Source organism: Drosophila persimilis, unplaced genomic scaffold (assembly GCF_003286085.1).
Source record: "Drosophila persimilis strain 14011-0111.01,24,50 unplaced genomic scaffold, DperRS2 tig00000124-arrow-pilon, whole genome shotgun sequence".
NCBI classification, from domain to species: domain Eukaryota; kingdom Metazoa; phylum Arthropoda; class Insecta; order Diptera; family Drosophilidae; genus Drosophila; species Drosophila persimilis.
The window spans coordinates 3,277,889-3,349,783 of NW_020825294.1; the positions used below are offsets into that span (position 1 = coordinate 3,277,889).

The following is a 71,895-nucleotide window of genomic DNA, read 5'->3' on the forward strand; positions in this document are numbered from 1 at the left end:
GTGTCATTACAAAAGATGGTACTTTCCTTTACTTTCCTCCTGCTCACCTTTGACTTGATTGTTGAGGGCTAAAACGCTTTGGGAAGGGCAGGAAAGAGAGTGAATGAAAGGAAAGAAAAGTGTAACTTTTACCAATTGGCAGAGTCGCATAAACGTCGTCATCGCGGCACCACCCTCGGATCGGCCCTCTTCTGCCACACATCGAATGTTGTTTTTATTGTCGCCAGCCATTTTCATTACATTAACCGTTTGCCAAAGCATCCGCCACTGCCCCGCTCGCCCTTGGCTTTACCCTTAGCCCCCACCCCTGCATCAAAGCGCCGTGCCCTCTGCCCCCTGCCCCATGGCTCCCTAACTACCAATACTCTTGCTCTGCCCCCCTTGCTCTACTGCAATGCGCATCGTTTTCCTGTTTTTGTTTGTGTTATAATGCCAGTTACTGTGTTTTTTGGACACCCAGTAATCCCCGAGAGAACGGGGTTATATAGGTTATGTATGCAATGTAAGAGTAGATCGAAGTTTATTCAATACGAAAATAGCCATGAAAAAGGGATACAGATTTTAGAGTCTGTTCTCCTTAGAGGAAGGAAGTCTCCACCTATCCACAGAACTAAATACAAGAGACTACTGTGTGGTAGAGCTATATTTATAGAGCTGTGATATATATAAAAATCATACCATTTGTACGGGCCCAAAACGGAGAGAAATAGCAGGGCCTAAAGGGCTTTGATATGTGGGATTTCCAATGCAGTAGATTGTGTATTTCCAGGGTATTCGCCCATCGAATCATGTTCTATATTATTCTTAACGGTTTTCTCTTATTTTTCCGCTGGCTTTGCTGCTGTTTTACTGCGCCGTTTGTTGATTTTGCTGTTGGCTGATGTTGCCACTGCCACTGATAGGGCTCCTCCTGCCCCCTGCCCTCGCCCCCCGCATCAGCCTCTAATCCACCCACTTTTGGCCAGGTGCACGGGGGGGGGCAGCAAAAGTTTAACGCTTTTGTCGTTAAAAAACATCAAGTAGACGGGCGAAGAAAAGCGGAAAAAGGGCGAAGAGTGGGACGAGGCAGTGGTTTAGAGAAGTGGCAGCATCAGCGACAACGGCGCAAAACAAAGGCAGAAGCAATCGAGCTGAGTTGGCTTGAATGGCAAGCAATTGCGAAACTATTTGAACAGCTTCCTCTCCATCCCCAAGACCCATCACGCGCACTTCCTTCCAATCGAAAGGCCCAACGCAGCCTTAGCCCTGAACACCCGTGCAGAGCCCCATTGCCCGCATCAATCAACGGGGCAATGGGCAAATGATAGCCCCCGAAAATCCAGACATCCATGCATCTCTTGGCAGTGACCCCGGGACCCCGATCAACTTCGACAGGTCAAAGCGCTTTTATAAAGCTATAAAATATACACAAACTAAGTCGGACCAAGCCCTTGCCCCCCCGCCCTCACGCATTCGCACACGTAACCTTTTTAGCCCCGCCCCGCCCCGTCCCAGGGAGGCAGGGAGAAGGGTCGGGAAATGGGGTGAAAATGGAGGCACGCTCTAGAGTCTGGGACTGTAGACTGTCAACGGCCTACTCGGGCAACCTTTTTAAACAACTCATATGCAGAGGGTTGCCCAAGGAGTTGCTCCATGAAGCACGGACCCTCATAGATGGCGATTCTATGGCAACCCTCGGCTTTCCTAGCCCACAAGTTGTTGCCTCTTCGGCTCTATGTGTGTGTGTTTTTTTTTTTGGCCCGTGTCCTGCTTATGTTTGGTTTTTTTTTGTCGACGATTCTCAGTTTTGGACTTTGGGCCTGGCCCTCGAAAGATTTATGTGCGTAAATTTCATGCTGACGGCATCAGGTGATTTAACACTTTAGATAACATGGAACTTGGAACAGTTTATAGTCGGGAATCGGGCAGGAGAGGCGTCCAATGCCCGGAGAAGAGCAAACATTTCGGGGGTGGTAAAAGTTGTATTTTTATTATTTTTTTTTTATTGCGCTTACATCTTTAAATAAGTTTCCTTCGGCTACGGCGACTGCACCTCTTCAGGGTGTCCTTTGTTCGGGGAGATCTCTGCCCTTCGGAATTGATGTGTCTTTTGGGGTCATAAAAATTACAAAAAAAAAAATAAATATATATATATATCTTTCGCCTTTTTGGCCTGATTGCTGTGTGCGATTGAGCCCTGTCCCCTGTTCCCTTTGGTCCTTTGCTCTGCACGATTCCTTTCCTGTTTTTTGTTGGCTTGTTTGTTGTCCAGATAGGATATAAATTATATTGAGAGCTTTGAATTAGTTTTTTATGTGCCTCACATGTAGTGAAAATGAAATTAGATACGTGTTTGGGTACGAGTTAATTTGCTGGCACAGATTTTGCCCACCCACCGGGGAAAAAGAAGTAAACTTTGTCCTTGATTTTGTCTTCGATTGATAACTGTGCTTGGGATGGGGGAGGGCACAGGTTAGGAGCTCGTCCAGGGGATATTTAAAGAGTTTACTTTACTCGCACAATGCTATACAATTGTTAACTCCATTGGGGAAAGTTCGCCCTGCAATCGCTGCTTCTGCTGCAGCCAGCAACAACAATGGCCAGCAATTACCAAAATAAAAAAAAAAGAAGAATAGGAGAATGGGGATAAACGATGAGAAAAAAATGTTGGGGAAATTCTACTCCAACACTAAAAGGGCAAAGGGCGAAAAGGAAAACGTAAAAAAGCGAAAATAACATGGAATTGTTAAGGAACTGCAAACTGCAAATCCATTAAACCGCAACAAGAACAAGAACAAGATGAAGCAGAAGGAGAAGGAGAAGGAGGACCTCAACGAGAACGAGTACCAGCATCAGAACCAGGACACAGCAGAACAGTACAGAATCAAAACCGAACAGAACTTCTATAGGTATTTCATTGAAATGGGAAATGACCTTACACAATTGACTGAAAATTGTTGACGGAATTTCTGAGAAAGAGAGAGAGCATTGGACAATGAACGCTGAACGTTTTTCCAGACACTTGCAAATGTGTTGATGGTGGATTAGCTGATGTTTTTTGATCCGCATTTCCATGAAGATTTTTCACAGTGCAACAACTTCACAGACAAGCCGGGTAGCATATTATTCAGTGCCGTCTATCCATATAAATAATAGTTTACCATTACTCATTGCATTAAGAGTTTAGTTCAATTATGTTGTGCCAATCAATGAAGAAATTCAACAATTACACAAATAAAACCAAATTAATAAAATAAAATAATGCAAAACAAATTTAAAAAAAATAAATAAACAATTAAAAAATTATTTAAAAATTAAAAATTTAAATTTGATTTATTTTAAAATTAATAAATTCAAATGACAAAAAAGTAAATGAATTAAAAAAAAATTCAAATGATAAAAAAGTAAATGAATTAAAAAAATAAAGTAAAATTATAAAAAAGTAAATGTAAGTAAAGTAACTTAAAGTAACTTAAAAAATAAACTAAAATTTTAAAAAAAGTGAACTACAAAAAAAACTAAAATAATACAACAAATTAAAATTATCAAAATAATTTAAAAAAAATTAGCTTAATAAAAAATTAAAATTATAAAAAATAAAAAATAAAAAAAATTTTAAAAATTATTAAAAAAAAAAAAAAATTTAAGTAGTAAGTAGTAATAAAAAGCAGGTTTATTAAAAAATAAGGTACAAATAAAATTGCACTCCGTATGATCCATGGAATTGTTATAATAGGTCAAATAATAAGAAATTCGAAGTGTATTCCTACCGTAAAATCATATTGTATCAACCTATCTCTAATCAAATTCAAGAACTATACGGTTAGGCATGACAAATCCGACACAAATCGTGCGGACATGCGAAATCTCGTCTCCACATTAGTTCTACGGTAGTCATCGGTCCTTCTTGTTGAGCTGTGAGCGATGAGGTCGCATCTGCTGACTCTTGTAGGTAATCTCGCCAGATAAAAATATAGTTCATGTATAAATACCTCAATGTTCCATATAATTATCTCAAGTTCTGATTACCATTGATGGACATAATGGACGTAAAAACCGGTGTCTTGAATTGTGTATCAGTCGGAGGGATTTCGTACAGCCCTTTTGTGCATTAGATCCAAAACGAAAATGCTGGTTTACAATACCGTCAAATTGTACATACGATCTTGTAATGTGTTTGAGAAAGCAGGCGAAGTTACCCCGTGAGTAATTTATCCGCCATGTTATATTTTATATTAATTATTTATCTATGTAATAGCTTATAAGGCCCCGAATATTGTGGATGGTGAATGTCACATAATTGGGAAAGAACCATGGTGTGAAACAATTGTCAAGAATCAAGGGACGCCCCATCCTTCAATACCAGAAGACACAACAGAAAAATCAACAACAAAATTAGACATAACAGAAAAACCAACAACAGAAATGCCAACAACAGAAATGCCAACAACAGAAAAACCAACAACAGAAAAGCCAACAACAGAAACGCCAACAACAGAAGAAGACACAACAGAAAAAACAACAACAGAAAAATTAACAACAGAAAAAACAACCACAGAGGAAGTCACAACAGAAGAAGACACAACAGAAAAACCAACAACCGAAGCAGACACAACAAAAGAAGACATAACAGAAAGAGACACAACAGAAAAATCAACAGCACAAGAAAAAACCACAGAAGAACCCACAACAGAAACAGGCACAACAAACGAAGTCACAGCCGCAGAAGACACAACGCAAAAAGAAACATCAGAAGAAGTTACAACAGAAGAAGACACAACAGAAGAATACACAACAGGAAAAACAACAACAGAAAAACCAACCACAGAAGAATACACAACAGAAGAAAGCACAACAGAAGAATACACAATAGAAGAAAGCACAACAGAAGAAAGCACAACAGAAGAATACACAACAAAAGAAAGCACAACAGAAGAATATACAACAGAAAAACCAACCACGGAAGAATATACTACAGAAGAAAGAACAACAGAAGAAAGCACAACAGAAGAAAGCACAACAGAAGAAAGCACAACAGAAGAAAACACAACAGAAGAAAGCACAACAGAAGAATATACAACAGAAAAACCAACCACGGAAGAATACACAACAGAAGAAAGCACAACAGAAGAAAACAGAACAGAAGAAAGCACAACAGAAGAAAGCACAACAGAAGAAAACACAACAGAAGAAAGCACAACAGAAGAATATACAACAGAAAAACCAACCACGGAAGAATACACAACAGAAGAAAGCACAGCAGAAGAATACACAACAGAAAAACCAACCACGGAAGAATATACTACAGAAGAAAGAACAACAGAAGAAAGCACAACAGAAAACCAAACCACGGAAGAATACACAACAGAAGAAAGCACAACAGAAGAAAACACAACAGAAGAATACACAACAAAAGAAAGCACAACAGAAGAAACGATAGAAGAATATACAACAGAAGAGGACACAACAGAAAAACTAACAACACACGAAGACACAACCGAAGAAGACACAACAGAAGAAGAAACAACAGAAGAGGACACAACAGAAGCATACACAACAGAAGAAGATACAACAGAAAAACCAACAACAGACGAAGAAAACACAACCGAAGAAGACACAACAGAAGAAAGCACAAAAGAAGAATATACAACAGAAAAACCAACCACGGAAGAATACACAACAGAAGAATACACAACAAAAGAAAGCACAACAGAAGAAACGACAGAAGAATATACAACAGAAGAGGACACAACTGAAAAACTAACAACACACGAAGACACAACCGAAGAAGACACAACCGAAGAAGACACAACAGAAGAAGACACAACAGAAGAAAACACAACAGAAGAAGTAACAACAGAAAAAAGCACAACTGAAGAAGAAACAATAGAAAATGCAACAACAGAAAAATCAACAACAGAAGAGGACACAACAGCAGAATACATAACAGAAGAGGACGCAACAGTAGAGGACACAACAGAAGAAGTCACAGCAGAAGAGAACATAACAGAAGAATACACAACCGAAGAAGAAACAACAGAAAAACTAACAACAGGCGAAGACACAACCGAAGAAGACACAACCGAAGAGAACACAACAGAAGAATACACAGCTGAAGAAGAAACAACACAAAAAGAAACAACAGAAGAAGTCACAACAGAAAAACCAACAACAGAAAAACCAAGAACAGGCGAAGACACAACCGAAGAAGACACAACCGAAGAAAGCACAGCTGAAGAAGAAACAATAGAAAATGCAACAACAGAAAAATTAACAACAGAAGAGGACACAACAGAAGAATACATAACAGAAGAGGATACAACAGTAGAGGACACAACAGAAGAAGTCACAACAGAAGAGAACACAACAGAAGAATACACAACCGAAGAAGAAACAACAGAAGAAGTCACACCAGAAAAACCAACAAAAGAAAAACTAACAACAGGCGAAGACACAACCGAAGAAGACACAACCGAAGAGAACACAACAGAAGAATACACAGCTGAAGAAGAAACAACACAAAATGAAACAACAGAAGAAGTCACACCAGAAAAACCAACAACAGGCGAAGACACAACCGAAGAAGACACAACAGAAGAAGACACAACAGAAGAGGACACAACAGAAGAAAACACAACAGAAGAAGTAACAACAGAAAAAAGCACAACTGAAGAAGAAACAATAGAAAATGCAACAACAGAAAAATCAACAACAGAAGAGGACACAACAGCAGAATACATAACAGAAGAGGACGCAACAGTAGAGGACACAACAGAAGAAGTCACAGCAGAAGAGAACATAACAGAAGAAGAAACAACAGAAAAAGAAACAACAGAAGAAGTCACACAAGAAAAACCAACAACAGAAAAACCAACAACAGAAAAACCAACAACAGGCGAAGACACAACCGAAGAAGACACAACCGAAGAAAGCACAGCTGAAGAAGAAACAATAGAAAATGCAACAACAGAAAAATCAACAACAGAAGAGGACACAACAGAAGAGGACACAACAGAAGAATACATAACAGAAGAAGACACAACAGAAAACCAAACAATAGAGAAGAACACAATAGAAGAAGAAACGACAGAATACCCAACAGAAGATGACTCAACTAGAGAAAATAGAACAGAAGCAGACATAACAGAAGAAGACGTAACAGAAGAAGACATAACATCAGAAGACACAACTGAAGAAGAAGATACAACAGAAGAGTACACAACAGAAGAAGAAGCAATAGAAGAAGACATAGCAGAAGACGGCAAGATAGAAGAAGGCCCAACAGAAAAAGTCAAAGAAGAAGAATACACAACAGATGAAAACACAACAGCCGAGGACTCATCAGAGAAACCAAAATCAGAGGAAGACACATCGAAAGAAATAGCCACAGAGACACCCAAATCAGAAGAACACATATCGCAGGAAGCACCTGACGGGGCACCTTTCTTCGAAGGACACATATCAAAGGAAGAACCCAACGAGACACCAAAATCAGAAGAAGACACATCGACAGAAGAACAAAAAGAGAAACCAAAATCAGAGGAAGACACATCGAAAGAAAAAGCCACAGAGACACCCAAATCAGAAGAACACACATCGCAGGAAGCACCTGACGGGGCACCTTTCTTCGAAGGACACATATCAAAGGAAGAACCCAACGAGACACCAAAATCAGAAGAAGACACATCGCAGGAAGAACTTGCATGGGGACCTAAATTACCCGAATTCATATCCAAGGAAGAACCTGCAGAGAAACTTAAATCAGCAGAGCACACATCGCAGGAAGCACCTGACGGGGCACCTTTCTTCGAAGGACACATATCAAAGGAAGAACCCAACGAGACACCAAAATCAGAAGAAGACACATCGCAGGAAGCACCTGACGGGGCACCTTTCTTCGAACCACACATATCAAAGGAAAAACCCAACGAGACACCAAAATCAGAAGAAGACACATCGACAGAAGAACAAAAAGAGAAACCAAAATCAGAGGAAGACACATCGAAAGAAAAAGCCACAGAGACACCCAAATCAAAAGAACACACATCGCAGGAAGCACCTGACGGGGCACCTTTCTTCGAAGGACACATATCAAAGGAAGAACCCAACGAGACACCAAAATCAGAAGAAGACACATCGACAGAAGAACAAAAAGAGAAACCAAAATCAGAGGAAGACACATCGAAAGAAAAAGCCACAGAGACACCCAAATCAGAAGAACACACATCGCAGGAAGCACCTGACGGGGCACCTTTCTTCGAAGGACACATATCAAAGGAAGAACCCAACGAGACACCAAAATCAGAAGAAGACACATCGCAGGAAGAACTTGCATGGGGACCTAAATTACCCGAATTCATATCCAAGGAAGAACCTGCAGAGAAACTTAAATCAGCAGAGCACACATCGCAGGAAGCACCTGACGGGGCACCTTTCTTCGAAGGACACATATCAAAGGAAGAACCCAACGAGACACCAAAATCAGAAGAAGACACATCGACAGAAGAACAAAAAGAGAATCCAAAATCAGAGGAAGACACATCGAAAGAAAAAGCCACAGAGACACCCAAATCAGAAGAACACACATCGCAGGAAGCACCTGACGGGGCACCTTTCTTCGAAGGACACTTATCAAAGGAAGAACCAAACGAGACACCAAAATCAGAAGAAGACACATCGACAGAAGAACAAAAAGAGAATCCAAAATCAGAGGAAGACACATCGAAAGAAAAAGCCACAGAGACACCCAAATCAGAAGAACACACATCGCAGGAAGCACCTGACGGGGCACCTTTCTTCGAAGGACACTTATCAAAGGAAGAACCAAACGAGACACCAAAATCAGAAGAAGACACATCGCAGGAAGAACTTGCATGGGGACCTAAATTACCCGAGTTCATATCCAAGGAAGAACCTGCAGAGAAACTTAAATCAGAAGAGCACACATCGAAGGAAGAACCAAACGAGACACCAAAATCAGAAGAAGACACATCGCAGGAAGAACTTGCATGGGGACCTAAATTACCCGAATTCATATCCAAGGAAGAACCTGCAGAGAAACTTAAATCAGCAGAACACACATCGCAGGAAGCACCTGACGGGGCACCTTTCTTCGAAGGACACATATCAAAGGAAGAACCCAACGAGACACCAAAATCAGAAGAAGACACATCGCAGGAAGCACCTGACGGGGCACCTTTCTTCGAACCACACATATCAAAGGAAAAACCCAACGAGACACCAAAATCAGAAGAAGACACATCGACAGAAGAACAAAAAGAGAAACCAAAATCAGAGGAAGACACATCGAAAGAAAAAGCCACAGAGACAGCCAAATCAGAAGAACACACATCGCAGGAAGCACCTGACGGGGCACCTTTCTTCGAAGGACACATATCAAAGGAAGAACCCAACGAGACACCAAAATCAGAAGAAGACACATCGCAGGAAGAACTTGCATGGGGACCTAAATTACCCGAATTCATATCCAAGGAAGAACCTGCAGAGAAACTTAAATCAGAAGAGCACACATCGAAGGAAGAACCAAACGAGACACCAAAATCAGAAGAAGACACATCGCAGGAAGAACTTGCATGGGGACCTAAATTACCCGAATTCATATCCAAGGAAGAACCTGCAGAGAAACTTAAATCATCAGAGCACACATCGCAGGAAGCACCTGACGGGGCACCTTTCTTTGAAGGACACATACCAAAGGAAGAACACAACGAGACACCAAAATCAGAGGACACATCGACCGAAGAACCAACAGAGGAACCTAAATGAATGGAACCCACTTCGATAATGCAGGAAGATGAAGGATCTTCAGAGTAATCAGAATCGACAACAGAAAAGGCAAAAGGATAACCAGAAAAATCCTCAACAAAAACTATAACCAAAATAGAAAGGAAGAAAAATGTGAAGAAGAAAAATCCAAAAGAGAATCAATCACAGACAGAAACATCATTTTTGGAAGAAAATAAAAAGGTCACCAATTGAGAACAAAAAATATTACAATAACCAATAACAAAACGAGCATCAGAAAGAAAAAAATAAACAATTTAGAACGAAATCAATTTTCAAAAACTCATCTTCGCAGAGGAAGCGAAGACTAAGGAAAAGAAACCAGAATCGGAAGCAGAAGCAGAAGCAGTGGAGAAAGAAGAATGGACAGAAGAAGAGGAAAGAAGAAGTATGGTTGCTAGAAAATATCAGAATCAAACGAAAATCCGGGGAAAAATTGGATTAAGCAATAGCAGATAAACCCAAAAAAGAAGAACAGATGAAGCTATAAAAAAAACGGCAAATAAATTCGAAGAAGAATTTTACAAAAAATATATCAAAACACCTAATTTAAATCTAAAATATTTTATTTTAAAATATCTAATAAGAAGAATCTAATCTAATACGCTTACTCATTCTCTCTCTGACACACTCTTCCTCGTGCATTGTGCGCTCATTGTCGGTGGCGGAGGGGAGCGAGATAGCAACACACATCTTGATTGAATATCGGGTATAAATGTAGAGACGCGGCCCTTGCCGCTGCTGAGCACATTACCGCTCGTTTATGGTAGATTTATAATATAAGTGGAAAACAACAAGATAATTTCCGTAACCAACTTTCCGTAACTGGAGAAATCCCATTATACACCAGTCTCATGTGCTAGCTCTTTCAAACAACATGAAGTCCATTATCGTTCTCCTCTTAGGTGATCTATATTATTTTGTACAGCTTTAATTAGATTTACTATATTAAACATCCCGAATCAGCTCCTCTGAGTCTTGCTCTAAAGTTCAAAGGTTGCCCATACCCGTATTGTCCTTTATCATTCGATGGATTCACGTGTGCCTATGATGAAGTTTGCGGATTTCAGGCAGAAAACGAATGCCAGCTAAGAGTGGAGATATGTTTGCGTGAACTAAACAACAGGCCGCGTGAGTTTCTTACTATAAATCTTGAATTCCCCATAATATTTAATTCGACTTTGAAAAGGTTTCATCAAAATGGTTTCCGGATACTGTGTGGATAAAAGCAAGAGACGGTGTACCCCTATGGTGACACACAAAATCACAGATATAGATCTTATGTAACTGGAATCGATTTGGTTCCACATCCATTTGCATTATGAGCAGTCATTCCATCACTCTTCTGGACAATTAGAATGAGTTTTCCCTGTAAATATGTTACTACAAAATTCTTCCAAAGTATAACTTGTATCCGCACATATTTTATGTCTTAATAATGTTGCATTTTGTTCCCTTGAATCGAATATGGAATGAAAATGCAATAATCTGTCTTCTCCGCCATGGCAGCTGCTTAATGTCCGATTGCTCTACAGTTTGACCAATGCAAACCACAAGAATAGAGGAGGCCCAAACCACAGAAGAGCGAGCGGGAGCCCAACGACCGAACACATCCGAACCGAAGCAACCGACTATGAAAAATTTAAACTTTGCATCCAGGCCATTTATTCATCCTCTGCTTGGCATCTGCCATCATATCTTAGCATGCGGTTCCGCCCCACATTTTCCCTTCGGTCTCTTCTCGTGGCCGCCTCTCTATCTTCATCTCTGGCCATATCTCTGGCCGTCTCTGTCTGACACTGACAAGTGCTGCCTCCACTGAAGATGGGTCGGAGCGACGGGGGCAGCACCTTAAAAATTAATTGAAACATCACTACCGGCTAATATTGTATATTAAAAACAGCAGCAAAGACAGGACAGCACTCAGAGGGGGAGCAGGACCTGGGACCTGAAACCAGAACCGTAATGGCACCACCACACCCCCCGCCCGCCCGCCTACAACAAGATGAGGCATATAAAACTTTTGGGGTTAGCTGAAGACAACTTGCAAATTGCCAGAGTGCGTGGCCATTTATCAGTCTTAGTTTTTTGCGGGGAGGGGTGAGAGTGGGCCAGCAAAGGCCCCCAGAATCAGGACTACGACGAGCAGAAGAATGTTGAACAATAAATTCGAACAACATTTTTGGTTGCTCCTTGGGAGTTTATTAGCTAGCAGCCGGTATTTTGTGGTCAAAGGGCGACCTGAACTTGAATCAACCCTCCTATCTTGCAAAACAGGCCCCACCATCCATCCCACTCCATTCATAGAGCGAACCCCCACACCCCCACCCCCACACCCAGACTCCATACAGCCCATACACTCATTCATTCATCTTCATCGTCATCAAATCACTGTCCAGTTTCGAATTTCTCGAGACTCTCAAGCTGACAGCATTGCCAGCCTCGAAATTAATGGGCGCGCATGTGCAGACTCTCTTTGTGGAGTGCTCTCCGGCGCTCATGAGCCGACTGGGCCGTCGGCTTTCGTCTGTTGCGCCTAGGACAACAAATTTCTTATTGAATGCTGACTTTGTGCTTTCGTGTGATCTAAAAAAACGAAGCTCTGGTCGAAGGTCGTCAACGCCGTCGCCGCCGCCGTCGTAGCTGGTCGTCGGGTTCTTTGGGTCGGTCTTGTGTCGTTGTCGTTGTCGTGCCATAAAATCCGCATAATGTTGCACGGATGTGTCAGTGCACGTTTGTTATTTGGCGCGTGAGCACCGCTTTTGGGGTTGCACCGTGACGCCTGAGATACGACGGGAAAGCGGAGATCTCTCTAGTGCTGATGTTATGAGAAATTCGTACTTAAGCGATGGCGATGGCGATGGAACGTGAACGTGTAACGCTAAACAGCAATGTTAAGTTTTTGAAAAAAATATAAGCAAATAATTCACATAATAAAAGGAAAAGCGTAAATCCAACGCCAATCACATTGTGATTATTGTAGTGAAGTGAAGTGCTAATCAAACTTGAGCCGAGGAAGAAATAGCTAAAGCTAAGCCAAGGAAAAGCTAAGGAAAGCCAAGGAAAAGCTGAGTAAAAGGAAAACAAATCTTGGGCACATGCAACAACTGGATACGGATACGCCACTGAAGCTTTAAACAGCGCCTCACCACCACCACCACCCCCCGCTTCAAGTCAAGTACGTAACAGATTGATGACGCTGCCCCCTCTGACCCCAGTGGCATTCCATCTCGAATCCAAACCCAACCATCCACTATCTGCCCATCTGCCCCCATCCTTTGGCCACTTGACTAAAAGTTCAATTTCCTGCAAGATGCTTTAATTGAAGCGCACAGTAAACAGAAAAAGAACCAGAACGAGAACCAAAGCCAGAGCCGGACTCCAAAGAGGATATACACTCGTATGGATGGGTGTCTCTGTAGCTCTTTGGGTGTATCCCCCCTCTCCCTCTCACGCTCTGCTTGGTCAGTCATTAGTCATTTGCTCATTTCCGCAAAACGCAACCAGCCCGGATGTGCAGCACTTGTCAGCCAATAAACAAAAGCCAGGGACGCAGGGACAGCAGGCACTTGGGCACCATATATGCAGAAAGGGGCGCTGGGGTTGGGCACAGAAGAAGGAATTAAATGTTCATCTGGTGGCAAACACATCAGCGTCAATCAGCAATGGTGATGGACTGACTGTCTACGGGTTCGATGATGGCCACCTCCTGCTGTTTTGCGGTAATGTCCATTGAGTTTCGGATCGCTATCGGCCACAGCCAGAGCCAGAGCCAGAGCCCGGTAATGTCTGTGGGCCACCTCAATGGCATGGGCATTGGGCTATTCCCAAATTGAGGGTACTTTTCAATTGCAAACGGGTTGGCTCTACCACCATTAACATTAATTTATATATTTGTATCCTAATCTTTTTATCAAAATTATAGCTTATCAAGTGCCTCTTTTATCATTTTTTTTTCCGTTTGAAGCATCGTTTTACGAAACCACTGTGAATACCAATCAATCCTGTTGCTGAATAGTCGGAATATCATTCCAGCGGTAGCTTTCTGTATTTAGAACATTCCTTCTTTATTTGTCATAGTTTTGGGAATGACACAGATGGAATTCGGTTTGTTAGAATGGAAATCCACGATTTACAAGCATCAAGCTGTGCGAGTTATGAGAAAATATTTGCCCATGAATGTGTTGAGAAAAAAAAAAAATTCAAAGGTTTCGAATGTGAAATATTTGTAGGTGTGGAATTTAAAACGTTGAATAATTTTATTGTGAACTTTTTTACGGGAAAGGTATTTAAAAAAATAGAGCATAGCGTTTTAATGCCTGAATTCCGACAAATTTTGTCTTCTTAACTATCCGATGTGCTCCCTGATGTGTGTCCTAATAAGCGTCAGCGATGTTTTCTTACATTAACAACTTACATTAATTAACTGTCGCTTATTATTATCGATATTAGATGATGGTTTATTGTGTGTGTCTGCTATAAGTGATACGATTAACTATTTGTAATTTATACTCACATATTCTTAACTATCAGTTATTAAATCAAGCGTACACAAGTACGATGTACGTTTCAAGTTTCAAGCAGCAGAGGAGCATCAGAGGACCAGCACCGGGATTAAGATGGCTCTCCCTAAGCTTTCACTGTGTAAGAAGCTTTCCGACTTTACTTTAAAAGGGGTTTAGGAAGTGTCGTAAGATATTTTGCTCCGAGAGGATTACCATTGCATTGTACAAGGGAGGCAGAAATCTTAAAAGCCCTTGAGGGCAACATTTAGGGAATATTCCAGATATAGATAATCTACGACTGCCCCAGTGTTGCTCTGGTTTGACTATGGCGAAAGACTTGCATCGATCTCTGGCTGTACTGGCCATCATCCATGCTGTTATGCCTGGTCTTTAAGATGCTTTCAGGAAAAAAACTAGCACAAATGCTTAGAATCATCCGTGGGATGAGTGTGTGTACAGTGTAGAGTGCGGTGGGGGGCATTGCATATGTGTCATACATTCAGGTTCTTCGGACAACAATAACCAAGACGGACAACAACAGGGCGCATCATTCATAAAGAGCAAAAAAACACACCATAGCGTAGGTGCAAAGACAACAATGAGTGGCACGGAAGAGGGGGCGGCTCGAGGAGGAGTACGAATAAGTATACGAATACGAGTGTGAGTATGAGTATGAGTATGAGTACTCGTACTCGTAGGACCCAAGCTAACCCAGTTTTATTTTTTTGTGACGCTGCTGCTTCACGGCTCAGTTTTGTTTTGGGCTTCTCTGTTTTTTTTCCTTTTGCTGCTGTTTCTGCTTCTGCCTGTTATATTTCTTTTTATGGCTTTTACGGACTGCCCGCAAAACGACGACGACGAAGACGACGACGAACCTCAGTGACAGAGCAGCCAAAGAAGAACAACAAATATTTCAACCAAAAACCAGCCAGAACCTACCTACATAGCTCCCCAGCAGAACCCCAGCGCCCAGCTCCTTTGATGAAACTTGTTTTGTAATTGTTGTTTTTTTGGGGGATTTCTTTGGATTTCTTCCTCGCCCTCGCCCTCGCCACCGCCCCCCATCCATATTTTTTGTTGTGTTCGGCTGGTGGGGTGGGGGCTGCTTTTTGCCTTCTGCGGAGGCCATTGTCACGTAAATCTGTGACAGAAATTAGCCTCGTTGACAAAAATATGCCTGCTTACACATTATTTGTAGCAACAAATAGACGGGCAACAGTTAATGGCGTGGAGAGTGTTGTCGTTGTCCTATAGGCAGGATCTGGCATTGGGGCTGGGGTCGGGCGGCAGTTCTTGAGAAATTTGCATGGGAACTGCGCCAGTTGTTGGTGTTGCTGTTTTGTCTTCTGGTTACATTCCCTTTGGTAGTTTCTGTGGTGCTGTCGACCCTGGCTTTGCTTCTACGTTTTGTTTTATTGATCTGTTTATGCCACCAGTTCTCCAGCTCCACCCATCGCTCAGGCCCCTCGTCATGGATAGACAAACAACCAAAAGTTTTATTTGTGGACTAATAAAAATGTAAAAAAAAAAAAATTAGAGCGAGCGGACCTCGAAAATGTTTTCCTTGGCGGGGCTGTATGTGGCTGCACGGTATTCGGTACTCGGAGGTTAATGACCAGACAGGCGTGAAAGTAATCATAAACAGGGTCCACTTGGGTGTCCTGTCGGAGTTAATTTACCTTGACCTGGGTCCTTTCGAGGCCGCCTCTAGAAGGTCCCGAAGACCCCCAGCTCTACCGTCAGAAGGTCTCGGAGACCTCCGGCTCTATCATCACAAGGTCTCTAAAACCCCCGCCTCTATCATCATAAGGTCCTGTCTGCCCGTTCTATCATCGGGTGGTTTATAATCCACTTTATAGAAGGCAATATTTCATGTTTTTCGATTCCTTTGTAGCCTTCTGGCCTAAACCTTTTGGCCCTTTGCTCATGTCGGCCTGTCGTCCTGCGGCAGTTGCCTGGGCGTTAGTTTTCTTTGAAACATAAATTATTAGGAGCCTAATAAATCAAATTTTGTTAGAAATATTTTGTTTTTTTCTTTGTTTTTGGTTTTTATGAAAACGTAGCCAAAAGGTTTACGGATTTGATTATTTTGAATATAATAATACAAATACAAATATAATACAATATTTGAGATTTCTTTTAATAATCTAAATATTTTATTCAATTTTTTAAACACATTAATTAATTTATATAATGCAGAAAAAAGCATTAATGACTCAAAAAAAAAAAAAAAAAATATAATAATTATGGTGTTAAAATACTAAATAAATAATAATGTCCTTTTCCATAAATATTACACCCATTAATGGGTCACGAAAGTAAATGGAAATGAGAGAAGTAACCCCCGACCTACCATAAGCTTAAAGGTCTTTGGGTGGCCACGAAAATCACAGACAATTTCCCAATCAATTCGTAGCCTTAATTACCGGGACCTTACCTCCGACTTGGGCCTTGGACTTGCCCACAAAGTCAGAGTTAATCTATCATGTTATTGGGGTTTGCTGATTAACACGAAAACTTTGCCTCATGTAACGCAACAAAATGATTGATGTCCACTACAAAATTGTAGCGGTACTTCGAGCTTGGTGCCACACCCACCCACATTCCACATTCCACCAACGACAGAGTCCTTCGCCGTTAAACACGCTAGAAAACCGTTTGGGATCTAAAGCCCTAAAACCCTGTATCTATTCTGCATCGACGGCACCACAGCCTTTGCTTTTCCACTGTTTATCGAAGCATTCAGTTTTATGTCACAGCAACTGATTGATTTTTAATTAAACGTCCAGCCAATCCACTGATTGATGCTAATCATACGTTCCATGCCAGCCACGCCCCGCCCTCCGGGGGCTAAACGGTTGAGCACACATTTTCCACTTTAATTCAAACCCCAAATACGAGTATGTGACGGAAATTAGATCTTTATTATGAGGCGTGGGCGTTGCCCCCGCGCCAAAACCAATTTCAATGGAATTTACAACGCAGCAAGAAAGAAGGCAGGACAAAAAACGAATCGAATATTATCCAGAGATAGTGCCAAAGATCCGTTTACGTGACTCGGAAATGCAAATAAAATACAGGAGTGGAAACCCCACGCTTTTAGGTTTTTTTTTTCTTTTTTTTTATTGAATTCCCTGTAAAAGGAGGAGTCTTGTGTGCGAGGGCAGACCGACATAAATAAACCTCAACTAAGTCGTGTGTTTTGACATAGATTTAAATTGACATGGTTGTGTAAACAGGGGGGGAGACACCAACACCAACACCGACATAGACATAGGCGTAGAGCCTAGAAAGCGAAACAGAAACAGAGACCAGACCGACGCAGACATTCCTCATTGAAAGACCCACAAGAAAATTCTGTGGCATTCAAAGCATTCAAACCAGAGCATTCCCCCTTTCCCCCTTCCCCCCCTCCACCAACCAAACATTGGCCTAATGGCCGATACCAGGCGGCAGAAAAATGCTACGAGTTGGGGGCGAAAAAAAAGAAAAAAAGAAAAAAAAAAATGCAAAATAGTTTGTTATTTAACATATTTTGACGGGTACCACCGGTTGGGGCTGCTTTTGGATCGTAAATGTAAATTGCCCGACAGATATTTGGGGTGGAGATGATGACAGGAGACAGGACAAAGGAGAGCCTAGGACCTAGGCAACAAATACCAACAAACCCTTTTTTTTGACAATTTTGCTTGCTGCGCTTCGATGGCTCGTTGGAGTGTTCGCCACGCAAATAGCTGGAAAAGTATGCCCCGATTATGTTTCTCTAACTGGGCACACACGCAGTCAGCAAATTGAAAGGCAAACACACACACGGGCACGCACTCCGCAAACCAACAAAAAGAAGATGGCCAAAAAAGATGAACAGGCCAAAACGATTTGAGAAGGATACCACTACCCCCCCAAAAAAAAGGGTGAAAAAAAAGCTAAATAGAGGAGCTGGAAACGAAACGCTGTCGTTGCTTTCTATGAATGTCAATTGGTTGGCGGAATGGAAAGCGGGAATAGAGTGGCGGACGGAATCGGTATTGGAGTCGGAGCCGGTGCCGGAGCCGGAGTCGGGGGCTAAGGGATGCAGGAGGGCCAATTTAAAAGGGCTTACTTTTTAATGAAGCGAGCTAAGGAGGAAACACGATCCACAGAGCTGGCGAGGAGACCAGGGGCGACGAACGGAGTGGGGGCCTGGCGGTGTTTCGACACAATGGCAAAATGGATGAGCAGACTTGTACGTACATATGCGGACCCGTATGTACATGTGTATGTGCGATATATGCGGAAGGGACTAAGTGAGTGTCTGCCTGTCTATCTATCTATCTGTGTGCCCAAGGAAACTGACAACTTATTGACAGCACAGTGAATGGGGCAACGTGAATTGAAATGTTAGACGAGATGCAATTAGATAGAGAATAAGTGGAAGATGACACAATACGATATTACGGCATTGTTATGCATCTGCTGAATGATGAAATATGAAATGGTAGCACAGAAAAGCGAGCATTGATTTGAATGGCAAGCATAGATCTCAAATAAAAGAATGAAATAATGTAGATTTGCACTATGACAATGGAGAAGGGATTGAATTGATTTGAAGGGGTTGTAGGAGGTTTCCGAGCAGATTTGGGTTGTAAATCTTTCTTAAGAGAGGTCGAAATCTATCCTAACCAAAACTTAGTTCTGTTTGATGTTTTCCCAAACAAAACGTTACCAATTAATACTACATATAGCAATGCAACAGAATAGGGAAGAAAAAAGGATATATAATAGCAAATAATATTCGTCTTTGAAGGAGATATATCCCATATTATGAAAGGTGTTGATTTATATCTTTAGAATATTTTTAAACTTTGGTAATGCACCACTTGGTCCAAAAGATAATAAATTTAACAATTATTTTTAATTTTTTAAATAAAACTCCTTAAAAATCTTTTTAACGAAGAATTCAAAAATAAATTTTATTCGTAACTATTAAATAGAACTTTATATTTAATTATAATTTTGTATATATATATTTTTTTTAAATATAACAAGATTAAATAAGTTTATAGCGCAACCATTAAATACAAATTTTAAAACAATTTGTTAGATTGCAATTTTTATTTTTGGGCAATTTACTAATAGTTTTCTTCTTATTAATGCCAATTTCTCTTGTCTCTTCGCCACCAAAATCAAAATTATTAGGAAGCTAAAACCATTTTATGGCAGCAATTGCCTGTTCAGAAACAATCTTCACAATTAATTACCAGGCTATCATTTATCGTTTTGATTTAATGTTTTCCGATTGCCTCTCTTGGCTTTGAATACTCTATGGTGCTGGTGCTGCTGTTGTTGCTGTTGCTGGAATTTTTATTGGTACTCGTATTTGCCGCATGTGGCAATAGCCACAATCTGACATATTGGAATGTCGAACTAATGAGGTTTCCAAACCAAAACGTACTTACCCCCATTCGCCCCCGTGCAGCCCGCCAGTGTGTGGAGCATATCTGCATTCGTACGTTCACAAAGAGACGGACAGATAGCAGGAAAGAGTATGCGAAACCAAATCAAATCACATAACATGTCAGCTATGTTGGTCGCTTCTACCACTGGCTCGGTCCCTGCCCCACGTACCTACCTACCTATATCAAAAACCGAACAGAGCCCAGAGCCCAGACCCAAGCCCAAACCGAACCAAACCGAACCGAAGAGAAACCCCCCACTGAGCACAACCAAACCGAGTGAAACCAACTAAAACAATTCCCTTAGCTATGCTAATGACGCGCAGTTTCCTCCTATTGTATGCTACCTTTTGCACTATTTTAGCCTCCCGCCACCCCCCTCCCCTCCCCTTTCGCTGTCCCTCAGCTGTCACCTGTCCCGCATAGGTGCCATAGGTAACCTCCCATCAACCCGGCCCAGCCAGCCCAGCCAGCGGATTTCGCCACCTCCTTGCCATTGCCATTGCATTCTCTTTTCCGCTTTTCTGCTTTTCCGCTATGCATGCGACGAGGTTAAATATATGTTCTGTTGTGGAGCCTATGCTAATGTGTGGAAGGAGTACGAAGTACGAAGTACATACAAGGAAACGAAGGAAATGGAATACTAAAGATCTGTTTAAAGTTTACCCTTTTTGAAAGAAACTCAATTTTGTATAACTAATATTTGGCTTTCGTGCATGTTTTTGCAGTGGAAAGTGTTCTAAATTGTTGGGAATTATTAGATTTGTATGGGATAATTCTCAGAGAACACTCTTACAAATTTTTTAGTTAGAAATTCACTGAATAGATAAAATATCTGCCCAGTATTTTAGGAGCTGCCTTTCGTATACCGAAAAAAGTTTGTAAAAAGAGAGAGTTAACTTTAAAGTAAAATATCTGATGTATCTGCCTTTAAAAATAGTCTGTTTATGGGTGCTTATCTTTTTCTTAAATTCACATCAATATCTCCTCTCAATAGAAGATTATTTTCAGTTACAATGCAAGAGATTACCAGTTGCCATAACTCTTGCTTCTGTACACAATTTATCATGCATTCTTGTGAGATTTGAACGTGTCTAAAGGGCATGTAATCTTCGATATGTCAAATATTATTGCCAAGATATTTTTTGCACTTGTATTTGCAAGGATATATGCATATAGATTCCTATTCGCTGTTTGTGAGTTGTTGTCGACATCGTCGTTTGGTTTGGTTTTCGATGGTTTTGGATTGTCCTCGTCCTCATCCTCATCCTCGTCGTACCTCCATTCTCATTCTCATTCCCGTTTCCATTCCCATTCCCATATTCTTTATCTGGTTCTGGCTCTGGTTGTCGTCGTCCAATATGTGTCAAATGCAAATTTAAATCTTATTGAAAAAGGGGATTATGTGACAGCAGCAGACGCTGCTCCAAAAAAGGGTGGCTGGAATGGCATCAAAAGATGGAAAGGTATTGTTAAGCGAGAGTGGTAGAGAACGGGAGAAATGGTATGGTTCTTCCTACACATCTTTTTCATTCAGATTGTGGGTTCTGCTGCTGCAACTAAAAATGTCACTCTTCCGGCTGTAATCGAAGGTGGAGGAGGAGTGATTGACTGGCTGAAAGAGAAAGAGAGAGAGAGAGAGGCGAGAGGTTGACTGGCTAAAATACAGAGAGAGGCTAGAACACGGTTAACTTTTGAAGGTTGAAGTAGAGCCAGAACCGTTTCTCATTTGCATCTTTTGCTGTCTTCCCTTTTTTAAATGGTTTTTCTTTCTTTCTAGTTGGTTTTTCTACCGTTATTTTTTTTTTGCATTCAAATTCTCTTGGTTTTTGCGGTTTTTCCATCATTGCATTCATATCATCATTTTGGCATCATCTCCGCTTAAGAGTTGGGAATATAATAGAAATTCTACTGCAGTCCATACACACTGCTAGCCCCCATTCCTCAATGCCTCCTTTCGTTGCCAGTAGTCTAATCCCACATCAACATGCACACCACAGACACATCCGTATATATAAATATATAACCAATACAATGACATGACCATACAATATTTCTTCTCCACAAAATGTTTTATGCTTGGATGCTACCTCGCTCTGTCATGTCCTTTGTGTATGTGTGTGTGTGTGTGCTGGGGGGATATTCAATATTTTCCAGGCATTGAAAATGTTCCGTAGATGTGGGGGGGGGGGGGGGGGGGGGATGGCATGGGGGTTCGTCCCGATCAGAGGAACGCTTGTATATATTTCAAAGCTTTTGTTATCAATATGTCGCCTGCTTATTGAAAATAATACAATATTCGTGTGGCGATAAAAGTGGATGGGATGGGTGGTATGGGTATTTGGATGTACGTAATATATCTCTCTGTCTGTGTACCTTATTGTGTGAAGTATCTACAAGATACTCACTCTCTCTCTCTCACTGTTGTGTCACCTGTCGGTTGGTGTGGGCTTGGGCGCACTTTTGGTACATTGATTGTGTCATCATCATCATTTGAACTGTAATTCCCAGTGATTCTTTTTCAAAATACGAAACCAAAATAACGAAACCTTTTGATTAAACCAATACCAAAAAAAAAGGTATATTATATTATCCATATCTGGCGGCAATATTTATACAAATCGAAGCTTCTAAAGTATTTTTGTTTAAACATAAACATATTGAGTGGATGATTGTTTGTTTGTTTGACTGTTGGTTGATTCTTTGTTGGGTTTGTGGGTTTTTGTGTGTGTGCTGATTGCGCCTTTTGTTTTGTATGAACCAATTTCAATAATGGCCCAGCGATGTCATTAAATATGCATACCACAAATGCCACTACCACTACACACACCACACACTTTCTTCCGTTTCGGGGAAGGTAGAGACATCGACATATGTATCTTTTCTGGAGGACTGGCAAATGCCCCGCACGTAGCCACATAAATTCCTAAATTCAAGCTCTCTCTTCTCTTACATTAAACATTCCTTGCCATTCAATTCAATGCGATTCGATTCGATTCGATTCGGTAGGGGAATTTGTGTACAAAGGGAGTCATCGTTTTGGTCCTGGTCCTGGTCCTGGTTCCCTCTCCTAATTGAACAAGCCCTGTAAATGCATTAAATCCCTCCCAAAATACTACCAAAATAATGAAGCTGATTAATTCAATCAGTTGTTATGTGGCACGCCCCCCTTCTGTAGGTATTCCTCACATCCTCCTCCTGGAGTTCTGTTTGGGGGCTTGTCTTTCACCATGTTAAGTAGTTTAACACGCTAATGTGATTGAGGCCCCTATGCCAAGGGCCATGCCCACTGAGGCCTCCCCCATCCGGTGATAGATCAATGAATTAAACGTGGCCAGAACGGAGTTAATTTTTGATGTATATGGATGGACAAAAGGGCTGCATAGAACTCTTCTTAGACTGGTAATCATAATGATGACTTCATCAATTCATTGATGGAGAGAATCGGTATAAATGCAGACTTCTTGGGGCTTAGCGGCATGCCCCATTCTTCCCCCTGATATTCCCTAAAACAAATTCGTTTTTGCTCCTTGAAATATTGTAAATTTTATGTATACACTTTTTTTTCCGCTGTGAACCACCTATGTTAAAACCATCTGTAAAAATCGATGGATAAAGGATTACATACGATACCTTAAAAGACTCCTAATTAATCTACCTATACCAGAAAAATACAAACTCCCAAGGAATAAATTTATTTCGAATTTTTGCGAATTTTCAAAGTCAAAATCTCGCAAAATAATACCGCAAAAATAATCAATTTTGAAAAGACCACATTATTTCTGAGGAAAAAAAAACAGTAAATAAAATACAACATTTTAAAAAATTAAACCATAAAAAAGTAGCAATATTTTTAAAAATTTTGTAAGCCCCAAATCTATCAGAAAAAGTCGTTTTGGTTCACATCGAGAATAGTTTTAAATTTATTTACCTGTAGAACATTGTATAATATTTGTTGAAGAATGTTCGAGTGATTCCAATTAATTGGCATTGAATCATAAATAAAATCTCAGGTCAAAAAGGAGCTTGAACATTTTTTTAATCTTTATTTTTCATTAAACTAAATACAATTATAATTAAAAAATTGTTCAGTGAAAAAATTAAGCACAAAACTGAACAACAATATATCCATATTTCTGTGTGGTTGTTTTTAACTTTTTTAAGTATTATTTTTCATACATATTTTCAGAGTTTCATTACTATATTTCTGTATAATTCCTATCTACAAAAATTTTTTTTGCCAATATCATGCTTCAGGTTTTTAATAGCTTTCGTTTTTGGAGTATGGCGAGTACGAGTACAATATATAATAATAATTTGACGCAGCAATCCCATTAGTATTTATGTGTGTTTGAGCCAGATGGAGAATAATTATTAAAAATGTATGTGGCTGTTGGGCTTTTGGTCATTTGCCGTCATATAAATTTGACAAAATTTCACACAAATTTATATAATTTTCAAAATGATGCGATGCGATGCGATGCCGTGTGCAACAGATTTGTCTACTTAGTTTTGGACTAATTCCTGGGCGGCTGCCGTCGATGATTGAAACTCATTAGAGATGCAAATTTAAGTGGAAATGGTAGGAGAACTCGTATGGCAGCCAAATGCAAATGCAAATGCAAATGAATTAAATATTGAAATTCAATAATTATGAAGAGCTCCAAAATATTTCCACAATTATTAATACTCGTTTGAGAGCGACAGAGAGAGAGAGAGAGAGAGAGAGGAATTTCATAATGCAATATTATCATGGGAATCAAATTTTCGCAAAAGCGTAGGAGAGCGGGGGAAAGTCAATCACTTTGATATATTAAGAGTGTGCTTTCTCGAATGACCTTTTTCGTCACTCATTATTTATGTTCGACCTTGACTGTTGGTGGGGAAATCCACTTCATATCTATCAAGGCATCATCATTGCTGGTTCTCGGGGTGTGTGTGTGTGTGTGTGTGGGTGTGTGCTGCTACCATTCGTTGTCAAAAGTCAAAAGTTCAGTCTGCAATTTGAACATGACATTTGTCAGGAGACAACACACACGAAGACAGAACGAGAAACGGACTGGATGTGGATGTGGAAGTGGAAGTGGAAGTGGCACAGTGGCACAATGGCAATGGGTGTGTAAGTGAGAGTGAAGGGAAGCCGACATGGCGACATATCAACTGAACCTTAAATCAAGTTGTAAAGAGGCTGGGCCAAAGTGTTCAGGGGATCCCCATTCTCTAGCTGGGAGCAGGAGGAGCAGCAACGGCAACAGAAAAAGCAGCAATAGCGGCAGCTGTTGATGAAACGACAGCAACAACAGTCATAGCAACACGAGTAGGAGACAAAAAAAAACATATATAAGAGTTTTATGTTGGGTGTAACGACCAGGTGATACCTCGATTTTCTATTGAAGGCTAGAGAGCTGTTCAAAAAATACTTGTTCAGTGAGAGATGGTAATTCTGTCAACCAGAATTTCATGTGCATGACTGGCAACACTTTTAAGATATAAAATGAACACCCCTGCGCACTCTCCTCGCTCCAGCGTCAACCCCTGGCTCACTCGCCTCGTTCCTGCGCCAAACCCCGGCTCACTCGCACTTCTCTTTCCACCCACAACTTTTTCTTCCTTATTCTGGCTTTAATAATCTTCTGATCTGTGATAGGCCTCGACTGTCTGACGATACCTACTCTAAAACCCTTCCTCCTATAAATATGTTCCATACACCTTTACTGGTCCAACACACCCTCGAACTCACCCAAAAATCGGGGTAACCAAAAGAAAAGAAAAGCGAAAAACATACCGAAATGAAGATGGGCAGCTGCGAGGCATATGCGGACACACACACAGACACACACACTTACGGCAGGAAACCCACACCATCGCAGACAGATACAGACACAGATACGGGAGAGAGCCAGAGACGCACATGCGGCTATAAAAGTGACAAATGTTAAACGAAATGTAAAGAAAAAAACTGACAACAGGAAGACGCCATGTAATGAAGCATAAAAAGGACATTTTTCAAGACGACTGCGAATACAACAGCAACAGTAATTGATCAAAAAATCAAGTAATACTGGAGGGGGGGGGGATATGCCGAAAAAAAGCACAGCTTTTTATAAATAGATTTTAAATAATTAATGAATGTGGATTTGGCTGCGGATTATATCATTAGTGTCTGACTGATGAATGTTAAGTCTGCCTGGAAGTTGTACGAAATTCAATCTATTTGATACACATTTCCAGAAATAAAATATCCATCAAAATTCTTTAGAATTTTGGTATAAATATTTGCCTTCTGGTTGAAATAATATTTTTTTTTGTGTTCTCATATGATTTCTTCCTTTTGTATTGAATAACAGTAAACAAATATCATAACTAAATATTTTAAATATTCAGAGCTATCATATTTTTGGACGCCCCGCTAGATATCCGCAAAAAAAGGGATTTCTCTGTTCAAATGTTTTTTCCATGTGCCCTATAAGGATATGTTTACCGATGTAAATCTTCTGCGTGTGTGTGTGTGTGTGGCACAATTTAAAGAACCTTCTCTGATTACATTTCCGTGTGGATTGCACAAATTACGAGCATATCCAGATACGAGTATGTACACATGTACATATGCTACGGCCAGCGAACCGTGTCGAACCTCATCAGGTTTATTCTGTTGGGGGAATCCCCAGCCAGGACTCAGAAATCATGGCGTGCCTTGAGGCGACCCACGACTGTGACAATGGGCCGCAAAAGTAAAAGGCAAACGAAAACATGGCCATTGCTGCAACTCCATGCCCCACTGTGTTGTCGTTTCATTGTGCTCGTCCTTCGTCGCATAATCGAAATTCATTTTCACGCTTGTAATCAATGCGACAACGCCCCGGCCCCGGCCCCGGCCCCCAATGCCACGCCCCAGCCGAACACCGCCCCCCCCACCCCGCAGGACCACGCCCAACTTATGCAAATCGTTGACTTCGTGCAGTCTTTATACCCTCCTATGATACCAGCATTGCACCGCACCGCAGCCCCCCCCCCACCTCCTGAAAACGTAATTGCTAAAAAAAATTTGTGTGCTGAAAAAATAAAAATAAAAATACAAAAAAACGAAACGAAACGCAAAAGAAGCGTCGGAACAAAAAATGAGAACAGCAAACCGAATTTAATTTGTTTTTCGCTCGTTTTGTGCTCGCAACTTTTTCGTTTTCTTCTCGAATTCTCGTATTCTATACGAGATATATATATACATATATATATATATGTATGGGTGCTTCTTCTTTTGTTGTCTAGCTTGTAATATTTATTATCGAATTGTGTAACATAGGTCGGGTCGGGTGAGAGGGGGGCGAAGGTACAAACGGAGGAGGAGATATGCCAACGCAGTGCGAGCAATTTCCAGAACTTGAAGTAGAAGTCTGGGACCACCTCCGGCACAAGTTGCAGTTGTAAGTTAAATTTTTTTTGGGATACCCTAAAAAACGGGTATTTAAAGGTAGAGAAGGACTTTGCACGCAGAAGCTAGGAATGTGATTAAGATTTTTCGTTAACAAACTGAATGAAAAGATCTGTTTATTCTTCTAAGGAATACCAATCTCTTAGTTTTTTAGTTTATTTCACCTAAACCTGAGACCAAAATATTTTTTAATTATTTTTATTATGACAAATAATATATATATATTTTTATTGTTTTTATTCATTTGCCCATTTACTCATTTATTCCCGCCCAAAATGGACAATACCCATGCCTTGGCTGCAGTTCAATGCCCTCCATAGAAACAATTAATTGGAACACAAGTTTTGTGGAGAAACTGGTTTTGTTTCTCTAAAGCTAAAGCTTCACCATTGTTAGATTTTATGTAAATTAAAAGTAAAAAAAAAAAATTAAAAATAAAAAATATCATAGATGTTGCCCAGGATAATTCTTCACATCATAGTCTATATTAACCTGCTTCAATTAGCTGCCTACTACTATCATATTTATGTCACTTAAACCCAAAAAACTTATATATTTATTACCTTTTCTTCACCTGCAAAAACCCCTTTAAGAGTATTCGAACTTTGGAACCAGCCCAAGGCTAGATCTGGGCTTCCTTTCATGTTTTGCGTGTATTTGCTGTTGCCCCATGACTTGTTCTTGGAGTTTAAAATGTTTGCTGGGATTGGCTGTCTGTCCAGGTCATTGTCCTCGAGACCGACCGACCGGGGCCATTGGTATGCACACGCGTGGACCTCGCATAGTTGTCCTCGACAGGAAGTCTAACCTAACCCGGGCATATGCCCTGCACGTATTGCCCTTATAAATTGTTGCCAAATATATATGTATCCCCGTACCCTACCGTACAATATGTATGTATGGGTAGTGCTGGTGGAGAACTCTTGTGCTGCATGCCCCCCCCTGTACTGGCTGCATGCGTATGACAGTTGCAATTGTGCTTTAGGTTTGGGTTTGGCTTCGACTTGGGGCTCTTTTTTTTTTGGTATGCACGGAGGACAATTGCAAAAGTCGTTGCAAACTTTTTGCCAAGCCATGTTAACTGTCAGTCAATACACGAAATGCGAATGATATGGCTTATTTGTGTACGACGGATGTTGACTGTCCCTGTCCCTGTCCTTGTCCCTGCTCTGCCTCTCTCTGTCTTGCTCCTTGAGCTTCTCCTGCTCTGGTGAAAAGCCAAAACCTTATGACTTATTCAGTGAATGTTTGGTTGGAGTTCTCCATCTCTCCCTCCCTCTCTCTGTCTTCTCCAGCTGCGCCTGGATACTCTACAGCACTCTTCAGCTACAATTCTCGTCATTAATTATACGCCACGTGTCGCCGTCGAAGCAATTAAATTTACGCATTTAATGAGAAAAGCACCGCTCAAACGTGCCACCAACACAGCGGCAGCGGCAGTGGCACATGGAAATACACGAAATACCCGCAGTAGAGTGAGGATTATTGGCAGCAGAGCAGAGCAGAGCAGAGCTACTTAATTAACTGCATGGTCAATAACTTTTAGGCACAACTTATGAGCTACACTTACGCCCCAAGATTAATGGCATTTCGATTCTGCCCATTGAGGATGATTTCCTTACGGCTTTTCTTTCGTTCTAATACCTTTGAAGGCAGCTATTTATGGTATTTCCTTTCCTGGAATACAAAAGGCTGGCATTTCGGCTGGGCTGGGGCGTTGGGGGGGCTGGTAATCACAGCATAATGAGTGCCTTCACACCTTTTGTTCTTTAAATAGAAGTCATTAACATTTCATTTGTATAACTTTGGAATTGGGTAATTCATGTACATATTCTAATACGAAATGGGAGGATAAGACTAAGAGAAAATGTACATCGTACATACAGTAAATTATTTATAAAGCTGTAATATCTTTCTTTGCCCTTCTGCTTGGATGTCAGATGTCTCTTTAACTAATAGAAAATTCCATGTACCATGTATTCCATACCTCCGCAAATTAGCCAATTTGAATGAAATTTCCAGACCAAAACAAACACCACCTTATACTCGCAGGACATCCTGCAAGTTTAATACATTCATTAGGTTTATAACGAGGCACGCATATCATCTGTCGACTGGTCTCCGCGCCCTCCTCGGGGAGTCATTGACACACATTTCATCATCAAAGTGCCACAGAACGCAATGAACGATGGGCCAGTGCGCTCATCTATGGGGAATTTCGTACTCTTAACTGATGACCACCCAACACCCTCCCCCCCCTGGACATTTCCATATACAACTTTAGTTGGAGCTTGGAGCACACTGAAAACTTGATACTTTGACCTTTTTCGGTGTTGGGGGCGGTGGGGCGGTGGCCCCTGGTCTTAAGTGGCGGTCAAGTGGCTGGCATAATCAGGCGACGATAGCGATGTGGCAATGGCAACCATTTAGAAGTTCAAATCCTCAACATTTCCAGCCCTGTGCGTGTGCCCGCAAATTTCCAATTTAATTATACACCTGACCGCATTTGAATATTCCCTCTCCACCGCCCCCACAAAAGCATTCATCTAGGTATATAATACACTCGTATACATGCCTTGGACCTCGTAAATTTAACGCATTAAGTTATTTAAATAATGTTCTTTTCTCGCATTTTGTTTTTGACTTTTCGTTGGGGTTCTACGCGCTTTACATGTGAAATAATTTTGGGTAATGGCAGCAACGTGATTAGCCCAAATCATGCCACATATTCATAAATTTCTCTCAGCACACGACCCGCTCACTCTCTCTCTGGCTCTGGCTCTGTCGCTTTAATGCCTTAATGAAGCCATTCCAGTTAGCAAAGTGTCGCCATTCTGGCTTCTCATTCCTACATTGTACATGTGCAGCCACGTAGAGAGAGAGAAGTGCTTTACAGAAGTGCTGGTTGCGGTTGGATTGCTGCAAATTGGAGTTGGATGAGGGCTGTATGTGAGTGCAGAAACCGCAGATCAATGCGGAGGCTCTGTGATGACATTTGTACGATTATAATAGGCGCAGTTTATGCAAATTGGATTGACAGAAGAGGTTTACGCAATGAAATGAATATGATTTCTAAATTATATGCATCCAAACACTGATGATGGATGATGAGAATCGATTGCATAAAAGGGAAAAGAAAGGAGTGATTACCAGGGAATAAACCCAGGGAAAAAAGCCAAGAGCCTCGAAAAGTTACACTTGGATTTAAATATTTGTTACATTATTTGTGCCTCGAGAGGGGAAATATTAAAATGGAAGTGTTTTCAATTACATTTTTATAATTAATCAAAAAATATTTGATCCCTATATATTACATATTTAAAATAAATAAATTTCATATTTAAATTGAATAAATTTCATATTTCATATATTTCTCAAAAATTTAATTTAAAACATATATTTTGAGGTGTTTATTTATTTAAATTATTTATTTAATATTTCATATTTAAATTAAATACATTTTATAATTAAATTAAATAAATTTCATATTAAAATTAAATATATTTCCTACAAATTTAATTTAAAACATCTATTTTGAGGTGTTTATTTATTATTTATTTTAATTATTTATTTAAAAGTGTAAATGGAATACTTATATTTAACTCAAATTAAATTCTGTTTAATTTCATTATGTTTTTAATTTTAAATCTTATTTTTAATTTAATGGCTGTGTTTCTTTTTACTAGGCCATTTTTCTCCCAGTGTAGGAAAGTGTGTCCTGAAAATATGTTCAATCCAATTAAAGTTGGGCTTCATTGAACGAGAGATTGATTACAACCAAAACTAAAAGAGCTGCAACTAAAAATCAGGGCAGTTTCATGTTTTCTTTAATTTACCAAACAAATATTGCGGCGCCAAGTAAATCTTTTATTTTAATTCAATTTAAGCTGTCGAAATATAAAGTAACTTAAAGTTTAACGAAGACTCTCTGGCAGAAGAACTTTCCCTTGGCCAAAGCCAAAAGTGAGGCGAAGTCCTGGGCAAAAGGAAACTTTATGACCTCCTTTACGCATAAATATGTACGCCGGAGGACGACTGCGAGTACGAGTGCGAGTGTACTTCATATACATTAAACAGCCGGCAGCTATGAGAGCAGCTAAATCTACTTGAGGCAGAGCTGCATATTTTACCTCCTCAAACGGCAGGCCAAGAGAAATCCCATCATTTAAGACCCAGGCAGGCAGGCAGGCAGACCTCTTAGTGTTCCTTTGAGCTCTGAGGCTGTGAAAGATGCGTCGGTGAATTTTTTTCTGGTTTTTGTGGATTTTAACTGCCAGTTTTCTGTTCTCTGTTTGCCTTTCAATTGCCAGAAAGAGAGAGATGGAGAGCCAGGCTTTGCCAGAATCTGGCCAAAATCTGCGTGAAACACTCATTGGGCTTTCGGGGATGTAGGATTTTTGTTTTTGGGTAATTTACACACAGATCTGGAAGGCTTCCACCCCGTCCGTTAGACACAGATACAAATCACACGTCAAAATCAAAGTTAATCCCTTTTGTGTTATGCACAGCAATTGAAATTATGTGCTTAAAGGCTTAAATCCTCCGCCTAACAAACAGCCAAATAAATAATACAAATAAAGCAACACAAAAAGCGCATAAACCAGCGCAGCAACAACAAATAAGCAGAAAATGTAACAATCCAACAAACATCCAAACAAGAATCCCCCAAACGCAGCACAAATTGCGTATGTTTCTCTCCCCTCAGATATTTCCCCCCCAGCGCCCCCCTTTCATACGACTTTTGCCATTATTTGTGTTTTTATTGCGCCATACATGAAACATACACATAAAAAAAAGCAAAAAGAGGAAAAAAAAAAAACCAAAGTGGGGGAAGTGAAAAGAAGTACCGTGAGGGATTTGAGCATTGAGGAGCCCGGAGTGGACCGAACCAGACCGGAGTAAGGTAGCAAATCGAGAGCGCCAGAGGAGAGCAGCTCCATCGCCAGCGCCAGCGCCAGCGCCATTTGCCACAACTGCGTTCGGGGGCACTTGAGCGAATGGCATAAAACACCGCCGCGGACACACACTCTTCGGACCCTCGTGCAGCGGCAACAGAAACAGCATCAGCCACAAATAAAGGCTCGAATCGTTTTGGCCAACTGGGGATTCGACTAGCGGATACCTAGGGGTTTTGCAGGGGCTCAAAATTGATTCTGTAAGACGTCAGCACAAAAGTATGCTACGTTTTTATATACCATAAGGAAAAGGGGAACTCAGGGATCTTCAGGGGGATTTCCGCCTAGAAAAGAGCTTGGAGATAGGTACTTCTAAAAATTAAGCCTAGAGACTAGAAGGGGATGATTATTTACCACATTATATAGCATAAAAACCATGATATATGATGGGACATGATTTATTATACCCACTTATATGGCTACGAAACTTTTGGAACTATAAAAAGACGTTCTGTGTAGTAGGGAAGGAGTGCCTTGGGTATTATGTATAAGTTTTTAGACCATGATATTTCTAGATATTTCTCTCTGATGATCTTTATCTTTGTAAACTCCTGCCTATTCCTATACAACCCTTTGATACCCCTTTGAATTGGTTATAACTGCAAACAATAACAGATTTATTGCATATTTCGCGCTGGTAATTGAGATTAAACAATTGAAAAAAAAAAAGTAAAGAGAATTGAAAACAGCCGCACGGCATTTCATAAACCCCGAGTACACACATACGCGAAAGCGATGCCATAAAAGCTGGGCATAAATTTAAAAGCTCGTATATCGCTTTGGCTTTCCCCTCAGTCAATCCTTTTTTTCGTTGTCCCCCCACCTGCCCCCTCTGCGCATTGATCCTGGGGGCCAATCATTTAGGCCTCTTGGTACCCTTTTGTTGTCGCTTTGCCCCACTCGAGCATGTAATTCGTTTAAATAATTGTCAAGTGCCTGACTTTATTTATGACAAACTTTTAATAATTTAATTGCTGGCCCAGCAATAGCCAGGGAGGCCAGGACCCAGGACCCAGGGCACAGAGCTCCCCCCAATTCTACTCATTGTTGCAATTGCTGGATTTGTCGATACCGTTGCTGTTGCTGCTCTTGCTGCTTTTGTTGCTGCGTTCGCATTTAATTGATAAATGCGTCAGGGTCTGCGACAGGAGGTGGCAGGCAGCACCGAGCGACGGACTGGCAGGCTGGCAGGACGGGAAGGCAGGCAATCGAGCGAGTTGCCAGCTGTAATTATAGATGATTTGAATAATTCAATGCCCAGAACCGCCCCGGCTTCAGCTCCCGACCGCCAGCTCGTGTCGCGTTTTGTTTACGCAATTAATTGTGCGGCAGTGTGTCCGGGAGAACAACAGCAGGACCCAAACAGTGGGCTGCGTATTGTTGGAAAAATTAAACGAAATAGAGGGTTATTTTCTGGGATTTAAATTTTTTAGTAGGGAAAAGCGTTGACTCAAAAATTAACCGCAAAACGCTTAGAAATATCCTTCAAATTCAAAGCCTCAAGGCAAAATAGTACATCAGAACAGGCGAACGAAAACAAGAAGGTAACGAAAATGTGCATGTGAGCATGTCGTGGATAACAATTTGAACGGAAAGAAGCGTGCCGGCACATAAAAAAATAGAAAATAAAATTGTTAACGCACATTTAATCTAATAAATTTCAAATTCAATGGGATGTCAAAGGAAATATTTAGTGGAATTACTTCCTACATTAAAGATTGTGCCATTATCGTACGCATATAATTCAGTTATTATTTAGTTGTTTCTTCATTTACTAATTATCCGCCTTTTCACCATTAATTACTTTTGCACCCTTCGGTCATTATTTATGTGTAATTTCTTTCAGTTTTCCTGTACCAATGTACCGTCTAACGGGTTGCTTGGTCATCATTTGTGTTTGTCGGCCTCAACTTTCTGGTTCTGCACTGTCATTTGCTTGATAAGCATTGAATATACGTACATACATACAGAGCTCCGACACACACACAGACAGACGCAGTGGGACACCGACCACGCCCACCGCACGACATGACACGCTTCGGTTGGGGGGCAAGTCTCTTTCTCTTCCTCTGTCTCTGTCTCTCTTCTATTTCCCATGGATAGTTTTGCGCCTGTGTCGTTCATAAGCAATTCATGTGTTTTCCGTAAACACTTCAATTTAATTTTAGTGCCTCTGGGCGCGAAATTGCTGTTAAATTATTGAGTGAAAGAATTATTAGAGCAGACCTCGCGAAAGAGTTGATGAAAGAGGCCTCGCCCGCCGTACATCCGCGGCTTTTCAAGTTCAGATGCGAAATGGGATTTGGGGACCTGGAGACCTGGAAGCACCACTTCGCAAAGCTGGTGGGTAATTTTAGATTATAAATATTTGGATTCGCTTTAAGTAAGGAAGGTCCTTATATCCATAGATTCTACAATGTCTTATCTTAAAGTACACTTTTCTGTAGATCCCAAAACCTGTTGCCTTCTCAATATCCCCAAACTTTTGCCAGGAGAACTCCCGCCTTACACCTTTTGCTAAAGAGTTCTCCAAGCTGTTGCAATCAGGTTTCAAGTTCAGGTGCGAATGGGATTGCCACTGGGACCTGGAGTCACGACTTGGGGAAATTGCCTAGGTCGTTTTTTTTCTTCGCCCACCTATCTGCGAGCACGGGACGACTCCCACCGGCACATAATTGCGGCAAGTCGAAGATAAATTACCCAAACTCAAAACTTTGACCTAAGCGCCGTTTCCGTGAGTAAGATTAATGATGCGGCAATTGCCAACAGCCAACAGTTCTCTGCTTCTCCTCGTGCCCCCCTGCCCCATGCCGCATGGAAACGGCCGGCACACAACTATCACAGCAACTCGACAACTTTATGGGATTTGAATCAAGGGTTGTACTCCAGGTTTTTTGGGGGTTCGGATTGGAGCTTTGGGAGGATGGACCGACCCTTTTTTACCCGGTGGAGGGGGGTGGGGGGCAGGGCAAACAACATAATAATTTCAACAGAAGGCAACTATAAGAGTGCGCCACATGTGGCGACCCCTGTGGCCATGCCCCTTTCCATCTCCAACCCCATCCGCGCCACTTAGGTGCGAATGGGTGCATATTTATGGATACAGATACTGAGATACTCAGCAGAAAAGATACATTTATTGCTATGCCATAAACTTTGAGTAATAAATTTTATTTTTATTGTTCTGACTGACTCCCGTTGACTGACTGGCTGGCTGGCTGGATGGCTGGCTGGATGGCTGGGTTCAGAGTTTGAGTTTCAGCAAAGAAATCACCTTGTTAGGGAGTGCTAGTGGCAGGAGATTGTACGTGGAGAGGACGGTGTTCAGGGACGGGGTGCACTGCCAAATTGGCATATTTATGACCCAACGCCAGTTTCACGGAAGGCGCTGCCAAAATAGCAAAAAGCGATAAACGACACTTGAATGAACTGACTGTACTTTGGAAATGCGAATGTGTGTGTGTGTGTGTGTGGATGCATCTTTGAGTGTGTGTGTGTGTGATTTATATGGCCAAGCAATTGTAGCCAATACCTTACTGCAGGCTAACATATTTTTTAGAGCGCCTCACAAGATGAATGTATCTTAAAGTTTGCGGCGCTCTCTGCTAATGGTTTCATAAAACCCAATCCGTTGCATATGTGCAAGTCAAGCGCCCCAAAGATGGATCGTTTTGCATCTGTCAAGGTGTGATATGAGAGTGGAAGAGCTATAGACCGGCTCACACTTGGAAGTAGTTTGTGGAGCGTCTAACGGGGATTCGATGATGGGAAATTGTTTAAAGAAGTTATTTGTTTTTGGATTTATGTAAAAAATGTAGTTGGGAGTAAATGTATAGATTAATGGACATATATGAGGGATATATAGATAAACAGTAGTGTTATAGTGTTTATTCCAGTAAAAATTCATTATTTTTCCCCTCAAGAGATGCTCATTGATTCGCAAACTGAGGTTTTATCCCTCTTATATATGATCCTTAAGTAATAAATACCCATACCCATAAGCAAGATTGGGTCCTTTGCTAAACCCCAGTCTGGCAACACCCTAAATGTTAATGACGTCCATAGAATGGCTAATAAATATACCCAAAAACAATAAATACTCTGTATTATTCATGCCATAAACTGGTTACACAAGTTTCGACAGGCTTTCATCTCCCAGAACCCTCAAAGCTAATATTGTTACTAGCCGGAAAAACCCTGGTAATCCTCCGCCGACTGGCAACGCCCTGCACAAAACAAAAAAAAACTGTACTCTAATAGAGGAAAGCATTTCCCTAACGCCCAAACGCTTTAGCCGGCTGGAAGCAGGAAGCCAAAAACAAAAGCAAACAGTTTTCGTGAACTTTTTCGGGGGGGTGGGGGGGGCAACCTTAATTGACTTGACGCCGATTAACTGAAATGTATCTTGAAGATACATACATACCATACAGGAGTATGGTATATGGTATGGCTCGTCGGCCACACCTCAACCTTTTTCATGTTCGGCTGCGTTAAATACACGCTCACAGTTTGTTAAGTTCGTTTAAAGTTTTGATCCCCGTCTGAGCGGCGGCCTTAAAATTATTTTTATTTGTTTTGTTGTTGGGCAAAAGCTCTGCCTCATCCGTAACCTTCACCAGTGCAACAGCGGGCGAAGCAGGAGCTGTGTGGAGCAGCTTATGGGCTAAATTTAAAACCCACATCCAGGCAGGCGCACACACACAGATACACGAATGGTGGAAGAGGCAACTTACATATGTTATTATCGCACAAACTCGCAAATTTTCACCAGAGAGTGGCGGAGGGAAGCGACGGGGTGGGGCGGGGCGAGGCAAGGCTCTGGCAACGACTCCCCAATGAATGCTACGCTTTTTCCTGCTGCGCTGCTGCTGCGCTGCCTCTGCCTTCGCAATAAGCTTCAGAGTCAGTTTTCCAGCAACTACTCGTTACAGTGCGAGTGCGAGTGCGAGTGCGAGTGCCGGAGATCCCCAAAGGAGGACGCTCATCATATTTATCCTGGTCCTGTGTCCAGGTCCTTCCTGCTGTTTGTTTTGCAGCTCGTTGACATTTCATGTCACTGTGTCACCGACATAAAAAATTAAAAGTATAAAAATGATGCAGAGACCTCTGTGATCCCCTCCTCCCACCGCACCATCCAACGACCGACCGAGCGACTCTGCAGCTCTGTTTTTGGGGCAAATCGCTGGCATTATATGCGTAATAAAAACTTGTGGTCTGCCTGGCTGCCTTCGTGCCGCTTGTTGACCTTTTCGTGGCAGTCAACTCCGGTATCTGCTTCTCCCTTTCTCACTGTTGAATGAGGCAAGATGATGGCCCCAAAGGCTAAGGGAGTGTCGGATGCAGAGGAAGGACACTTTATTGTGTAGTTTGCTCTTTGGCATACTCTTAAAATGCAGGAAAAACGGGTATCGGACATTTTATGGGTATTATCAAATGAATGAATAATGAGCCGTACATACTCGTACGAATACGAATATGTCAAGATTTAAAGATACCTTGACGTTGATTCGTCAAGAATTATTTCTGTACTTTAAGATTCCCAGCCCTTATTTTAGCCGAAAAAGTTTAAAAGTATACAAATTTCGAATTAACATACAAATTTTAATATCAAAATACATTTTGCAGATGTTCCAGTGGTTAGGCTTTGAGAAAGAGCAGATGTCAAGGACAGATCCTAAGATACTTTATTTTTTAACAATCTTTGTTGATTTGCCTTGGAATATCCATAGAATTGGATAATTAGCTGTATCTTAAACACATCCCTAAGATTTCTGCACATTTCCTGCCAGTTCGTAATGAACTTTCCAGCGAATTTCCCCTCAAAACTCAGCTCTGGCTTTTTCTATCTTTTTGGTCCTCAGATAAATATATACCTAACGTTTTCTGTTGCTCATCTCTAGCGTTTTTTTTAAGAGTATCCCAACTTCATCTGACTTGACTTAGTTTCTGTTTAAACATTTTGTTTATTTTGTTGTGCTGTGCTGTAAAAAAGTTTCTGTCGGACAAGGTTGAGGGTCAGATGGAAGCCGTCCGTCCGCCTAGCCCGCATCTGCCGGGGTCCCTCAGCTGGGGGGCGTGTGTGCGTGACAGGCGTCGCTCCTGACTGTCTCATAGACCCCTAGACCCCCCACTCTTACTTTTAGCCCCCTTCCTGACCTGCTGCTGTGTTCTTGGCCCAGAGCGTTGCCTGTTTGCTGGCCGTCTGTCAGCCGACAAGCTAGACATTTGCCGTATCAAAAAAAAATACAAAAATAAAACGCAAATAAAAAACTTTTACGACATATTTATCTTTTTCGTTTTTATTTTGTCGTCCGTCCGGCAGCCTCCATCCTTCGACTTCGACATCGACTTCTTTGACTTTGTGGATGTTTTGTATGTTCTGTGGAAGGTGCACACAAAGGTGGTTACGCACTCAACCGTATGATGTATCATTTGTTTTACATGGTCAAAGGAAAATACTTCGATTTGTCACCATCCTGGTGCTGGCTGCTGGCTGCCTGCTGCCTGCCATAATGAAAAACAATCATCCAGAGTGGCGGGCGGCAAATGGAAAGATCTTCCTGATTGGTTTTTGCCTCCCTACCTCCCGACCTCCCTCCCCCACATCGTGGCCGAAACATATGGCCAAACAACAGGCGAAAGATTAAGACAAATGTCTCCGATTTGGCCCAATAGATTTATTTATTTATTGAAATTGATCCCCCCCACCCCCCACCTATTTGTGTATGTGTGTGTGTAAATCGGTTATTCCTCCTTATCGATATCCATTGACTGGAATATTTCAAGTCTAGCCAAGGTCTTGGACAGCCCTGCGATAGGATCATATTGGGCCACTACCGACTCCATTGGCTTTTCGATGGTAGCCTCAAATCTTTTGAGCAATGAGCGACGCGTCTTTGCGAGAGATGGGTTCTTGGCAAGAGCATCCTCCATAGTCTTCGAGACCAGTGGCTTGGGTCCTGCAGTGCGATGCAGATGTCGCTTTGTATAATAGCTTCGACTTGGTCTATAACGGAGACTCTCCAAGTTTAAAAACTCGATCCGACTCTTCTTTGGCTCGATGTCAAGCGCTTGACGCGTCCTTGAAGTATTCTCATCGTCGAGCGACTTATGGCGTTTGCGGTGTTCAGTATCGCACGAAGAACTTGCCTCTTGGCCCTGGGACTGCTTGAAGTGCTCGTCTATTGGTTAACGTAAAGTCAAGCAAAAGAATTTTAGATTAATATGTGCACTGACCAAGATTCAAGTTCATGATTCCCGGTATTCTTTTTTCTTCTTCAGGGATTCGGATATTTCTAAATTGGAAAAAACTGAACTAGAAAATTCTAACTCCTACCACATCGACTGTCAGCGAAATTGATAACTAATTAGAGATGCATTTCTCACATATCGATTACTTTTTAGGCAATAGGTATCGCGACAAATATACTCGTATTACCTGTACTCCTTATTGCCCCTCTTTGTTTCTCCTTCAAATGGCCTTCAAGAGGTGTCCCTGCTCTTTGATGTATCGCCATTATTGCAGGCCAAAGCCTATTAACTGTAAAATATATTCCCTCTTTATTTCTCAGTCGAATAAGCCGCTCTTCTGGTCATCGCCTTGCCGGCTCTTTGATGTGGCACTCAGACAGCAGGGGCTTAGCCCCTATTATTATTTCCGTGCCAGAGCCGCCTCTTTGAAGCATATTTTATTAATATTCCTATATGCACAATAACATATATTTTACTTATCCCCGAAACTTTGAGGCGACTTGAAAAAACTTGCGGATTTTTCGGCGGGTGGACGGCGTGGGGGGGGGGGGGGGGGGGGGGAAGGCCAGGGGCTGTGTGTCGGTGGCTCGGTTCGGCGCTCGGTTATATTTTTCGACGCTAGTTTTATGGCTGGTCGTAAGGTGCACACCGGTACCCACACTCGAACGCTGGCAAGGTAAACCGCCAGGAGTCTTAAAGCTCAACAATCGTGCTAATGGGCCGTACTCGTCCTCGTCCTTCGTCTCACGTCCTTCATCCTTGTCGCCGTCGACGTCGTCGTCTGGCGGTGCGGTAGGCCAAAGCCAAAGCCAAAAGTTTTTATTTGTTATTATATACTTTGGCGTGTCAAATAAACATCACACATCTAGCGTACATGAAACATGTTTTATATGCGACTTCTCTGCATGGATGTGGATGTGGATGTGGATGTGGCTGTGGAGGCGCCTCCGTTTCGTCCCCGTGCCGTACGTACGTACGTGTTGTGGTTGCGCACTTTCCTTCCATTCTTTGGTCCCTTTTTTTTTTAAGGCTAGGCACTGCCTGCCATGTGTGTGTGAAAGCCCGAAAGAGAGCCATATATACCCCCCACCCCCCCTGAAGGAAGAGTGTGTCACACGACTGCGGCTCATTTGCATGAGTTGTCGCAGGCTTTTAGTCGAAAACTTCCTCCGTCGTTTCGAGGAGAGCCGAGGTCGCTTTAGCAAAAATATCTACATTGGTTCAACAGTATTTAAAACACAATTAGAGCCACGTTAATTGGCATTGTGCCCTCGGAAAATGGGGTTTGTTTATGCTTTTGTAAAGTTGTTATCACATTTTAATGTTTAAATTGAATCAAATTTCAATTGCAGGCTAATTATGTACCACAGGGTATCACTAGATCATAGCTGACACACAGACTTCGCTACAAAATGAAGAAGCTCAAAAGAAACAAACAATATACTTTCTAATTGTATAATCCAAATATGCTTGAATGTATTTCTTAATCAAATAAATACATTTTTATACAACACTAGGCGGCAAGCCAGCCCCCGGCTCACTCCCTTGGTTCGCTCGCGCAAATATGAGTAAAATATCGGACGACGAGCCAAAACTGTAGAATAGAAAGATAAGTGTAGATGTACAATTAAATTACAAGGATGTAGAGGTACCACTCTAAAAGACTTGGTATCGCAGAAGCTCTCATAGTTTACCGCACTTTACCAACACTATTAATAGTGTTGGTTCCACCCACTTTTCTCTTAGCATTGCCAACACGAATGCTGTGTGTTTTCTCTAGGCATTGCCAACACCTAGTTCTGTGTGTTTTCTCTAGGCATTGCCAACACCTAGTGCTGTGCGCTTTCTCTAGGCATTGCCAACACCTAGTGCTGTGCGTTCTCTAGGCATTGCCAACACCTAGTGCTGTGTGCAGTGGGCTTGTCTGGACGTATGGGATTAGGTACAGATTGTTTTATTTTTTTTTTCCTTAGCCCAAACCACTGTGCGCCTTTGATGCGTGTGAACTAACGTTAATTTTATGCCATTTCATTTGCTTTCGCTTTCCAAACGTGTGATTTATGCAAAGCAGCAACAAATAAACAAATGCCTGAGGGCCAAGGTGTCTCTACACTCTGGATTTTTCCATGTGCTGCCCCCAATGCCAGATGTCTTTCTTAAAGCGCCCTCTTAACCACTGATTCAGCCGAGTATTTGAAGCTAATGGAACTTCCTTATTTTCTTTTGGTTTCAGCATGCACCTGTACCTAGTGCTGATCTCCTGTCTGGTGAGCTCAACGCACTGCTGGCAGTTCGATGGCGGAGGTCAGCGATGGTCGAGGAGTACGGCCAGGGTCCTGGCACGGGGACCACCGCCGCCAATGCCGCCAGGAGGCGGCGGAGGCCGAGGATCGGCGGCATTGTTGGGCTCCCAGCAGCAGGACATACTCTATGCCTGTCCACTCAACTCGATGTGCCAGTGCGCCGGGCTGCCCAACGAGACCAGCACCCTGATTGAGATTAATTGCAACGAGGTGGCACTGTACAAGTTTCCAGGTAAGAGACAGGACACGAGATACCACTCTCCCTGCCCCAACCCCACCCCACCCCATTCTCCCTGCCACACGTGAGTGTCTGTGCATCGGCTGTCAATGTGTGTCTGTCCCCCCCCTCGAGCCCTGTCTCGCCCCTCTTATTTATGTGGCAAATATTTTCATTGCCAGTTGGTCATAAATTGCCTTGGCCACGTAGCCCGTAATGAAAAGACTTTTGTTTTGTCCTGGCTAGCAATCTGCCCGTCCCCCTCCCCCTCTCCGTCCCCGTCCCCTTTTGGCCTTCTGCCTCGATGGTGTCCCTTTGTCACCCGTCCTTTCCTTTGTGCTTTTATGCCTGCCTGCAGCGGCAAGAATGTAATTTTTTAATGAAGCCTCAAACGGCTTTGTCGTGGGCCACAAACAAAATGAAATCTTACATTTAAGTTTGCCAATTAGTTGTAAAAATAAAGTTTTATTTTATTTCATTTTATTTGCTTCTTTTGCTGGCAGTCTGTCGTTTGGTCTCTCTCTCTGGTTGTGTGCCTTTTGGGGCAAAGTTCTGTAACGATTGCTATGGCAAATTCCACGCTAATTTCGGTAGTTTTTTATACCCATTATTTGTAGAGGGTGAGGGTATATTCACGATTGGCAGCACAAGAGCGAGTCAGGAGCTTCCTGACTTGAATTTTAAATACTGTCTACAGATTTTTCCTTTTTTTTACATAACGATCCACTAAAGAGGACTGCCTTAATTCTGAAAAATATAGTGTTTATAAGAACAGCTCGAAAAATATAGGAAGTCTTATACAAGAAAGTTGATATTTTATCTCCTAACTTTGTAGATTTCTCCCCCCATAGTAGGTATCTCCAAGGTCGCGAAACACTCTCTTCTACAGCATTATTTTATGCTCTTTTTTTAAGTAATGAATGAATGGCAAGTTTCCATAGTTCCATTGTCGTTTTCCCATTTCCATTTCCATTTGCCCCCACAAAAATGTTGCTCATTGCTGCGGCTTTCTTCTCTGCCTCCATTCCGATGTCTCTTGCTCTCTCTCTCTCTGTGTGTGTGCGAGAGAATCTCTCGCGTTGAAATTATTAGCATTCTACTACCTTCTGATGTTCCTTTTCTTCCGCAAAACTCGGAACAACTGTGACACGCCCACAGAGTCCACAGAGTCGTCGGTTCGACGGTTTTTTTTTTTTTTGGGGAAAAAGTTACCGCAAAAGTTGGAAAAAATGAAAATAAGAGAAACAAAATAATAAACAAAGTTGTTGACTGGCAAAACACACAAAAATTGGCCAGACATTGGCAGAAGGATGCGGCACCGGAGAGAGAGAGAGAGAGAGAGAACGGAAGAACGAATACTATTGAAAAGTTTGTCTCTTGTTTGGAGGTCCTCTCGCCGGAGGAGTCGCCACTCCGCATTGGCAATTTATCCTTCGCTTCTTATGGAAAACTTTTCAATTGCATCTGCATTGGCATTTGCCTTAATGAAAAACTTTCCGATATTATGGATAATCAAATTAAAAATTAAAATTAATTATATGCCCGCAAATGAAATACTAAATTATTAGTTCTATATATTCATCAATACCCGAATCGTATAATTTTATAGTGTTTTTAATAAGCAAACTTTCCAATATTATAGATAATTAAATGCCAAAAATTCTATGGAAAATGTGTACACTTTTTCTATAGCACACAAAAAATCAAATTCTTTTTCTCTTCTTATTTTTAATACCACTCAAAATTACTCCTTCAATGAATGCCAACAAAATATGCAGATGTCTCTATATATATGTATATATATATTTTTGTCGACGTTGATGGCGATGTCAACGACAACGATTGCATTCGAGCAGCAGAAGAAATGTTGCAGTTGGAAAACTTTTGGCAATTAGCAATTCTAATGCAAACGAAGAGAAAGTCAGAGTCACAGAAAGAGAGAAAGGAAAATCATAGTTTTTTCTCTGCTTTTACCCAGAAAACACTTTGGTTGACAGCCTGGCTAATTGCGTGCCACGGCCCCTGCCCCCGCCCCCGCCTCCGCCTTCGCCTCCGCCTTCCTCATCGAAGCGACTTCCTGGCTAGATGGCTGGCTGGCTGGTTGGCTAGTTGGCTGGTTGGCTAGTTGGTATGTCACCATGTGGTCCAGCAGCAACCGAAAAAAGGAAGCACAAATATGCACCCAGAAATACTTGTAGAGACGATGGGGCCGCAGCCACCAGGGGATGCGCCCCTCAATGACAAGTTGAAAAATTCATTAAAAATTCTCCAAAAATATCTCTCTGTGCGTCTGTCCGTCTGTCTGTCTGTCTGTTCCCTGTGCCACACAGAGCAAATATGCAGAGGGTGCAGATTGGTCCTTCCTGAGTATGTCCGTAATTTAATGTTGAATTTCTATTGTCCATTGCTCATGTGAAAGAATGGGGGCAAATGAACAAAACAAAAAAAAATATAGATTGTGTTGCAATTTAGATTTATTTTTAATGTTTCATTTTAGGGGCCCCTTCTTTTGTCTCTGTCTCCCCCTGTAGGGCTCTCTCCCTTGGTAATTTTCACGCTTGGCCAGAAGCATTTTGCTGAGAGGCCCAGAGGCCTGGCTGGGCTGCTGCTAGCCCTACGTTCTTCGATTTGGCCGCAATTTTCCTGCCGAAACTATTTTTCGTAGCAACCGAAAAACGAAAATGAACGTCGACAGTTTGCCCACATGCCGCACGTTTCCTGTGTCCAGTGTCGTCCTTTTTTTTCTTTGCTTTTTTGTTGCTGGCTTCAGGACACAAACTATATGGATATAAATGGAAGCTTCCTATTCCCACGCTCTCTCTATGGGAGAGGTTTTGCCCTGTCTTTAGCCCCCTTCCTGAATGCCTGGCCAAAACAATAACTTTTCAGCTGACGTAATCTTCATCAACACACACATACACACACAGACACACATGCACACAGGCTGGCAATGTTGGGGGTCTAGGTTTTTGTTAACCGAAGGGCTGTCTTTAGTTGAGGTATAGAATAGAAATTGGTCCAATGGCAGACTCGAAATTCAACTCCTTTTGAGCTCTCGCAAACAGTTTGCATATCGTTTTGAGTGACTCTGCTTTTTCCATAAAAATAGACAGAAATGCTATGAAATTAAATACAATTGAAGGGAAAAACTCAAATTAATATTAATTAGAAACTATAAATATTTATTACTTAGAAGAATAAAGTGTTTCTCATATTTTAAGGGGACTACAGATGGGTTTAAGACATAAGATCATATACAAAATATTAGCCCATCTGTCACCCATTTCTCAATATTCAGCATTAAAAGCTTAAATTGATTTTTGAAAAATTTTGCCTTTGATTTAATTACTGCTCAAAATGATCAGATTTGATCACAGTCTGGGAGATCTTCATCTATTCGAGAAAATGGCATAGTATTATCTAAAAACCATATTTAAATTAAATATACGGATTTTAAATACAAATATAGTGAAATTAATTAGTATTTACTTTGATTTAAATATAAATGTATTAATAAGTCTTTTTAATACGGCTCATATTTAATCTAAATATAAAATACTTAAAAATAAATAAATTATATGCAATTAGTAGGAAACATATTTAATTTAAATATGAAAATATATTTCTTTTAAATGCTATAAGCCCTGGCTGTATTCTCTGTCAATCACTCCTTCCCTTAAAATTAATTTTCATCATCAAGTGAGCATTATAGATGTTTTTAAATTCATGGAAACCAATTTTGACCAATCGGTCTTATTTCAGATACATATATGCATATTATAAAAATCTGATCTTGGGGGATCTGCCGTATTTATTTATTAATTTAACCAACAATTATCTGCTAATAGTGCACTTAGATACTAAAAGAATTATGGATAAATAAAGGAGAGTAGGAAAGAAAAGAATTTACAAGCTTGCTAAGTTTAGGTGATACATATTACGGTCTATAATAGGAATTAAGGAATAGTTCAGGGGATAGATATAGATTTTGAATGCCAAGATTGCTCGACTGTTGCCATAGCATTTAAGGACAGACTATAAAACCTTATTGCGAGTGTAAAATAATTGCAAATATTTCTTTGGCTTATTATTTTGTTTATTTGCCTTCCTTGACTGTTGCTGATACTACAATTAGGAAATACTTTGCCATTTGACATTTGAAAATATTTCGCTGTTTGTCTAAAGAGTTTCACAACAAAACTATTATCTTTTCGTTATTATGTAAGCCTTTACGGACAGACAGACAGACAGCTTAGCTTTACGTAAAGTTTTCAATAAGATTGCACATTTGATTACGAATATTATTTACTATTTTAACTTTTGAGTGGCTTTTCCTTTCGTGGTTATTTGATATAGCAATTGGCAAGTATTTTATAACTATTTCAATAATTATGTAAGTCTTTCGTTTTGCTTCTGATAAATTTATTTACACTTAAATTTTATTCTTTGGTCAAAAGTATTTTGTTTACTTTATTAAGTCTGTAATTAAATTGATACGGTATTTTTTGGGGAATTTTTTTGTTATTTGTATAATTATTTTGTCTCACTTTGATTTAATTCAAGTCATGGATATGTATATTTGTGGAAACTTTTGATGAGATAATTGTTGGATTTTTATGTGTCCACAGCTCGTTAGGCATTCCTCCTTGGATCTCCTTCGCTCTCTCTCCCTTCACGGACACTTTATTGTTTGTTTTTTGTTTTATTAAGTTTCACTCCCGCCCCCGGATATATGTATATGTATATGTATATGGTTGGCCCGGAGAGGGAGTTGAATAAACACTTGGCAAGTGACGCAAAACGAGAGACGAGAGCGTTGAACGTGAATGTTGAATGTTGAAACGTGGAGGCGACAACGTACAGAGAGTGGTCTTTGCCTGGCAGCAAGAGTAAATAAATAAATATGCTTGGCATTTTGTCAGAGAATTGACTTGAGGCCATAAAATACAAGCCAAACGTACGATGGACGGATGGTGGCTCCAACAGTGGCCATAGTGGATCCATACTCCGACACCCCATTCCCCATTCGCCAGCCCCATTTCCACCCCCCAAAGTTCATTTCAGCTCTTGGCCCTTCAGGCATCGGACTAGTAGAAGTTTATTAACGCCATATGTGCTGTAGTTGGTGTTGGTGTTGGTTCTTCGGGTTGGTTTGTCCACTCATAACAAAACACTGGCAACAACAGCTTAGATATGCACACACACACCCTATATAAACGGATATATGTACACGTCTGTCCATCCATATAGTATATTCCTATATGGATATATTGTTGCTTGACTTGCATGGCGAATGCGCCTGGCCACGTGTTTGCTGGGTCCTTGCTCTTGGGGTCAGGGCGAGAGCGCACACGCGTGTCAACAGGGCGTATGATTAATATTGTATTAATATGCGATATGTAATTAAGATGTAAGCTGGCTCTGTTTTGTGCTTATACTACTGTTTGTAGGCGGGCCAACCACCTAAAATATATGTTTGCCGTACGTGTGTACGGGGCGTACACATCGACACATGGTGTCTGCTGTAAAGGGAAACCACCATTTAAAGCCTGTCAGCGATTCGATCTTGATCTTTGTGCTTAAAGTACATCCATCTATTCCCTTTCATAAAGAGAGCCATAACTTATGGAAGATCGAAGTTTAAAGTTAAGTGGAGTTTGATTTAGTTTCGTTTAGTGTCTGTCAAAGTCAAAGTCTGGGAGCTGTCCAGAGCAGAGCTCTCATTATGAACGTCATTCGCGTCCACCAAAGAAATAAAAATCCTCTCTTTCGCAGAGCAACTTTTGATTGTTTGAAATGAGTTTTTCTAATGAATAAATTCTTTAGAATTATTATTTAGTAGCGTCTGCACATAAAATAAGTTTCAGACTGGTTTTTAATGAATTTCCCCAGAATTGCCCCCCTTTCAGAGCAGGGTCCTCAATTTTTATGTGACTCAAGCCGGGGAGCCGGGGGCCCGGGGGAGACATCAACGCCGCAATTAAATTACGATTCGTTGAGCATGTGTTAATTAAACAGGGGCCACAGCAGCAGCGGCAAGGAGCTGAGAGCAGGAGCTGGCAGCTGACAGAGAGCAGCACTCCCGGGGAGTCCTTGGAGTGCCTGAAGCGTGGATGGCGTTGCTCTCAAAGGAATTGGTCACCCAAGGCGAGTCCTCACATGAAATTGGAACTCCTGACAAACGCACACACACACGCACACAGAGACCAGGGAGAGAGGGAGGGAGGGGAGGGAGGAAGACAGGGCAACCAAGGGTGACCATGTGTTTTAGCCTGATTATGGTAACGCCGCTACGACTGTCCGAAGGGAATTTCCATGTCATGCTTGTCAACTTAAATTATGGCCTGACCTTACCTTAAGCATTCCATGAAGGAGTGGATTGGTATGCTCCTGCCGTGGGCATACAGTCGGAGCAGGAGATCTTCTCCATCATAGAAGAAATATCTTTTTTTTTTTTTTTTATTTGTAGTGCTGTGTCCTTCCCGAGTGGCGTGACGTGTCTTTCCCGCTCTGCTCAGAATACGTGTGCGAGTGCGAGGGGTGTGGGGGGGCAACGCCGCAGCACTGGCAGAGCAACTGACGTGCAACATGAAAATGCACTTTTCGCTTTTAATTGAAAAATTTCCTCCTTTTTTGTCGGTTCGTTGTTTTGTGAATTGTCATTTTCGGCTTTTTTTTTAGAGAGAGAGAGAGATAGAGAGAGAGTGAGTGACTGAGTGAGTGAAAGATGGGGTCAGAGAAGGGGGGAGGGCGGGGGGGATGGTAGATGGATATCCATTTTTAGTTAGCAGGTTTTCAAACGCATACATTATGCATGGGTATTCCAATTTGTATCTGCGTATCTCGTGGATACGCCGCGTTAAAGTCAAAGCGAAATGCCCGACTGAGCACAGATTGTATCACACGGCCGATTGACAGACTGACAGACTGACTGACTGATGTGGCCATGAACTGAATGTTTAACCAAAAAGCGAAAACCGTGGCGCAAAACTTGACTGCGGAGCGAAATAATTAAACATCAATTTGATCAGTTCAAACCAAAATAAAAAATGCACATAGTAAAAAATCAAAAAGCCACACAATAAAGCCAGCAGCAGCAACAACAGAATCTCTGACCAACAATTGATTGTTTCTTATAAATATTCAATGGCACAGAAAGTGCAGAATTCAATCGCTCAATGTTTTGCCTATTTTTGCCATATGTTTTTTTTTGTTCTGTTTCCTGCTGCGTGGAATATTTAATAGTGCCAATAGTGCGCTGATGGAACTGATTTCTGATGGAACTTTAGTGCGGTTTGGTTTTCAATTGATAAAGTTCCGCTTGGCTCTGGGGTAAAATTGCAGAAAACTGCTCTGGGGGTAACAATTTTTAAATAGAATTTCATTTATGGGTTTCATTCATAAACTCAAAATATGGCCCAAAATCTCGCTCGCTCTCTCTCACTCTCTCTGCGGCTCTCATGAATAATTGAGAATCCCGAAGGGCAATTGAATTTTTTCGCTCTTCCCCCATGGCACATCCCCTCATGTGGCATTCAAAACATTTTGGTTAACTTCCTAATCGATTTGGCCATTGGCCCATAAAAATTTAATAAAACGAGCGAATCGAGTACGGGCAAGATTCATTGTTATACGCCAGCAAGATGTCACTGTCTTTGGCCATAGACACGAAATGGAATTTGTTTCGGCTGTCCTGCTGCTTGCCGGCTGTCCTGGTCCGGCTTTGTCCTCATCCGGGTCCTGTGCCGCTGGCGCTCGAATATGGCGAGCGTGGTGTGCACTCCTCCCCGCTCGGTCCATTGTCTGATGCCACGCTGATGACCCATTTGCCTTAACGCGTCGGCGATCAAAACTGCCAAAACAAAAGCCATCATCGTTAGACAGGGAAAGATGGACCATAGATGGGGGGTCGCTACACGTCCTGGTACACTGGGTGTTCCCTCTTTTATGGCAAGCGCTTCGAATGCCGTTTAAAATCAATTTGAATGATGAACTGATGGTTGGTTCATCGCTGCGAGGACTCTCTCGCGCTCTCACTTTGTGGCGGTTACGCCAGTGCTCAGGACTATATCCAATATCCAACCACTTCCAATTTCCCAGCTCTCCCTCTATGTACTTAACGTTCTAACCACCATCTCATCTCCCCATCTATCTATCTGCTATCTTTTGGTTTCGCACAGAGTTCATGCACAGCAGCGTGCGGTATATCGAAATGTCCAACACACATCTGCAGAGTGTCGACGATGAGACATTCCAGGGACTGCGCCTCAAGACACTGAAGCTAATCGACAACGAGCTGCAGGACATATCCGAGCGGAGTTTCAGGTGAGTGTAAAAGAAGAAAACGGGGGCGAACGGGGGAAAGTGCTGACTCATATGGGTGACCCAGAACCCCCCACACATGCACCTGGTCCTGCTCCATAGAGGAATGATGACAGGACAGGTTACCCACTAAAAGCGAGTGAGCCTATGACCCGTTTTTCATCCCAAAGAATGAGGTGAGGTGTGGAGTGTGGTATATGGCGGCGGCATGTGTGTGTGTCTGAAGAGTAAAGAGTGTTTTTGCGCTTTGTATATTTTTTACACTCGTACGGAAAACTGCAAGTTGTAAAAAAGGCGTAAAATTAAGTTTAACAAAGCGTGGGGGGGGCGGCGCTCTGGGATGTGTGTGCGTGGGATGGTGGATGGTAGATTTTGGGCGCGCTGCGCGGAGAATGGCTCGCAGTGGGGCACTCAGGCTGAAAATGCAAGCGGGAAATGCAAACTCACACACGCAGCGGGAAAATTCAACAAAAACGAGCGAGAGAGAAGGCGAGAGAGAGAGAGCGTGGGACAAGAACGGAAGGAACAACTTTCAAGCGCTATTTGTTTGAGTGTAAATAATCACAAAAAGAGAAAAACGTGTGCAAAGAGAAGCCAGCGAGAGCAGAAAATTAAAGATATGCCAGGACCGAAAGTATTTGTACTCTAAAAGACTGCAATTTCAAAGAAAAATACCTTTCTTTTCATTGTAAATTAACTTTGGTTAATTACACAGACGGGTATTACGTGTCCAGGTGTAGGGAATGTCATTTCCGACTGCATTTTGGGTATATTCATTCATCTGGATCATTCGTCCTGTCTGTTGCTTTTCAAACCGTTTCCTGGCGGGGTTTTAAAGGATCTAATCAGGATAAAAACTGCCACTTTATTATATTAATAACTGCTATAAACGATAGATCACAAATATATATTACTTTACGATAGACACCTTCCCGTTCAAAAAATATAGTAATTAAATTTTTATTTTCAATTTGTAATTTTACTTAAAAAAAAAAAAATATAATTATTGTTACAAATTTAAAAAATTGATAAATGATTTTTATTTATTAATTTTTTTTATGATTATAAAGTATTTTTATATAAAATTTGTTTCTCATTAAAATCAGAAATACATTTTTTTAACCTTTTACAAAAATTATAATGGATATAAAAAAAAATGATAAAATATTTGTAAATAAAATATTTTTATAAAAAAAATCAGAAATACATTTTTGTTTAACTTTATTACAAAAATTATAATGGATATAAAAAAAATTATAAAATATTTGTAAATTAAATATTTAGATTAAAAAAATAAATAAATATTTTATATTAAAAAAAATAATAGTTCTAACAAGCTCTGATTATAAAAGCATTTTGCGATAATTCTGGAAATATGAAAAATTGGAAAATTCTTCACTCCCATCCTCTTATCATCTTAGGAAATTCTTAGAGACACTTTTCTATCAGGAACATTTAGTTGGGAGATCCCTGTATTACACAGAATAAGCTCGAGCTTTGGCGATCCCAAGATCTCAAAGAACTCATCGATCTGGAAGGGTAGATCGGGTCCCTTCTTTCCCCTTCACATATTTATTTGAAGAATAACTCGATTACAAAACCATTTAACCCCAAGGATACCCTTTGGAGAAAGTTAACACACGCCCGTCAGAGAAATGTGCTTGTTGTGCTGACTGTAGTACAGTGAATACAAGCTCATATTTCGTTAGCTTTTTATGATGCCGCACGCGCACTCACAACGCATCAGGCATTTGACCGAGTCGTCGGTGACGTGCCCCTTTTTTGCCCCACCCCCTCGCCCACCCCGAACTCCATGCCTCTGCTAACCGTTTGTGGGAAAGAGATGGCCAAAGAGACTGGTGGGGTGGCGGGAAGGAGAGGGAATGAGTCGACCGCATTTGGCAGCCATTTGGGTTTTCCTTTCCTTTTTGTTATATTTTGTTTTTACTCTTCCATCTTCTTATGCGCTTTTTTGTTGCTGCAAAATGAAACGCGAAAATTTTTTAACGAGCACAAAGGGTAACCGGAGTTGGGGTCACGCCCCTTAACCACATGCGGCCGCCCTCCACACAGACACATACGCATAACGTTAGTAAAGTTAAATGGATGCCCACAGTTAACAGTTATTTGCAGTTCTCGGAGAGACAGGGCGGAGGGGAGTGGATGAGCATAAAGAGCATAAGAGGGAGAGACAGACAGACAGACAGACAGACTATCTGTGGTACACGGTTACACACTCCACCGACATTAAGAATTTAAATCAAACTAATTAATGCTCATAAACCTGGCAAATGTGCTTAAAACCTACCCATCCTCACAGTGCCATCTACCTACTAGTAGTGCCTCCTGCCTCTGCCCCTGCTCCGGCTCCGGCTCCGGCTCCCTGTTTCTCTAACATCTCATCATCCATCGCCATCGCCACAGCCACAGCCAGTGCGGCGTCAGTTAATCAAAAAGTTTGTTCAGCGGAACAAAAAAAAAACGAGAAGAAAACTCCACTCGAGTAAGAAGGAGAGATCAGGACAAGTATAAATGTGCTCTGGGCGGCAAAAAATATATCATACTGCATGGAAACGGATTATATGTAATCATATAATACACTGGGGGAAAATCCGTCTTACAGAAACTGTTTCAAGGGCTAGTTTCACGGAGCAGAGGCCAGGCGAGAAAAGAGAGGAAGCCACCTCTTCGCGACTCTCGAGATGGAGCCAAGGTAAAGGTTATCCAATTTAAATCACAAATTGCAAGACTCAAAAAGATCTTAAGATTCGATTTTTCTCGGTGTACATGACTACATATGTATGTGTGTATGTATGTATTTATGTTTGTTCATTCCTTTCAGCATTCACTGAAAATTTAAACGAATTGGAAAAGTTTTATTTTCATTCAAATTACTTAAAGATGGCATTTTTTATGGATATGCTAATGAGTTCTTTAAGGGCTACGCATTAGGTAATCTTTTGACAGTTCTTAAAACCGCCTTTAAAATTAAATTGAAATTTTATAGGATTTAATTTTTATCACTTTAATATTTTTATTTTATTTGCTTGAAAATATGACCCGTATTTCGGCTCGCTAGAGTTTCCCTCGTAATGCCCTCAGGATAAATTAATTTTTTATATTTACTTTAAATGTGTGCCTTAAACCAGTAATATTTGAATTAAATTAAAGTTTTTATTGTGGCAACTTACACTCTTAATTGAATATTATTAAAGTCCGGCAACGGATCTGGGTGAGTCCATCAAAGTTAATATAATTTGAGAGGATTTCCCCGCTTATTTGCGTTTGCGGACCTTAAACAAACACGTGTTTGAGCATCTCTCCGGTTCCGACCGCAAAAACAGGCCCTGGTTAAAGTTGAATGTGCACCTATAGTAAATACCCACGTATGTATATACATGTGTATGCATATGTGGTATATTTGTATACCTTTACAATACCCATAAAAGGCATATTCAGGAGGTGACTCGATTCCGTTTCGGCTGTGGGCTACGCCAGATGGAAAAGTTCTCATAAATATTTAAGTACTTATGTATTTCAAAAATTGCTAATTAATAATTTACAATGCAATGTTGCTAAATTACACACACGCACAACTGTACTGCATATGTGTGTGTGCATGCATGTACGAATGTATTTTTGTTTGTTGTTCCGTGCTTGTTGCGTGCTCGGTGGCAAAGTGCCGTTAAATGCGCACTTGTCCGCTTATTTCATATACATTTCTGAATGACATGCCCGCAGTATGGGTGTGAGAGAGAAAGAGAGAGGGAGTTTGATGGGTAGCGAGGGTCGAACGAGAAAACAGGCAAAAGAAATGGATATTCAATGTTCAATGAATGCCCTACAGGTGTAGAATTGTATCCAGATATGAGCTTAAATATTGAATTCCCAGATACAGTACAATTCCACTTTCATGTCCTTCCATTTGGGTGCAAGTAGTTTTGAAGAACTTGAATTAACCCTCGGCTTCTTGGGTTGTACTTATGTACTCGCATGTGCTGCTCGTAGACCCATACAATGTTGCCTATATTTACTTGGGAGACTTTTTGATGACAAACGCATACAAACACACACATATGGACACGCACACGCACACTTACTCAAAACCGAAGCACGCATACACGCAACTTGTTGTTGACCACAAGAAAAACAACAAAAGCGACAACTGGACTGGAGATTCAACAACAACAACTACAACTACAACTACAAAAACGACAACCGGCAAATGGCGACCAAAACGCAAACCGAAAACAGCCGCTAACCACCGACAGTGGATACAAAAAGAAAGAGAAGAGCAGGTAGCGCCAGAACAAGGTGCATTGAATAGAAAGGTGACGCCATCTGAGTCAGGTTTGAATTTGAGCACAGGACAGTGTGGGCATGTCCAATCAGCACTTTCGGATGAGATGGAGATTCCTTGTCCATGGCAACAATCAGCTCTTTCGGATGAGGGGAATATTCAATATGTGGCTCAGACAATGCGGGCATTCCTTTTCCATGGCAACAATCAGCACTTTCGGATGAGCGGAATATTCAATTTGTGGCTCAGACAATGTGGGCATTCTTTGGCAATGGCAACAATCAGCACTTTCGGATGAGCGGAGTAGAAACGAAGCCGATATAAATATCCGATGTAATTGTGTTGTCTACGATTTGGTTCGCCACACAAAAACCTAATGCTGAATACAACTAGAGTTTTGAGATTTCCCGTATATGTACACAGGTCCCCTCTTACCAATCAGCACTTTCGGTTGAGCGGAATATTCAATATGTGGCTCGTAACCAAGAAACGAAGCCGATATAAATACCCGATGTACGATGTTGTTTGCCACCCAGAAACCTAATGCTGAATAAGACTAGTCTCTAAGACTGTCTTACCTCTTACAAAATCTACCTTGAATCAGAGCCGAACTGTCAACCTATTAGTCTTTTTCTGCATACATCCACAAGATCGTAGTCTGAAAACAAGTTTTGGTTGCCATTTCGGACCTCTATTTAATACACCTTGTAGCCAGTGCATGGGAAGAGCCTGGAGCAGAGAAGGGACAGTAGCAGCAAATGAAAAGCGACGACCACTGAAGCGGCCAGAGAGATGGAGGATATTTCACAGAAGTGGGAGCGACAACGAGCCGCAAAAATTTGGTTTTGCGTTTGATTCTTCGTCGCATAAAACAACAAGTCCGGCTACAGTAACAACAACAACAACAACGACGACGACTACAAAGCTACAACTACAACCAGCACCAGCACTAACACCCCAAAAACTACAAAAAGATGGAAGGTGGAAAAGGCTGGGGCGGAGGAGGAGGAGGAGGCTGTGGGGCTTGTTTGGAAAACCTCGTGGTTTTCATAATTGAGGTCGTCGCTTCACCCCAAAAACACTCTGTCTCTTTTCTCCACTCTCCATATGTATGTATTTATGTATGTATGTGTGGATGGATGTGTTTGGTACTCCCATAGGTGGGTGTGTATCTAGTGCGTGTGTATGGCTATTAATGAAGCCTAGCGAGGATGTGTTTGGGAGAGAGGGTCGCTTGGGTCGGGGACTTGCGACGCGTTAATTAAGTTTAAATATTTGTTTTCCGACTTGTGTGTAGGATATGTCAAAAGGCAGGCAGCACGTCAATTTCCAAAGCACCCAAGGGGGGGCGGCAGGCAGAAGCGGAAACTGTTGATAGTTTTGGAAAAGTTTTGCCCAAACTTTGCAAGCATTATATATATTTTTGATAACTATTACCCTGCCCCACCACCGCCACTAGCACTCGTACGATAATCATATATATGTACATCTCTTTCACCCACGTTCTCTATCTGCATCTCACACTTTAGCACGATGACACATTCGCTGATGACATTGGATATCTCAGGAAACAAGATGCAACAATTACCCCTGGAGGCACTTCAGCGATTGCACTCACTCACGCGACTAGTGGCGCAACGGTAAGTGGAATAGAGGGGGGGCACTTCCTGGGGAAGTTCTCTGAGATTGTTGAGAGTTCAGACTAGTTCTTAGAGATGGATTTCATACTCGCATGAGCGTAGAGCTGAATATAACTGTCTATTATATAAAAAAGTTTAACTCATATCCGCGCGAGCGAGAGATGCGAGTGAGCCGGGGGTTGGCTTGCCTCCTAATCTGTAGTTTTCTATTGACTTGTATTCTACTTCTCGTCGTTTCCATAGCAACCACATCACCACCTTGGATGGCAATTGGGAGGCCCAGCATGACACACTTCGGTCTCTGCATCTGGCGGACAACGATATCACCGAAGTGTCCCCGAATGGCGGTTCATTGGAGCTCAGCGCCCCCAATGACAACAGCTCGCAGCCCTCGAGCTTGGCTGCCGTGCAGACCAGCCAGGAGGCGGGCAATTCGCTGTATCAGCCCTCGCCCAGTTCCGGGGATCGATCGGCCCTGGGTCGGCCCTTTGAGCAGCTGCAGAAGCTGCTGTGGCTGGACCTGTCCAACAACAGGATCTACCACGTGTCGGGGAACTATCTGCCGCGATCGCTGGTGACGATGGACTTGTCCAGCAACCTGCTGACCATCTTCCCTCAGCAGCTCTTTGAGCAGTTGCCGGGCCTGAGGATCGTGAGTCTGAGAGATAATCTCGTGAAGAGTGTGCAGTGGAAGGAGCTGCAAGTGCGGCCGCTGCGCATGCACTTGGAGCGCCTGGACCTGGGACAGAACTGCATCGAGAGCCTCGAGTCGGACTACTTCCAGCAGAACTACTCGGATGTGCATTTGAGAGCGCTCAATCTGGAGCAGAACTTCGTGACTCAGCTGCCGGCGGCAGTGTTCAAGGCCACGGGGATTGCCCATCTGGTGCTGGCCTTCAATGCGATCAGCCGAGTGCACCCGGCTGCCTTTGAGGGCCTGACTGATACCCTGGAATACCTGGACCTGGAGCGCAACAGACTGACCACCGTGCCCGTGGCCATATCCTCGCTGCATCGCCTCAAGTACCTCTATCTGACGTCCAACGAGATCAGTCAGCTGGTCAACCTGCCCTCCTACACCGACAATCTGCGAGTCCTCAGCCTGAGTGGCAACAACTTCAGCATGATACCCATTCTGGGGCTGAAGAACTACACACAGCTCTCGTATCTGAACATGGGCTACAACTCGATCACGGACATACCCGAGGGCATATTTGCCGTCGATTCGTGGGGCAGTAATCTGCAGACGATACTGCTGCGCAACAACAAGATCACGCATCTGCATCTGGGTTCGTTTGCGGGTCTCGATCAGATCCAGGAGATCAGCTTGAGCTTCAACGACATCACCATCCATCATCCGCTGGTCTTTGAGAATGTCTCGAGATCGTTGAAGATACTGGAGCTCTCGTTCGCCGTCTTCCCGGCCAGAAGTCTGGAGAGTCTCGATCCGCTGGACGCTTTGTTGCCGCTGTCGCAGCTCATTTGGCTGGGACTGGACAACAACAATCTGAAGAGCATCTCGAACGAGTCCTTTGCCCAAATGCGGGAGCTGAGCTACATAAATCTGAGCTTCAATCAGCTGAAGGCCCTGCCCCGCGGTCTCTTCATGCCCGATGTCCACAGCCATCTGGTGGAGATAGAGCTGTCCTACAATGGCCTGGAGCACCTGGAGTCGCAGACCTTTCACAATCTGGGGGATCTGCAGACGCTGAACCTCCAGTCGAATCGTCTGAGGACCATTGCGCGTCACGCCTTCCACAATCTGGAGTTCCTACGCTACATAGATCTGTCCCACAATCGGCTGGTCAACATATCGCACGCGGCCTTCACAGTCCTGCCGAATCTGGCCGCCCTGGATCTGATGCACAATCAGCTGTGTTCCTTGTCGCTGAAGTCCTTCCACTACGTGTCGAATGCGACGACTCCGCTGCGCCTCAATATGAGCCACAACCACATCTCCAGCTTCGACGATGAGCTTAGCAGCTACATGTACATCTACCAGCTGGACATCAGCCACAATCACGTGGCCAAGTCGGATAGTTTCATGAACCTGGCCAATACCCTGAGGTTCCTCAATTTGGCCCACAATTCGTTGGGCGCTTTGCAGAGCCATGCGTTTGGTGATCTGGAATTCCTGGAGATCCTCAATCTCGCCTACAACAACCTCACCTCCTTGAGGCGCCGCAGCTTTCAGGGCCTGAACAGCCTGCAGGAACTGGACCTCAGCCACAATCAGTTGGACCAGCTGCAGGTGGAACAGTTCTCGAATCTGAGGAAACTGAGGATCCTCAAGATCAGCTCCAACCGCTTGCGAGCTCTGCCCCGCGAGGTGTTCATGAACACGCGCCTGGAGTTCCTCGACATAGCCGACAATCAGTTGAGCGTGTGGCCCGTGCCGGCCTTCACGGACATTGGCTTCACCCTCAGGTCCATCCAGATGTCCCGCAACAATCTGGAGTACCTGGATGCCTCGATGTTTATCAACTCGCAGTTCCTCTACGACATCAGCCTGGCCCGGAATCGCATCACCATCCTGCCGGACAACACCTTCAGTTTCCTGAACAATCTCACCAACCTGGATCTGTCGCAGAACCCGCTGGTCACGACCAATCTGCGCGAGGTGTTCGTGCACACGCCGCGCCTCCGAAAGCTGAGTCTCCATCACATGGGACTGTATGTCCTGCCGCCGCTGAAGATGCCGCTGCTCTCGTACCTGGACGTGAGTGGCAACTACTTGCAGGAGCTGTCGCCGCTGGGCTCGATGCGGCACCTGCGACACGTCAATGTGTCCCACAACAAGCTCATCAATGCCAGCTGTGCCGTCGAGCATCTGCCGCCCTCGGTGAGGGTCCTCGACCTCGCCCACAATCCCCTGCGACGCATTACCCTGCACGATCTGGTGAGCCTGCGGCATCTGTCCGAGCTGAACATCCTCGACGTGAAGGTGTCCAATCCGCAGGCCTTCTCCAAGCTGCGTTCGCTGCGCAAACTCCATGCCAGCTCCCATGCGAATCTGGGCGATATTGTGGCCAGAATACCGGGACTCCAGCAGCTGAGAGTGCACTGCCTGGAGCCGAACATTGGGGCGCAGTTCTTCGCCAAATTGGCCAACAACACGAAACTGCGACTCGTCGAGCTGTACGGCATCAATGTGCAGACCATATCGCCCGATGTCTTCACGGGCCTCGCCCGCAATCAGCGGCTGCAAGTGAAGATATCCCACACCCGAATCTCCGACCTGCCGCCGGGGATTTTCTACACGCTCCGGGAGGTGCCGCATCTCTCCATCGACATATCACACAATCGCATCAATGCTCTGGCCGCCGATAGTTTCTATCCGAACAAGAGCTACTGGGATGCCGTGGGCACTCGCAGCATTATGGGTGGCCTCATCACCTCGCACAATCCGCTGGAGTGCGAGTGCGGACTGGTGTGGTTCGGCCACTGGCTGCGACGATGGCTGCGGGAGTCGGCCCAGATCAAGGTCATACAAAAGGATGACCTGAAGCGCATGGTTCAGGTGAGTGCGGTAATTGATGCACCCTCTCCACAAACACTCTCCTTCTTTTGATGTTGTTTTGTTAATGGAAAATCTTGGTTTTTTTTCGGGAAAAAGTTACCCCTATCGATTGCCGATATGCGCGTAAGCTTTTGCACATATCTTTCATTGGAATATTCATTATTTTTCTTTGTGCGACTATCTTTACATTCACATTTCCATGGAATATGCCTTGTCCCCCCTGTCTAATGACGTGTATCCACTCTTTCCTGTAGCGCGCCCGTGCCAACACCTGCCACGATCCTACGTCGGGTCGTCATCTGCCCATCCTGGAGATCTTTCCCGAGGATCTGCTGTGCCAGGCGAGTGCTCTGAGCAGCTCCGGCCAGCGGCTGTTCCTGCTGTCCTTCGCCATGGCCCTGCTGCTGCCCATCATGACGACGATGACCCTTTGATGTTGGCTCTAGTTGCCGGCCAAGTAAGTTGTGTGTGAAGGTGGAGGACTCAACTGAAGTAACTCAACTAACAATTGATTGTATGATATGTAGATACTAAATATATATACTATATATATATAAAACACTAACTCTAATCGGTAGCTACGAATTTCTGGGATTTAGCTAATGGTGAGAGGGCCCGCGTAACAATAAATATACTAAACAATTGAATGACAAGCAAATCGGTTTATGTCCACTCGTAATTGATAAGTTTTATATTCAATAAAGTCATATATATATACATACAATATACATACATATAAACAGATAATTAGTGGGACAAGTCATGTGCCGGGCAGGGACTTCGATTTCAATTTTCCTTCATCTTTTCACGATAAACTCAACTCATTGAGATGCTCATTAAAAACCATTTCTTCCGCTCAAAGACTTCCAAGCACAACAATACTCCCGAATAAAGTTGTCGAAACTTTTTGTTAATTATCCAAAAATTATTATCCTCCCGCGAGGTTCTCCGCCCAGTGCATGACGACTGTGTCTTGGCCAACATAAATGGTAATTAATGCAATTGATTACACAGATAAATACACACACACACACACACACCAGCGAACATATGATGATTCCTACACACACACAAACACACAAACACTTAGAGAATAGTTAATCAACACTTTAGATCCGAACTAGAGCCATAAGTTGTTAATAATAGTTTAAACAACTATTTTTAAAGGAGCAAAACGGAAAAACAAAACGAATTCTAGTTACAAATATTTGCATATAATTTACAATTTACATAGTCAAGGCCAATAAGTACATTAACTATAATAAATCTATATATATATATATATATATACGATTTGAGGCATATATCTATGGCGATAAATATGAGCCGTTATTGGATAGCAATTAACAATTGTTTTTTAAAACGAACCGTAGAGAACAGTGCACAACTAACAGCAGAACTAGAACTACAAATTTTTGCCTACTTTTGCGGGCAGTCAATTTTTAACCCACACACACACACAGACTCACACACACACTACATATATATAAGTACATATCAGTTTTGGGGCAAAGGTTGGAAAAAAAAAAATACATACACATACGAGCATAAAAATTGAATAGTTATCATTAAAATAATGAAAAGCATAATCGTGTCGCGCACAGAAACAGAAACAGACAGAAAAGCGATTTTCAAGCGATGCGAAATAAATTACAACACAAAAAAAAAAGCCAGAGAAAAGACCCTACCCAGATGCAGAGGTAATCGAGTTTTTCTCCCAACTCTTTTTATGGATTTACATTTTTTCGTTGCATTTATGTTTTTTTCCCCTCTTTATTTTCTTTTTGTTACAACAATGACAATCGTGATACTAATTGTAGTTGTTTACACGACGATGATGCAAAATGCACAAGTATAATAATAATATTAATAATGATATTGAATAAATAAACTATTCAATGGGACAAAGTGGTAAATGAAATATGGCCAGAAACACACACAGACAGAAAGAGACACACAAAAAGCTGCTGGTAATGAATTATTTTTTTCTAACTGAAATTTCATTCGAATAAAAAAACGTTAAGGAATTTCTATAAAATAATATTGTACATACATACACATACATATAAACCATATAGCAAATGGAATGGAATTTTCATTATGTTTATTCATTCAATTTTTCGTTCTTTTTTTTTGTTATTTGGTTTTTTCAATTAATCTACAGCAGCTATAAAAACACAAAAAAAAGAAGAAGATAAATATACAAAAATAAAAACAGGAGAAAGAAAATTAAAGTAGTGAAAAACAAAAACAAAAATAAAACCCGAAAGAAATAAAAACTGAAAACTGAAAATGAATATCGAATACTGAATGAAAAATTGAATATGAAATAAATATAAAAACAAAAAATGCTAGAAATATTAACCCTTTGTGTTTCACGCTAATGGGAATTGGTTATGGTATCGGTTGGGTTTTGCTCACTGAATATTTCACTCACGAGTAACCCAGTGTACTATTTTTTCCATCCCCTACCCATCAGGCGAGACACCCCAGAGATTAGCCCCCCTCCCGCCGCCGCCGCCACCAATAAGGATTACGGCTGCACCGACGACTGGGTCTCTCCTGCAGCTGTTGACCCTTTTACACATTTTAGTGTGAAACTTGACTCCGGGCGAAATAAGTTGCCGCAAATTATGGGAGGGCGACGCGGTTGCCTCAGGTGTTGCGCCGCCATAAAACCCCATAGAAAGAAAACACGGAACCAGGCAAGGACCACGGCTTATACCACGTATGTCTGTATATGTATGTGTGCCGAGAGGGAGGCAGCACGCGGCTATGGAACCCCTGGCCAGGCCCATAATTGGATTATCGGCGGGCCAAAGTGTTCCAATGAGTGCATTCCTTTGGCCACTAGATCCTGTGTGTTGACTGCTCCCTGACCCACTACGACCAGCTGCCCTTGCAGCCTGCCTCCTGCAATCCTGCGTGGCAGCTGCTGCAATCGGCGGATACTCTTTGTCCCGGAATTGATTGGTAAGTGAGTTGAAACAATTGAAAGTTTCGCAGCGAGAGGGGAAAACGCGTGGAATGCACTCAAAAATTCATATATTGAAAGCGGAAAAAGGGTCTTAAATTCAAAACTTGATACTCTAAAAAATCAAAGTCTCTAAAGAAAGCGTAAGATAATGATTTTGGTACTAAATCTCTAGCACTGGAAACTATTTTAATGTTGGGGTTTATTATTAAATGAGACTCTGGATCTAAATCTTGCTTTCCGTCATCTCAAAAACTCTTTAAATACTTTTTTCTGCTGGAAACTGTACTATAAATCTTTCTACCAATAGTAATCGTCATCTTTAACCGAAATCCTAGAAAGAAGTATAGAAATTGGGTGACTCTGGGTCTTAGCTTGTCTATATTTGAGTCCCATTTAATGATCGAAAAGGTTCCCTGCTTTCTTTCATTACAACAGTCACAGGACGGACAGGCATATTTTCCGCCATCGTATACCAATTTATGCCGCGAGTCTTCTCCTTTGGAGGCTCCTTTGAGGGTATTTCCCGACTCGTCAAGCCGGATTCCCCTTTTTTGCAGCTTGTGTGTTCTCTTTCTTGTGTGTGTTTGGTGGTTTTCTTTCTTTTTTTTTTTGTTTTTGTTTTTTGAGGGGATAACTGAAACCTTTCAGCGCTTTTAAGGCTTTTCTCATCTCCCACTCCCGTCAGGAGTGTGTGGTCGCGAGACTTTTGTGTACGGGTGTGTGTGTTGCCGAGTCTCTTTATGGTGCACGGACGGGACTCTCTTCCACCCCGTTGCCGGAGATTGCATGTCGATGCGACTTAATTGCATTTCAGACAGCGCTGCCTGCCAACGAGCTGTTTGCCCGTGTACACGGACTTCCCCAAAAACGCCGCCTTTCTCCATGAGCATTTCTCGGCGATAGCTTCCCCCGAATGCCTTTCTCCGTGTGTGCAAGTCTCTGCTCGCCTTTCTCTCGTTTTACCCCCGTTGTCGAGCGGAAGGAAGCGGCGCTAAGTACAAGTTGTCGGTGAGGGACTGCCATTGAGACTGGTGCTATTACCCGGGGGGGTGGTCTTGCTGCCCTTCCCCTAACATGTATCGGTATTGTTTTAGCCACATCTCAGTCGAAAGCGAAAGGAATGAACAGCTCGGGCTGCAGCAGCTGGGGGGGGGAGCTCCATTAAGAGTTGCTGCAATTTAATAGCCACCAAGGAACGAGCACCAAAAAACGACTACGACTGCAGCTAAACGTTAAGTTTAGCTCCCTGGCGCGCTATGGCCACATGTATTTACTGGGGATGTGGCGGCAGGGAGGTCTGGGGAGGGATAGGGGAATAAGTTGAGTGTATGCACTTGGCTGTCAAAGCTGGCGACGAGTGCAGGTAAATCCAAATCCACCCAATTTGCCTGGCACTCGCCGCCACTCACCATTACTAATGCAGATGTGCCAACTATCGGGGAGGGGAATGTGGATTGTGGCAGCGTGAGGCAGTAGCCCGGATGGTAGTAATGGCAAAAACCGCCGACAAATCTGCTGCATTGCCCAGCCACCCCGCAGTCCGCCCAGTCCTGACGAGAGGAGACTCCAAAGGGGGGGACCAGGCCACACCGATGGACAGGGATAGACCCGGATAGGAACGGGATGGTAGGGGATGGGCAGGGGACGCCGCTTCCCGTCGAGCCAGCGGGCAAACTAACAGAGTGCTTATTTTAACGAAGTTACAACAACTTTTGCAATACAAACAGTAATGCTAGGGCAGATTCACACTCGGCACAACGGCAACAGCATGGCACAGATACAGATACACAGATACACACCGCCCATACATATGTACATGGGATGGATACACGTGCCATGCACCCAGAGCTTCTCCTGAAAGAATGCAACAACATTGGAAATTGGAGAAAATACAAGATTTTCTAGCGAAACTGAGATGCTCTTTTGGGGTAGAAGTTAAGGGCATGAGTTCTTTCAGTTGGTAACAAGTGAGAGATGCATCGAGGATCTTAGATAGAAGATAAAGCTATGCTTGGGAGACCTTTATGGGAATGGATTGATATATGGAAAGCACGCCATTAATAAAAATTCCTATAATCTCTTTTCTCGCACTAAAATACCCAAGATTTATATCTTTCCTCTTCACACAAAATACACATTCAAATGTACCTGAAAATATCCATTAGGCCAGAGAGATTTCAAACAATTTTATGCATTTCAAATGCAATATTTTAATCAGATTTTTGCTACTCAAAACAATTTTATAGCCAGCGACCTGATTCCTCCTCCCCCGTAACCGATGCCAGGCCTGCCTCATCCTCAGCTTCCGTCACAACAAATTCTGGGCATTTCCGCCAAACAAGAGGAAAAAACCATCCAGAGAGAAAGAGCATTCAGCAAATCCAACTAACGTATGTTGCTGGCCATTTGAGTTCCGTTAGAACGCCGGCTGGGGGCCGCAGAGGTGGATGGGATGGGGAGCGGGGAATGCGAATGGGAATGGGAGTGAAGTGAAGTGGAGTGGAGCTCTGTGCACCACTAGAAACTTTACGACATGCAAAAATTGTGAGCAGAGAGCGGATATAATTGTCGGTCTTCTCGTAACTTTGCCGTGGGGAGCAGATTAGTTGATTTGCACATACAGACGCAGACACACACATACACGGCACACCACGCACACAGAGGTAGCCGCTGCTCTTCGATGTATGTGTGCAGACCAAACCACACCGAAGAGTAAAACGAATCCTTTTAACCAAATGATATGCACTGAACAATTGTTCACTGCTGCAGTAGTCATGCCCTTCAAGCGGAGGGCATAACGATTATGAAGTGAAGTTTGGAAAAGTAAAGTAAATAATCATAAAATAAGCCACAATTCTTTGTGGAAACAACCTTTATTTATAGCTCCAAGTAGCCCAACAAAACATTCATAATTGCAGAGGGCTTTATATACAGAAAATACAGAATTCAGCTAAAACATGTGAGAGTGAAATAGGTGGGACGATTTACTTTTCCGAACGCGTCTTTAGTCAACTCATCCGCCATTCAGAATGAACGAGCGTCGATCTACATACTTTTCATGTGCCCGTATCTTCGGTATTTTTCTAGGGTGGCCGTACATTTATGGATTCTTAATCTAAGCTAGGGATGCCTTATTGGCTGATATAGGTTGTAATGGGGCTGCCGTACTGAGTGATAGGGGTTATCCTACCACAAACATTGAATCACTATATGTATAAAAAATATCTGATAAATAGGTATACGATCTTCAAGGGTATGTATGGCTTAGGCCTTGTTTTTGAGTAACTAATACAAATCTATCTCACGCCAAGACCTCCTTGTACTTTTTCTGTAAATTGTAAGGCAGTCTCCTTGATGTCCTCCATGTCCTCATCGCTTAAATGTGGCCCCTTTTCGGCTATGAATTGGATAAATGGATTCTCCTAGAGGATGAACTGATGATCCGATCCAACTGATGAAGATCCCCAATACACTGATCACAAATTGCAAACAGCGAGCCTTTCCACAGTCCTGAACTTTGACAAAGGACACTTCTTCTTTAGGTATCTTGTCCCGAAATTCAGGTAGGGTATCCAAACCAACGGTCTTCGAATCTACCCTTTCTTTCCTCCTCTCTCTTTTTGTGCGTGTGTTGGTTTTTATGCGTCACAGTGTGTTTGTGTGTGTGTGTATCTGTGTGTTGACCAAATGTGGGGCAGTAAGGAACAGTTTGTTGTTGTTGCAGCAGTGGGCATTGCCTCTAACTTTTCCACCACATCGCAATTTAATTTTATAGTCGAAAACACACACAGCAGCGGTTGGCCGGGTCTCCCGTTCCCATTCGGGAGCGGTTTGGTTCACTACACAGTGGCACCACTCGTATGAGTGCCCGTTCTCGTACTCGTTACAGGGCTCGATGGGTCCACTTCTGTTGAGAGTATCTCCCATCCCATCCCAACCCATGCCAGTCGGAACCATCCATTGCCGTTTATGGTTATTTCGGCCAAGCAAATCAAAACTAAATCATAAACGATTAGCTCGCTGCTCGACTACACTGATTAAAACAAATAGACAAGGAGACCATGGCGGACTGCGGACTGCCGACTGGTGGGGATTGGATACGCTCCTCAATGCTCTCCCTTGAGGGCTCTGGCTCAAATCAGTTGGCAAATGCACACATGACTGAGCAATGCAGATGCGGCAGGGACAGTGGGTGTGGGTGTGGGAGTGGAGAGCGGCTCAAAGAGATGAAAGAGAGGACGCAGTGGAAGGAGTCGCCAGGATGTTGATGATGGTGCTCTCAGTGCGGCCATGGATGGGGGCACCTGGCCAGAGCTGGCTCCTCCTGGTCGACCATGCCAGACCAGAGAGCAATGATGTGATTCCTGAGTGAAAATTCCCACAGTTGATTTGATGAAACGTCGTTGAGAGTGGAAATTAAATCACACTTTTTACTTAACGATTTTTTCTATATATAGAGGAATTTTTATAAAAAGAAGGGTTTGTGTTTATTTCTTTTTGTAATGGGATGTTTAAAAGTGATTCTGGGCTAGGGTTTTCTGCAGCTAACATGGGACTATCTTCCATCATCATTCCAGTTGGAGTAGCTATAATAAATTTCTGTTAAACTTCCCCAAACTTTTAGCCATGAGATCCCTTATCATTTTCCCAAGGTACTCCTATATCTTCCTGTGTTCCCAGCATCTCGGTATAGTATTTGTAGAGCCACACCTTTTAATATCTCCGCTCTATCGTTACCATCGCAAAGCCTTGTGTGCGGTACCCTGTGATCTATCGCTAATCACAGCATCGCCATCAATATTTGCAGCTGCAGCTCGGTTTACAGGCCCCTGAGCGTTTACCAATGCCCGTTGCTTAGTTTAATTTCAGAACTAATCAAGTACGGGCCACAGATACGCATATGCCCTCCGCCCGCTCCTCCCCACTTGACTAACGTTGCGGCCGTTTCAATTTTCGTGAAGCCGTTCCTCAGCTACGAGTATAGATATTGTGCAACGGCAACGGCAATGGCAACGACAATGGCCACAGCAAACGGGCATAACGTGGACTGCTCCTAGTCCGATTCCCGGCTCGTGCTTCATATGGAGTGTCGGAGCAGAACAGAACAGAGCAGGGCAGGTGCCTGCCCCATACCTCCCTCAGAGTGGGACACACCCACCAAATGACCAACCAGAGCCAGCTGCTCATTGAAATGGAATCTAATCGGCTTTTGATTTTACAAGTCCTTTTCACAAAGTTTGTCGGTGGCTGCCGCTTTTCGTATCCCATCGTATCGCATCGTATCGATGTGTGTATTACTATATGTGTATGTATATAGTACCTGTAGATGGATGGATCGAACGGTAGGACGATTGTGCAAAGTGAACGAAGGGTGAGCTGGAGCTGGTCTGCCAGAGTGTCTGACTCTGACTCCCACCGAAGTTGGTTGCCATTTTGCACTCGGCATAAGTATGCAATATCCGTTTCCGTTCGTTACGTTTGTTACCAAGGCTCGAACTTGACTCAACTGGGCGGGGCGGGGCGCCCCATAGACGCACAGAGATTTCAGGTTGGATGGAGTGGAGGAAGGAGCTACAGGGAGTTGCAAGAGTGGCGAGTCCTTCCAGTGGCATCCACTTTTGACTTGGCAGGTGCCAACAAACCAACAAACCAACAAACGAGGGAACGAGAGAACCAGAGAACGAGAGAACGACGCTTATTGTAATAAGCATGAGTCAAAGTGCAATTTCTTTAGAAACTTTGCCAGCAACAAAAGCGCACACCACACATACAGCCATAACAGCGAGGGCTTCCCAAAGAGTTATCGATGAGAATGTTGGGAGCTGTGAAGGAGAGCAGGAAGAAGGGTTATACATATATCCTGAGATTAGTTTTTGAAAAGGATGGCAACAATCATCATCTTTCTTGCACTTCCAATATCTCTTCTCTGCATAAATGTCCTTCTTTAAATATGAGATGCCTGCCTTAGGACCACTGTAGAACATGTCCAACGTCTTCTGCTACTTATTGCTCTTTTTAGCCCATTTCCATATATCTGGCATGCAAATCGAAGACCTTCTTTGGTGGCACATCTCGCTCAGATCCATCTACAGATACAGATACATACAAATTGCATCTTTGAGACGCTTTGGCAGAGCTTAAGCCTTTTTTGGCCTATGGCACCAAATAATGTCCAGGAAGTGATAATATCAAGCTCTCGAGAGCACTCCAAATGCAGCCCAGCAAAAGTCGGACGGGTCTGCCATCCGCTTTCACTCCACTCCACTCCTCCTTCCTTCTGCCTCCCCTCCTACTTTCCTCGCTGTGCATTCAATTGGAAGCTCTAAAGCTCTTTCTGAATGTGTGCGCGAGGGTATGGGTTAGTATCCGTGTGTGTGTGTGTGTCTGTGGTGTTTGTGCCTTTGCTGCTTTTAAGCAGCTTCGTCGTCGCTTTATCGTACATCAGACATTTTATTATGCCACGCCCCCCCCTGCCGCCCCTGCCACCCCATGCCACGCTGCTTCCTCGCTGCATCCCTCCGTGACTGTCACTTTTCCCCCACTCTGGACGCCCCCCTCTTCGATATGGCAATGGCAATTGCAAAACGGAAATTGCCGTCTGTCTGGGTTGATTTGCTGACCTGCCTTCAGTTTATTACGCCAAGTGATTTGCTGATTGATTTGTCACCTCTTGACCCACGACCCCTTTTGTGACCCACACACAATTGAAGGCATTTCCCGCATTTCCCTACTGAGGCGCACTCCCCGCCTTCGCTGCTCCTCAGTTTGATGGTAGGGCGGTGGCGGTGGCGTTCTTGCCGGTGGTGTTGGTGGGCCGCAAAACTAGTTAACGCAATGTTATTTAATATTTAATTGCTTCGCCATATAATTACGTAAAAACATTAAAATATCTCTTATTTATTAGAGGGAAACGAGTCCAAGCTGAGTGCCCTCGGTGCTCGGGGCTCGGTGCGCGGTGCTCAGAGCCCACAGTTGACTCGCAGCTGAGTTAAAAGTTGAGCTCCATCCATCCCATACCACACCATTCCATTTCTGTTTTATTTTTGTTCAACAGTGGCAGCATTTTCGGTAGTTGTGTAGGACTCGGCCCTCAGCCCACTGCCATCTGGTATGCATTATACATTAATTATTTAAAATGTCAGAGCAACATCTAGGCAGGATGACGATGAGAAGGATGGCAGCAGGAGGACACAGACCTTCACAGCACTCAGAGCGATAGAGCGGAGTCTTTGAGTGGGCGGGTGACAGTTGTAATAACAAAGCGACGTTTGGGCCAAGTCTAAAATGATTTCCTCTCAATCCTTCTATATTTCGCGACTGTTGATTTCGATTTCGTTTCAGGTGGATTCTTGAGGCGTAGTGGAAGGTAGTTGCTAAGGATTTTAATGTACTTTTGCGTAAGTATTGTTATGAGCAGGAGCAAACAATGATGAATCCTTTAAGCGTTAGATTTCCTCATCAAACAATAATTCCTCTCCTAAAACTCCAAATTGTGTTAATTACTGGAACATCCCTGCCAAAAGCCACACCGCATGTGAGTTTTATGGCCGGCTCAAAGTTAACTTAGCGTAAAGCAGAGACTGAACGGTGACGTGCCGGGAGATGGGAGATGGGAGAAGGGAGGCTGCCGGAAAGGACTATACTCGTACTAACTATAGTGACTATATATAAATATGCACATGAACTGACTGACTAAGCTTTCGGGGGCCAGCTGCAGATACCGGAACAATGACAAGGGGACCATGGCTTCGGTTTCCCTGGCATTGGGCTTGCTCAGGTAGCGGCCAGGTCGGTCCAGTCTCCTCTATGTTGTCACCGCTACGGTACTCGTGCCATGGTTGTCGCTCTTGTTCTTGGTTCTCGGTTCTCAGCCTCTCGGTCCTTCCTCGTCATAACCCCAAACGAAATGAGGTTAATTAATGAATTGTTAATATCATTTGCGACCACACGTCGCCACATTCGCAGTCGTTCCTCTTCCCCAGGCCAGCCGCCAGCCGCCAGCAGCCTGCCGCCCGCCTGCTGCCTTCTGCCTCGCCTGCCTCATGCCACAAACTGTGCAAACAGTTGCAGCAACGATCTCGCTCTGCGCCTTGGCAGCTGCAACATAATATTATTATGAGGTGCACCGGGATGGTATGAGGTCTGGGTATGGGGCCTTCGGTTGAGGTTGGTCCAGAGAGTGGGCTGTTTTTTCTGCCCGAGCGTCAGCTGCAATCCAATTTCTAGCTCGAACAATGTGAAAGCGTGTGTGTGTGTGTGTGTGTGTGTGTGTGTGCGAGTGCTTTATTATTTTACCAGCACATGTCTACACACACACACACACACACTCACGCGCACACACTCGGAAGGACCTCCACTACGAGTATATGTATGTGTGTGTACAGCTCATTATTATTAAAATTTGTAGAATTTTTGGGTTGCAACTAAGCTGCATATAAATTCAGCTGCTTGCCACTGCCACACATCTCAGACCCCAAGCCACCCCAGAAACCCCTCTTCCGTGTTGTGTTAAAGGATGCCGGAGCTCTCCTGCATCCCCGTCTCTGCATAATTCAAAGGCGCAACCGCAACTTGACAATTTGCTGCAAGGATGTGGAGCTGTGGAGAGCGCCAAGGCAGCAAACAGCAGCTGCTCCGACGCTGCAACGGAGGCAAAAGTCGGTGAAGATTTTCGGTACTTTTTCATAGACATAACTCTGGGAAAAAGTTGAGCAAATTTTCCATTTTCCAGTGGGTGGAATGGGACGGCTTCCATGAGAGCAAAAGCAGATTACGTTGAAGCTCGCCAGCTCGGGCCCGGGCTCGGGCTCGGCCTCGTACTTGGGCAAAACTTAATGGGTTGGCAATCTATTTTTAAAAAGTACATTGTTCCCTGCATATTGATATCCCAGAAAGTATGTGTACTTGAGAGATTAGTTGGGGCGAAGTTTATGTGTTTCTTGTGAATTTTGGGGGATTTTCCAAACTCTTTCTGACCTCGAACTTCATATTCATTTCAAATCAAACAAAATATTCGATGAATGAAGTCTAATGAAAAGTATTCATACCAAATCAAACAAAACATTCTTAGTTCACACTCAATTTCAATTTCCATAGGTGTACTAAATATTCTATATTTTTTCAATATGCAATACATTTTTTTCTCTATTTCAGGGGAATACACCGAATGCACTTGTCTGTGGCCTTTTTTGCTCGTATTTTCTTGTATTTTTTGCTAAACCAAAATCACCATGGGAATGCTTGTGGAAAATCTGCACCAAT

At 42.6% G+C, this 71,895-nt stretch overlaps 4 protein-coding genes across 7 annotated transcripts; 3 read left to right on the plus strand and 1 right to left on the minus strand.

Moving 5' to 3' along the window:
• The first annotated feature begins 4,419 nt into the window (after positions 1 to 4,419).
• LOC113565416 (titin-like) lies at positions 4,420 to 9,765 on the plus strand. Its single transcript, XM_026987336.1, has 4 exons — positions 4,420 to 7,664; positions 7,755 to 8,294; positions 8,385 to 9,419; positions 9,645 to 9,765. Exons 1-4 carry the CDS (start codon positions 4,420 to 4,422, stop codon positions 9,763 to 9,765), a joined length of 4,941 nt encoding a protein of 1,646 aa, XP_026843137.1.
• An 894-nt stretch (positions 9,766 to 10,659) lies between these two features.
• LOC113565539 lies at positions 10,660 to 11,206 on the plus strand. The gene is made up of 3 exons (XM_026987837.1): positions 10,660 to 10,688; positions 10,750 to 10,914; positions 10,973 to 11,206. Exons 1-3 carry the CDS (start codon positions 10,661 to 10,663, stop codon positions 11,068 to 11,070), a joined length of 291 nt encoding a protein of 96 aa, XP_026843638.1. The 5' UTR covers position 10,660; the 3' UTR covers positions 11,071 to 11,206.
• A 27,628-nt stretch (positions 11,207 to 38,834) lies between these two features.
• Positions 38,835 to 39,385, minus strand: LOC6593407. Its single transcript, XM_002018825.2, has 2 exons — positions 39,341 to 39,385; positions 38,835 to 39,285 (listed from the first exon to the last, which is right to left on the minus strand). The coding sequence occupies exons 1-2, from the start codon at positions 39,354 to 39,356 to the stop codon at positions 38,849 to 38,851; spliced, it is 453 nt and encodes a 150-aa protein (XP_002018861.1). The 5' UTR covers positions 39,357 to 39,385; the 3' UTR covers positions 38,835 to 38,848.
• Positions 39,386 to 41,588: 2,203 nt separating this feature from the next.
• LOC6593406 (chaoptin) lies at positions 41,589 to 62,385 on the plus strand. Of its 4 annotated transcripts, none has more exons than XM_026987867.1 (6): positions 41,589 to 41,890; positions 50,056 to 50,200; positions 56,027 to 56,137; positions 56,381 to 59,657; positions 59,754 to 59,780; positions 59,912 to 60,885. In XM_026987867.1, exons 1-6 carry the CDS (start codon positions 41,590 to 41,592, stop codon positions 60,089 to 60,091), a joined length of 4,041 nt encoding a protein of 1,346 aa, XP_026843668.1. In that variant the 5' UTR covers position 41,589; the 3' UTR covers positions 60,092 to 60,885. The 4 variants fall into 4 exon arrangements, with proteins under 4 accessions (XP_026843668.1, XP_026843666.1, XP_026843667.1 ...); XM_026987865.1 differs by lacking the exon at positions 59,754 to 59,780 and adding an exon at positions 62,137 to 62,385 and having other exon boundaries at positions 41,590 to 41,890; positions 59,912 to 60,114; XM_026987866.1 differs by lacking the exon at positions 59,754 to 59,780 and having other exon boundaries at positions 41,590 to 41,890; positions 59,912 to 60,114; positions 60,185 to 60,885.
• The last annotated feature ends 9,510 nt before the right edge of the window (positions 62,386 to 71,895 follow it).

What these genes read in the sequence shown, in the direction of transcription:
- LOC113565539 (XM_026987837.1), top strand. Translation starts at nt 10,661, where the DNA reads ATGAAGTCCATTATCGTTCTCCTCTTAG. An exon ending in CATTATCGTTCTCCTCTTAG is followed by an intron (nt 10,689 to 10,749) that starts GTGATCTATATT and finishes ATCCCGAATCAG; the next exon opens with CTCCTCTGAGTCTTGCTCTA. An exon ending in TGAACTAAACAACAGGCCGC is followed by an intron (nt 10,915 to 10,972) that starts GTGAGTTTCTTA and finishes GACTTTGAAAAG; the next exon opens with GTTTCATCAAAATGGTTTCC.
- LOC6593406 (XM_026987867.1), top strand. Translation starts at nt 41,590, where the DNA reads ATGCACCTGTACCTAGTGCTGATCTCCTGTCTGGTGAGCTCAACGCAC. An exon ending in GGCACTGTACAAGTTTCCAG is followed by an intron (nt 41,891 to 50,055) that starts GTAAGAGACAGG and finishes GGTTTCGCACAG; the next exon opens with AGTTCATGCACAGCAGCGTG. An exon ending in TATCGATTGCCGATATGCGC is followed by an intron (nt 59,781 to 59,911) that starts GTAAGCTTTTGC and finishes TCTTTCCTGTAG; the next exon opens with CGCGCCCGTGCCAACACCTG.
- LOC113565416 (XM_026987336.1), top strand. Translation starts at nt 4,420, where the DNA reads ATGCCAACAACAGAAAAACCAACAACAGAAAAGCCAACAACAGAAACG. An exon ending in CCAAAATCAGAAGAAGACAC is followed by an intron (nt 8,295 to 8,384) that starts ATCGCAGGAAGA and finishes AGCAGAGCACAC; the next exon opens with ATCGCAGGAAGCACCTGACG. An exon ending in CCAAAATCAGAAGAAGACAC is followed by an intron (nt 9,420 to 9,644) that starts ATCGCAGGAAGA and finishes ATCAGAGCACAC; the next exon opens with ATCGCAGGAAGCACCTGACG.